The 71,406-nt window shown below is 45.1% G+C and overlaps 4 protein-coding genes across 7 annotated transcripts; all 4 read left to right on the forward strand.

Moving 5' to 3' along the window:
- Window positions 1-9,640: 9,640 nt before the first annotated feature.
- On the forward strand, window positions 9,641-14,880 carry LOC136485649 (disease resistance protein RGA2-like). Its single transcript, XM_066482497.1, has 3 exons — window positions 9,641-10,713; window positions 11,739-14,392; window positions 14,482-14,880. Exons 1-2 carry the CDS (start codon window positions 9,715-9,717, stop codon window positions 14,244-14,246), a joined length of 3,507 nt encoding a protein of 1,168 aa, XP_066338594.1. The 5' UTR covers window positions 9,641-9,714; the 3' UTR covers window positions 14,247-14,392; window positions 14,482-14,880.
- Window positions 14,881-30,257: 15,377 nt separating this feature from the next.
- On the forward strand, window positions 30,258-43,317 carry LOC136489570 (putative disease resistance protein RGA4). The gene is made up of 2 exons (XM_066486165.1): window positions 30,258-31,284; window positions 42,671-43,317. The coding sequence occupies exons 1-2, from the start codon at window positions 30,258-30,260 to the stop codon at window positions 43,315-43,317; spliced, it is 1,674 nt and encodes a 557-aa protein (XP_066342262.1).
- Window positions 43,318-57,372: 14,055 nt separating this feature from the next.
- Window positions 57,373-65,401, forward strand: LOC136487190 (putative disease resistance protein RGA4). Of its 4 annotated transcripts, XM_066484315.1 has the most exons (5): window positions 57,373-58,528; window positions 59,526-62,024; window positions 62,114-62,209; window positions 63,143-63,255; window positions 63,704-63,923. In XM_066484315.1, the coding sequence occupies exons 1-2, from the start codon at window positions 57,455-57,457 to the stop codon at window positions 61,968-61,970; spliced, it is 3,519 nt and encodes a 1,172-aa protein (XP_066340412.1). In that variant the 5' UTR covers window positions 57,373-57,454; the 3' UTR covers window positions 61,971-62,024; window positions 62,114-62,209; window positions 63,143-63,255; window positions 63,704-63,923. The 4 variants fall into 4 exon arrangements, with proteins under 4 accessions (XP_066340412.1, XP_066340413.1, XP_066340411.1 ...); XM_066484316.1 differs by lacking the exons at window positions 63,143-63,255; window positions 63,704-63,923 and adding an exon at window positions 65,226-65,401; XM_066484314.1 differs by lacking the exons at window positions 63,143-63,255; window positions 63,704-63,923 and having other exon boundaries at window positions 62,114-62,494.
- Window positions 65,402-66,932: 1,531 nt separating this feature from the next.
- On the forward strand, window positions 66,933-70,288 carry LOC136489571 (putative disease resistance protein At3g14460). The gene is made up of 3 exons (XM_066486166.1): window positions 66,933-67,065; window positions 68,009-69,592; window positions 69,938-70,288. The coding sequence occupies exons 1-3, from the start codon at window positions 66,991-66,993 to the stop codon at window positions 70,286-70,288; spliced, it is 2,010 nt and encodes a 669-aa protein (XP_066342263.1). The 5' UTR covers window positions 66,933-66,990.
- The last annotated feature ends 1,118 nt before the right edge of the window (window positions 70,289-71,406 follow it).

Consider the following 71,406-nt stretch of genomic DNA (forward strand, 5'->3'; position numbering starts at 1 on the left):
CTTAAATAGCAGCCCCATGCCTGCGCCGCTCTCCTATCTCATCCAACACTAGCCCCGCCCTCGCTAGAACTACAGTCATCGTGGAACCCTAGCAGTTCAAGCCGTCGAAGTCGCCTCGCTGTTCCGTCGCTCCGCTGTTGTCCGGGACTGCTCGCCGAGCTTCTACGTGAGGTAAGCAAGCCCCGGTACCCGCTTTTCCTTCTCCTACACTTTCTATCGCTTGTGCCGCGTCGCTGAAGTACCGCCCGCGAACCCAAGCTGCCTCTATCGAGCCGAGCTAGTCCCCGCGTTGTCGTAGCCCCTTCCGATCCCCTAGATGGATTCGCCTCGTTCTCCTCTTGCTCCCTGACCTTCTCTTGAGCCAAACGGTGGCCGGAGTCACCGATTCGCCCAACTCCGGTGAGGTCCCGTCAATGGCGCCGCCGCCTGGACTCGCCGCCGGCCGGCCACCTCTCTTTCCCCTCACTCAATATAATCTGGCGCGTCCAAGTTAGATCCGACGGCCCAGATGCCTCCATACCGATTCGACTGGCAAATTTGTAAAGGACTTTGTTTTTCATTTAGCCATACCATACTATAAAGGGGTATGAACTAGTACCTTGATCTAGGTGAGTCTAATGTGTTAGGTGTGGTGCACACTTATCAAACTTAGCACTAGGTGGCTCAGAGATAGCCCAAAGATCAATTGGAGTCAACCTCATTCATAAAGGATTTCAAAATAGAAATGAATCGAGTGTTGATGTGAGCATCGGACAGAGATGTAGAACACCATCGGACAAATGGTTAGTGTCCAATGAGTGTATGGTAGATGCGTGCGCAAGCCAGAGTTTGAATGATCCATCGGACACTGGCATGTTGGAGCATCGGACAAAACTCTCGCACTGTAGCATCAGCTAGGGTTTGGTTGATAGTGCATCAGATAGACAACAGGAGAGTCAGTGAACAAATGATGATAGTGTCCGGTGCATTTCAGAGAGCTTCAGAGAGGTTTTCTGACCATCGAACCAGTCCATTGGATTCCATCGAACAAAACGCTATAGAGGTCAGCTCCAACGGCTAGTTTGCTTAGTGATGTCACTGTACTGTTGGAAAGACATCGGACAAGGATGTAGTTGTCCGATGTAGGGTACATGAGCGTCCGATGCTCTCGATTTCAGTGCAGCTGAGGTCCAATGACTAGTTTCTTTATCGAGGGGTATTTATACCCATCCAACTTGTCCAAAGAAGCTCTCTTGCTCATTTGTTCAGATGAGGCAACACTTTGGGAGCAAGGGGGAGTTCTTGCCTAAATGAGGCGATTGAGATTTGATAATCCAAGATTAAGGACCTCATTAGTGCATAGAGAGTAACAAGTGTGCATCCACCTTTCTCATTATGCTTGTTTAGGTCAGGTGAGAGTTTGTGCTTGTTACTCTTGGTGACCGGCATCACCTAGACGGCTTTGTGGTAATTGGGAGCTTGGTGATCACCCGATGGAGCTTGTGGGTATGACCCAACTCATAGTGTGAGCGGCTGTGGGCGATTCACCGCGTAGAGTGACAAAGAATCAGCACATAGAGGACACTCGGTCCTTGCACGGATCGAGGGGAAGCGATACCCTTGTGCTGGTGCTCAACAAGGATGAGTGGAGAGTGCCAAGTCTCCGATACTCGGGAAAACATCGCCATGTTTCTAACCCTCTCTTTACTTCGAGGATTTGCATTTGAGCAATTTCATTCATGTCATTACATTACCAAATTGTCATGCTAGTGTAGGATTAGAACCTATGGTGCAAATCTTTTCTACGTACCATCGAAAACAAGCAAATGAACTGCTGAAGTATGCTTTACCGAAGAGTTGAAGTAGAGTTCTGCTCCAGTGACCCTCTCAAAAAAGCTTTATCCGGATCTTAAAGCACCCTGATAAATTAACTAATATATTGCTTTTGCTTTTGGCGTGGATCTGGATTGGGGCCGCCAGTCCTAGCCCCAGGTTCAAACCAAGCCAAGCACTCTTCGAGTCCGATCGGTTCCGTCGATCCATCCGAGCCGCAAGTCGGGAACGGGAACATGGAGTGCGTGGACGGCGGCGCAGCAGCACCAGCCATCCGTCACCATTGCTGAGGCTTTTGTCGAGCCGGACTACGACGAGATACAGATAAGTTCCTTCCGTCAACATTTAATCTCCAAGCCAGATTTTCCCCTTGCGTTATTTCCCATCCTTCCGCTCCTGAGGAGATCCAGACCTGCAGCCGGAACCTAACTCTTGGGAATATGGGGTCTCTATCCGCTATGTGGCTATCTTTTTAAGAGAATGGAAACACCCTTCCAAGGGTTAATTTGTTAACGATATATACAGTACAAGGTTAGAGGCTAAGGAAAAAGGCCTGGCGATCATTCATAAACGTTGATGAACAGCCTCTATGGTCGTTTGGGTATTTCCCAGGAAGCACTGTACGCTAGCGAGATAGTATGTGTGAAAAGGAGGCAATGAAACATCATGAGGGTGCAGACCTTTTAGCGCGTGTTTAGTTCCCACCCTAAATTCTCAAAAAGTGCTACAGTAGCCATCACATCGAATCTTGCGATACATGCATGGAGCATTAAATGTAGACGAAAAAAAAACTAATTGCACAGTTTGGTTGGAAATTGCGAGACGAACGTTTTGAACCTAATTAGTCCATGATTGAACACTATTTGCCAAATAAAAACGAAAGTGCTACAGTAGCCAAATTTCCAACTTTCACCCAAGTAAACACGCGCTTATATATGTTTGGAGAGAATGCGTCACATGTGGATCAGAGGTACTTAGTTATTTATTAATTATTATTTTCTGTCATCATTAATTCTTGTACGTAGTTTTGATCAAACGCATGAATAGACAATGGTGCCGCCCATGCATGCTGGCATTAGCTTTTCAGTACATTCACTCCCTTCTATAAGCAAAAGTGGGTCGAAGATTAGCTTTAGCTAATTTTTCGCTGTCACTGGAGTACGAAAAGTGTAGTTAACGACGATAGGCAAACTTTACACGCACCAAGCATGGCTGTTTGATTTGATTAGCATCAACATGTCTGCTAGTTGGCTGCTGGTTCATCGTAGTCATTCATTTAGCACAAATAGATCCACTACTAGAAAACAAGCAACCACTACTGTGACATCAATGCCGCTTAGAAATGAACCAGCGAAAGCTTATCACTTTCATGATTGCTGCTCATGAAAACCGGCAGTGAAAATAGGTACCGACTCTCTGTCTATGAAAGAATCAATTTCTATCAACTCTAGGACTGATTAACAAAGAAAAAAGACCATGCTGCCCCTCGCCAAAACTCCTGGACATCTCTTCGGTTGCCGAGAATCTTAAATGATGTCTCTTGTATATCGACGAATTCAACATGCTACTGATGAAGTAGAATCGAGATGGCAACCTTCGGAGACTCCTCATCCTCTCGGCATCTCCAGCCACTCGATCTCCACCCCCACGGCTGGCGGCCTCCATGGTCCCGGTGGCCCGTGCCTAGCAGCCCCGCGACCGGCGGCCTTGACAGCCCTGGTGGCCCCTGCCCGGTAGCCCCTCGACCGGCGGCCTCGATGGCCCTGGTGGCCCGTGCCTGGCGGCACCACAACTGGCGTCCCCGCGCCTGGTGGCACAGCTCTCGATTATTTTTCGACTTAATAAACGAAGATCGTTATTAAGTCGGAAAAATATGTATCGACGCTTGTTTGCCTCTATAATTGCTAAATGAGTCTCTTTGTGAGAATCCGGATCCGGAGAAAAGTCCATGGCAAGAGTGCTTGAAGCTCTCATATCGGGTCAAATGAAACATGCAATTGAGGTTGAACCAAAAATCGCTAAGTGAATATCTTGAACCTAATGTTCGGATAATTATGGGTCATCGTTGAATAATGGGAGGTGAAAAGCGATGGTTCAAAGGGTCCTAATAGAGACCAGTCCCGACATATGTTTTTACAAAAATATGTCCCGCTGTAATGAATCTGGCTAATGGCATGAATTAAAATATACAGTTATGGGATTCTGAAAATTCATGAAGAGCAACATCAAAATCTTGTACCAATATTGTCTTTTATGTGAAATGATCGCCCCACAAATATAACAACTCCCTAAAGGATTTTCCTTGAATGAATATATGGCTATAAGTCTGAATACACCAAAATAAGTGAATTCCTCGGAAGGAATAAAGACCCATATAAGACCCGAGAGATAGGAATAAAAAGAGGAACTGAAGGAACAAAAGTATACCATATAAGCAAATGTGATTTCATGAGCTTTTACTATGGGTGTATATATACTTGTGATATAATGCCTTCTTCACCTGAAGTTTTGGATTGAAGTATCCTTTGAAACCGATATGATATATTTTGGTGTTACAAGCAATACTTTCCCCATTACACTAGAAATACGGACTTGTGATAAAGATAAAGATTTTCGAAGAATCTGGAATCAATCCCAGAAGGAGTCACCACTACTTTGAATAAAGAAAATTATATAATGATTTAAAGAATAATGATTATTGGTCACATCTCGAGGATGTGTGTCATTGCAATTTTAGAGTGCACAAATATGCATCCTAATGTATGCAAGATATAATATAATAAATTCCTTTGCATTATTCTCTATTCTCAATGTTCTTGAATAGCGAGACAAATGTCACGAAGACTAAATATTGTTATCTCAATGCGTTATCATTGTGTATGTTTATTTTCAAATAATGGTTAATGTCATGGGAATGAATAACTTCAACGGATGTTATCATCAGGGGGAGTATTTACAAGATATTGATCGTCATTCATGCGACTCTGAAAGTCTCAAACAATACCTAAAAGGTGTTATTCTAAATGGTGACTTGCTAACCTCTGATGAAAGCTCTATCATGACACCATTTATGAAAGTGGTTTATTGTTTATGTGCACCTCATATTTTTACTTCACGGGTTCCACAAAAGTAAGATGAGGTTAAGATTATGAAATGACCCTTGTAATGTATGCGATATACTTGTTAAGTCTCTATATGCATATGCTTCCTATAGAAAGCGTTCTTGGCATAGCAGGATTGTCCTGCGAGGTTCAGGGGGAGAATTTCCTTATGATATTAACCTTGATCAGAATTTTAGAGAATTGAAAATGGTACGATCCAGAAGGTCATAGTTTGTCCTGAAGACATATGTTGTGCTCTTTTTTCCTAATGAGTTTTCCTGAAGTTTCTCATGTAAGGTTTTTAATGAGGCAACAATGTGCAAATGTATTAAACGACAATACTGTACTATTTCCCCATATTTTTTCCCACTGGGTTTTTGGAGTTTTAACGAGGCATGTATTTGTCATGGTATTCGCCCAAGGGGAAGTGTTAAGAATTCCTCAATTAGAGGATTGATGGGCTCATACCATATATGTCATGGTGGCTACCATATATGCCCTGAAGGCATCTCTATATAAAGGGACTACATGTACATCTAGATGGGCTAATGAAGAGATGGCTCCCCTCACATACGCGTGTCTCCCCTGTGTTCTTGTGTGTCGTTCTTGAGGATTGGGAAGAGAAACGGGATCTGCATCTACAACTTCTATACGCCTCTTTCTTGGGATTGGAGATGAGAAAATGGATCTGGCAATCTGTGAATAGATCGATTCTCAACAGTTTTTGGGAGAGAGCCAAAAAAAAATTATAATAAAGGCAGTTTAAACAAGGTGCAGAGGAGGGCGACACGATTGCGAGCTCTCTGCCCTCCTGTCTAGGATTAGGCGGCGATCCGTTTCAACTCGGCTCTGACACGATTCAATTTCAATCCTTTTCAGGTGCCCAATACCTTAACACGTAGCCGGGTCAGGCCGCGGCCACACATGTCGTGAAATAGATTTTCCGCACTGCATGGCCCAACTCCTCCATTACTGTATGGGGCTCCATATATCTCAAGAGCCGTCAGCCCAGTGGCTTGTAAATCAGGCCCGCCAGCTATTCTCAAGGACCTTGATTGGTTCTTCTTATGCTTTTGGCTAGCTCTGGTGTGTCATCAGCCTTCAGCGTAGAACTAGCTGTGAGTTGTGTTGTGACAGGGTAGCGGCGTAACGCATGTTGTTCCCACTTTGGTTGGATCGATGGCTAATTAACTATAAGTTCATTCATCCCATCCGAAGTTAAACAAGTTTGCAACAATACGAGTGTGATGGTTGTATTACTATATTATTTAGGGTTCGTTAGACCGTTACGTGTGTATGATGGTCGAAACATACACCCTTTTTCTCTCGTTACAAAGAGTGATATATGTACGTGCAGTAAATAGACAGGCAAAAAGGTGAATTTATGTACGTGGATGCATGGAATGGCTGAACACAGCAGCCATTGAATCCCATTGCTGGCCCACGAAGCACGTAGGCCTAACCGGATTCGCGAATCTGGGTGGGCTTTTTTTGGTGCAAAAAAGGGCTTTACGGTCGTTTGGATTGCTCCTTAGATACGGGTGCGCCCGCGCATAAAAATATTTGGTTGAAGACATGGAGAATGCGTTCATCCATGGGGTGGCAGAACTTGGTTAAAGCTTACTCCCTCCGTTCGAATGTGTCGTTTTTTACTTTTAGATTTTTTATTTGACTGTTTGTCTTATTAATATTTTTTATATAAATATTATTTATTTTTTATGATTTATTTTAGCATTAGAGATACTTTAATAATAGTTTATTTATTTTATTATTTACATAAAATTTTTGAATAAGACCAACGGTTAAATAAAAACTCTAAAAGTCAAAAATGACATTTTCAATGCTACCAACCAGATCATGCGTGCACGAAATGTTTGACGGGTCCACGCAAAGGCACTGTCAGTGTGGTCGGCACTCATCACGCGGTGGAGGACAGCCGACAGACTAGTAAGTGTGATACAGTTGGGTAGGACTATGAGATCAATCTGTCATCAATACCCCGGCATGCTCTGTCTGAGAGCATTATTGCTGGGGGACCAGGAGAGGGCCAAGGGTGCAATGGCCGTGGCACACCCAGCCACCCAGGGGACGACGACGCGAAGTCTGCAGAGTGCCGACGCTCCTCGTGATGACTGATAACTACGGTAGCAGTAGGTGTCGCCATAAATATGGACGCAGCGTTAGGTTAGGTTCGTCCCTGGTGACCATAAAGGGCCCGTTTAGATCTTAATTTTTTTTTTTGGATTTTGACTACTGTAGCACTTTCATTTGTATGTAGCACTTTCATTTGTATTTAGTAATTAGTATTTAATTATGGACTAATTAGATTTAAAAGTTTCGTCTCGTGATTTCTCACCCAACTGTGCAATTAGTTTTTTTTCGTCTACATTTAGTATTCTATGCATGTGCCGTAAGATTCGATACGCAAAAATCTAAACGGAGCCAAAGCAGCATGGGCCAGCTTACGAGTAGGGCCTTGTTTAGATTTCATCAAAGTTTCAAGTTTTTTCACTCTCTCTCCGTCACATCAATTTTTGGACGTATGCATGGAGCATTAAATGTAGGTAAAAAAATAACTAATTGCACAGTTTGGTTGTAAATCACGAGACGAATCTTTTGAGCCTAGTTAGTCCATAATCAGACAAAGTTTGTTAAATACAAACGAAACATGCTATAGTGTTCAGATTGCAAAAATTTACGATCCTAGGGTAAAAACGGTGCGGAACCTGGCACCACACGCGCAGGTGGCTGCGAGAGCATGCAGCCCGGGTCCTGCCTCGCCGTCGTCATGGCCAAAGGCCTTTCAACCAGCCGCCGTACGTTTGCATTGGAATAGGGGCGGCGGTGGTGGGAAGAGAGAGATGAAGGTGCATTCACTGTGGAAGAGGAGGGAGATGGGAGGGGATGCGGACGTGCTGTAAATGGGACAGAAACTCCGAGGGGTAATAAAGCTGGTTAGTGGACCATCAAACCCAGAAATCAATTTATTCATGGACAAATTCTTATGCTCGGAATTGATTCATTCAGGAACAAAGGGAGTATTATTGCTGGTTATAGCTACTCTCTCTAGTTCAAATTAGAAGATGTTTTGGCTTTAGCTTTTGCTGTACACTTAGATATACATTATGTCTAGATACGTAGTAAAAGCAAACGCCTTATAATTTAGAACGGAGTGAATAACAACTGAGAGTGATAATCGTCGGTTGTTGTCGACAACCAGCAGTGTCACTGTTGGTTATATTTATACCGAGTTGTGAAAATAGTGTGGGATCCGTAACTTTCCATTCAATGTAAGCCCTTTTTTAATTCCACACTAACTTCTAAAAAATTGCTACAGTATCTGTCACATCGAATGTTTGCGGCCCGTGTATGGAGCATTAAATGTAGACGAAAAGAAAAACTAATTGCACAGTTTTGTGGGAAATTGCGAGACGAACGTTTTGAGCCTAATTAGTCAATGTTTGAACACTATTTGTCAAATAAAAACGAACGTGCTACAGTAGCCTCAAAATCCAAATTCCTACAACTAAACACAGCCTAAATTTTTGACTCCTCACACCTCTCCACACGATCAAACAAAGGCACATGCTCTAACAACGCAAGGCCACATAGATGTGATATAGAGTCTATGACCATGAGCCTGCTTTGGCGTCGTAGCCCAACCCGTCTAAGACGAAGACAACACTGAGGGGAATAGGTTACACATTGTCCTGGCCTTGCTTTTACGGGAAATCTTTTTAGAGTAGTGATAGAATCATGCACATATTTCAAGATTTTGTAAGAATGTCAAGTGAGGCTATTCATGTTATAAGCTATGTGCTATTTTGTAAGAATGCAATATTGTTAGAAAGAATGTCTTCGAGCTAGCTAGCTTATTTAGGGTGCCCTAACTATCTCAAACCCATGACGGTGATCTAAGCTTGTCGTCATTCACTTAGAGCCTCTTTGGCAAGGCTCCTGCAGGAGTTATGCCAAATTCTTGTTTTGGAAAGGGCTTCGCATGGGGAGCCGGTCAAAAGCCGGAGCCATTTTTTGCCTGCGCAGGAGAAGCCTCAAAATCAAACTTCGCGTGGCTCCTTGCTGTGGGTTCACGTCGTCTAGTGCGAAGGAGCCGTTTTGCCAAATGTTTTTCAGAACGACTTCAGCTCCTCCAGAGGAGCTGCTCCTTCAGAGGAGCCAGAGCCGGAGCCATTTTCAGAGGAGCCAGAGCCCTGCCAAACAGGCCCTTATTATATTTTGTGTCTACGAATTAGGTGGTGTTTGGATGGACCTTCTAAATTTTAGTCGCTGTCCCATCGAATATTTAGACACATGCATGAAGTATTAAATATAAACTAATTACGAAACTAATTACATAGTTTGCGACTAATTTGCGAGACGAATCTTTTAAACCTAATTAGTCCATGATTTGATAATGTTTTGCTACAGTAACATGTGCTAATGACGGATTAATTAGGCTTAAAAAATTCGTCTCGTGGAGTACTGATGAATTATGTAATTTATTTTTTTATTAGTATCCGAACACCCCATGTAACATCCTCGCGACACACTTCCTAACTTTTAGTCACCAAATTCAAACACCCCATAGAAAAGTTGATCACCAGTTCACCACGCCACCGCTAGGGATTGACACACTTTTGATGTAAACATCACATGGCGTGTGGCTTTACCTTTAATATATGCGGTGGTACACGTACCAGCCAACATATATCTGAAAGCTACGAACGGAGAGTAGCACTATTGGTGCATCCATCCTCCTTCCCTCATCTCAGCCCCTTCTCCCCCTCCGGGAAAACTAAGCATGGATTCCATGGCAGACTTGATGAGGAAACTTGGATGGATAGCCTGGTGCTTAACTGTAGTAGGTTGGTTTCTGTCACCCATTATAAGCTTGCTCGTGAACAAGATCTTTGCGGACCTAGTGTTCAACACATCAAAAAAGCTCAAGGAGTTAGAGAATGAGACTATCCCAAAGCTGAAGCAGACGCTTGGTGTCGTGGAGGAGCAGTCGGTGCTCAGAGCAGCCGAAGACAAAGGGTCTCAAAGCAATCTGAAGATACTGGACAGCATGAAGAAGGATCTCAAGTCTGCCTTGTATGAAGCCAAAGACATCCTAGATCTTCTCGATTATCGCCGGATCGAGAAGGATCTCCATCTTGCGGATGATGACAGCCGCTGGGTGGAGAACCAACTCGGTGCTGCTTGCGCCTGGATTGCCCGCTGCAAGGGGAGTTCCTTTGGGCGATGGATACATGTCACCCTCGCAGCGGTAATGAAGAGGGCACAAAGCATGACCCGGCAGGGGCAGTTCCTGATTCAAGGGTGGCGGCACTCGAGGCAGAACTTTGAACTAAAGATCGCGGGTGCTGCAGTACTGCAGTGTGCACAGAGCTGGTACCAACAGTTGGGGCAACTATTCAGATGCATTATACCACGCAGATCCGGTGCACTTCTTCCAGTTTCTCGTCTAGCGCCGCAACCCCCATGTCTTGAGTCCAGAGGCTCTGTGTTTGTTCCAGTGGAACCAACACGTAGGCCAGCAGAGGAGATGGTGGACGACGAAGAAATAGTGGAGGAGGCACAAGTGGTGGAAGGAGAGGCAGCGGAGGGGATACAAGATGGAGAAGATGGAGCAATGTCTGAGAAGATAGAAGAAGAAAGTTCCGAAGGAGGAGAAGTGGGAGAGCCAACTTCTTTGTCAATTTTCCAGTACTGTGCTCGACCTATGCTGACATTGTTTGCAAAGGCATGTTTTTATCGAGATTGGCCATATGGAATTGTTGGCATCAAAAGTAAAAAGGTACCATCTTACCATCATTTCTGATTGACATACTAGATTTGCATTCTTGCACCAGTGTTTGCCTTTTGTTCTTTTTGAAATATTTTGCCTTGTTCTTTTCAGTTATGCTAAATAACTAGTACATCAAAATTAAGAGTCTACCACACCATATATATATATATATATATATATATATATATATATATTGATTTGTCTGTCTTTGGAAAGCTACTGTGAGCTAAAGTTACAACTTGAAATTCAGTACATAGATACAAAATTTTGTTATACCTCCCTTGTTATAATTAGTAGTACCAGCTCTGGCAGCTCAAAGATATATTTAGTAAAAAGGCTCTTATCAAATGATGAATTGAATATCATAGATCAGTCTGTGTCTTGTCGATGTGGAATTTCGTCAAAATGGTCCAAAATGAAAAAAAAGAAAGAAATCTGAAATGATTTTAGGGAGTGTAATCCAATACTTCAGTTTAAGGAAGCTAAAAAAAAGGCTTGGATAATAAGGATGCCTCTTTTCTTATGCTACCACAGTTTTCCTTTTTAAAGCACACCTTGATATGACACGGTCTGCTAAATTACATTTTGACCATTTATTTTTTCTATATTACATTGCTTATGCTTGTGAATTTATTTCACCCAAGTCAATCCGCACAACACCTCACACAAGCATGTCATGCAAAAATTCCAAATCACCATGCTATCACAAAGCATAAATAAGCAACACATGCATATCAACCTATACCATAATACAAATCACTTTACAGTTTCAATTTCATCTCAAACCAATTTTTTTCATCACATGATCTCACATAAGACAGCTAGCTTATGTAGACAGCTAGTCCATAGGGTTGATAGACAAGTGCTATTAAATGAACTCTTTCCATTTCATATGATCCATACAAATACCTTTTTGTACAAAAATTAACCGCCGTTATTAACATTTCATTTTGCACGTTATAGAATTTAAGTACGTTTTTAAAAGGGGCTATACATGGCTGTCATAATAATTATGTGAACCTTGCTTCATGCAGGAGGATGGCAGTGCAGCAGAATTAGTGCCCATTACTGAAAGAATAAGTCTGAGGAATCGAATAAAACACATAGAAGATATTCTCACTGCCTTGAAGAAATCAGATATGTTGAATGATACGAATAGTAGCAGTGGCACCACCACGGATGCAGACAACGAAAGAAGCAGCTTCACTGTCAAGAACACTGCCAAAGAAAGCAGCAGCAACAAGAAAAAAATTGACAAGTTGTACATGAATATTGATAAGATAGTGTTCGGTCGAGACATGGACCGTGCCCATATATGTAGGATGCTTCGTGAAGGACAACATACCTATGCAGCAAGCTCCAGCACCAGTAAACCTTACTCTGTGATTGGCATATATGGCATTACAGGTTCTGGGAAGAGTACCCTGGCACAATATGTTTGTGATCATGAGAAGTATGCAGGACATTTCAACCTTATCATGTTCGTTCTTGTGGGGAAGACATTCAGCGTGGGTAATATATTTCGTGATATGCTTGAGCAGATCACGCAGAGCCAGCCCTCTAAAGACAATGATCTTGAAAGTCTAAAAGCAGAGTTGAAAAAAGAGCTGAAAGACAAATGCTTCTTGTTAGTACTGGATGATGTCTGGGTCAACGGTGACAATATGAAGGAACGTCGGATTCTACGTGATGTGCTTCTTGTTGGGCAGAGTGGAAGCCGAATCCTGGTGACAACTCAAAAAACAGATGCCGCTGCAGCTTTAGGTGCTCAGGAGAAAATGCAAATCCCAATACCTGATTTAGAGGAGGAGCAGTACCTCTCAATGTTCATGCACTATGCCCTAGAAGACAGTCAAGTCACAGGGAATGATTACGAAAGATATAAAGCCATCGGGAGAGAAATTACAAAAAAGCTTCATAGATCACCCATTGCAGCAATAACAGTGGCAGCACGGCTTAAGAGCGAAAGCAGAATTGATTTCTGGGAAAGAACATCAAACCTTGATGTGTTGGATGAAACAATGGGAGCTCTTTGGTGGAGCTATCAGCAGCTTGGTGTTGACATCAGGCGATGCTTTACATACTGCAGCATTTTCCCCAAAGCATGTATAGTACAACGGGATGACATTGTTTACATGTGGATAGCACAAGGGTTTGTAAACACCAGGAGTAACGGAACAGAGGAACTGGAAGATATAGGACAGAGATACTTTGATGAATTACAGGCATTCTCATTTCTGCAAGTACGACGAAGAACCATTTTGGTTTTGGGCGAGGAGGCAGTGGGTTTCACAATTCATGACCTGCTACATGAGTTGGCAGAGAGGGTTTCTGGTAGTGAGTTCTATAGAATTGTTTCGAATGGCTCACCAAAAGAAATCCCGCGAGGGGTTCATCATCTCTTCATTGAGACCAACATTGGATCAGAGATTGTTGACAAAATTTTGGACATGGGAAATTTGCGCACCCTTATCATTCAGGAGGATTGGGTCACCATGCGAAAATATCATGACTTGGTAAAAGTCACGGATCGTTTATTCATGAGTCTGAGGAAACTGCGGGTGCTGATTGTTCAGCTACGGCATTGTAGAAACGAGTTGTCAGTCCCAGTATCTATTTATCAGATGAAGCATCTACGTTTTCTCCGTCTTGCTTCCTTTGTTGACCATCTGATTTTACCAAGCACATTTAGCAAGCTTTACCATATCCAGACCATAGATATTCCTTGCATGAGGGCATCCTATCCTGAAAATATGGCTAATCTAATCTATTTGCGGTACATTTCAGCTTCGGTTTCTTTCCCCAACATTGGAAGGCTGACGTCACTCCAGACAATAGAAATGTTCAGAGTGAAGGAGGCACAAGGGTATGAGTTGAAGCAGCTGATGCATCTGAACAAACTTCGAGGCTCTCTAACTATATGGGGGCTTGAGGTTGTCGGAAGCAAAGAGGAAGCTCTTGAAGCCCACCTATGCAAAAAGAAGCGACTCAGAGAACTGGAACTGTGGTTCGGCTTGGATAAGAGTTTTGGTCCAGACGTGGAAGCAGAGGTACTTGAGGGCCTTTGTCCCCCAAAGGATCTTCAAGAGCTCAAAATCTGGGACTACAACGGTTCAAGGTATCCTAGCTGGGTGTTGAGTGGCCACCATCCAGATGCCCCAAAGCACCTGCACAAACTTGAACTCTGGAATTGCAGCCAGCTGGCAGCTATTCCTGAAGATAGTGAACTCTTCATTGGTCTGCGTGTGCTTCGCATTTACTTTTGTGACTGGAACCGGTTGCCGGAAAATATGGAGTGCCTCGTGTCGCTCCAGTCACTGTGGATTTTGAACTGCGATAAGATAGAGCTTCTTCCGACGCTGCCCCACCAGGCTCTTAAGACGATTGGTATCCAAGGGTGCCCCGTGCTCAGTAGAACCTGCAAAGAAGTGGGACACCCAAATTGGAATAAGATCAAGCACATTCCCGAGAGAAATTTGGATGGTTTGGAGGAATTCCGGACGAATTTGGATGTTTTGAAGAAATGTTGTAGGAATTTGTGAGAGAAAAACATTATTCCGGATGAAAAAAGAAGCGGATCAAGTCAGGTTTAAGGGCGCACGAATGGGGCCATAGAGATCGATTGTAAGCAAATACGAAGCCACTGCCCTCTGTACCCGGGACCGGGACAACTCAGCTGAGATGCATGGTGAGTCTCTTGGCCGCCTTCCTTTTTCTAATCCATAGAGGTTGCTGCATTCCTAACCAAACTTTAATAATGATCCTCGGGTCTTACAGGATGTTTGTCAATCGATCCGTCTGTGGAACAGGCGGCGGGGGACAAGTCTGTACTTGTAGCCAGGAAAGGCGTTCACATCGTAACGCAAACTGCAGGTCGCATCGCATGGTGTGGTGGATGTTCTCATCCCTGATTGGTTGTGGGTTTGTGCTTTTTCCCCCCTTTCCTTCACTCTATAGTGTATCCTTTATTTGCAATAGGACAATTAATGGCGTGCAAATATAGTTTGTTTACTGTGATCCATGAGCGCGAGAGATAATGCTGTACTCATTTGTTCCCAATTGTTGAGTGAGTAAAGCTCATTGTAGACTGTAGAGCTTGTGAACTACATTGTGATTCAAAAGAACATATACATTCTGGTCAATTCTTGCAAGAGACAGTTTGGTTTGTATATGAGATTTGTTCTTATGACCATAAATCTGGTATATTCTTGTTGATTTGGTTTGGTACGCCCTGCTCTTTCCTGCCCTGTTTTTGAGCTTCGTCCAACTCTGCATACGTTTTTTTCGGAACCTCGGTGCCTGCCTGCATGCTTGTACGGCTTTATTCAGTGTGGGTTACTTATAGGTCTGCCTAGCCAATCCTAGGCCCATGAAATGTTGGACCACTTTTCATTGTCAATCGTGTTTACTGCAAGCCCAGCCAGCCCGCGAGTATCTAACACCCCAAACAGGCCTGTAAATGATCGTTGCCACAAATAATCTGCGTCCTGTGTATTGTCGACTGCTGATAGCTGGTGGCATCCGATGTGACCTCGTGAACGACCGAAGACGGCGACAAGAGAAGAGAGGGGGTGAATGGGAGCCGAAATAAATCCTTTCAAAAACTTAACCCAAAGTCCCAAACATAACCCAAAAACAAAGCACGGGAAGCTGCTGTAAAGTTGTTAGAAAGTTACAGCTCAGAGTTGTTGAAAAGTTGAAGTTCCAGAAAGGTTGTTGCTGAAAGTTTTCTGAAAGGTTGCAGCTGAAAATTTCCAAGAAGGATGTTGAAAGTTTCTGGAAAGTTTACCGAAGGTTTCCTAGAAAGATTGCCGTGAAAGTTTCTAGAAGGTTTGCAGTGAAGGTTTCCGGAAAGTTTTTTAAGGAAGGTTTTCAAAAAAGTTTCTGGGAAAGTTTCCTGAAAGTTTTTTGAAAAAGTTTTCGGGGAAGATTTCTAGAAAGTTTTCTTGGAAAGTTTTCTGGGAAGGTTTTCAAAAAGTTTTCTAGGAAAGTTTCCTGTGGAGGTTGCAGCTGAAAGTTTGCAAGCAAGGTTGCAGGAAAGATTGTTAGAGTAAAGGATTCAGCTGGAACAATAGAAGCATAGCACGCACAGCACGCATGAGCAAATCAAAAATCGAGCGTATCTTGGCCAAATTTGCTCCAACTTCCACGAAAATTTTACCAGATGATCACACGGAAGTGGTGAGACTATCTCTAAGAGATCATTGCCCAAAACCTGGCCAATCACCGGGAAATTCAAATCGCGTGCAAGAACACAGTTTTTCACCCAAAACGCAAATCGGTTCGATTCTTCGTGCTCATGTGGAATTAATCAAATTCATTCAATGGGAAGCATCAACACATGTCATAGCACGAATCAAACCAAAAAGAACGAACCAAAACGCTCTAGAAATGACAAATGAGACCAAGAACAGGAAGGGGAAAAGCAACCACGCATGGTGATTCTCTTGCCCGCCTTCCTTTTCTAATCTAAGTAGAGGATGCTGCATTCATAACCAACATAAATGACCCTTCGATCTTATGTTTGTGAAACAGGCAGCGGGGGACAAGTCCGTGCATATATAGTTTGTGTGGTGTGTGATCTCATCCCTGATAGAACGTGCGTGGGTCTGTGCTTTTTTTTTTCCTTTTCCTTCAGTCCATCGTTTATTTGGAACTAGCAAAAGTGCCCGTGCGTTGCAACGGTAGAAAAAAATACTGTCAGATATTTATGGGAAACAAACACATGAATAGTATATAGTTATTTATACTTTATTATTCTTTCTATAAATTTTAATAATTTTTATTTTATGATGACAAGACACACATAATAATAAGTTGATAGTGGCAATAATATGTAAATGTCATATATTAGACCTATATCGAATTAAAATACAATATTTATAGATTGTATTGGTCTATTAAAGTGCTCAATATTTTAGTTGATGGTTTGATTAGCAAGACTATCGGCTGATCCAAGTTTAAAAAAAAATAGATTTTGTTTCTAATAAAAACTAACCATCAATGTGCTTCTACAGGAGGTCCTTGCGCATCCATGTCCGCCGCCATGGTCAAAGTGCTTGGCGCGTGCCGCCTGCCCGTTGGTCGATCAAGCAGCACCTCGAACGAGGAACGAGGAAGATGAAGCAGTTGGTCTACCCCTCCCCTATCTCTCATGTGTCGACGTTGGCGATCACGGTGGGGTCCTCAAGCAGGTCCTGAAGACGGCGAAGGCATGGCAACTTCATCCTCGCCAAAGAGCATGGCTGGTTGTCATAGCACGTGCACCGCACCGGATGACCTCCTCCCAGATCGTGGCTGGCCTTAGTCATCCTGCGCGTCCCCAACGAGTATGCACATGTGTCCTATAAAGGCCGTATCTTTTATGGGTTCTATATATAGTTTTTTGTTGTCAAGGAGGAACACAAGCGAGAGGTTTTGAGCAACATGATCGAGTTGGTTCGGTGCCTTGGTTTCCAAAACAAACAAAAGAAATCTTGTATTTGGATTAGGATTCTAGTTATATTTAGGTTATTTGAAGATGCCATACATATGTCATGTATATATATAACATGAGCTATAGATAGATGTGAAAAGAGACAATTTCCATATTTACGGATTTAGTTAGAGGAAGACGGTCCAAGAAAATGGACGGACTAAAAAATGGACTGAAATTTTGCCTCTTTATTGTTAGAAAAAATAAATATAGATAGAAACTAAGAAATATTGGGGAAAAGAAAAATAACGGAAAATTTTCATGTAGGGTGGCAAGAAATTGCCTCTTTATTATTAGGTATAGATATAGATATAGATAGTATAGATATAGATAGATAGGGCGGTTCGTCTTTCCTGTAAATAAAGTTGAGACTCAATCTCACGTGAATTCCTTAAACTGAAATCTATTTTCCTATTCGGTCAACCGTTCGTGCATGCAAATATTGCACGTCTCCTAATCTCTGTCCGTTTTACATACGTATGGATACATGCAAAGAATATTCACGCCCAGCTCATCTAAGTCCACACGTTTCCTCTTTGTTGTCTTCCTTTTTCTCTTGTCCTGAAAACCAGCAGACAGTAATATGGTCGGACTCAATCTTCATGTTGTATACGTGGTACCCCATACAATGTGGAGAAGAATAAACGGTCAAAAAATTAGATTTGCATATTTTTTTTTGATCGGTTGCACATTTGAGAATAGGAGACGGAAACGTTTTGGAATCGGACTCCGTATCCGTATCCCGCTACACACAAGAGCTATCAGCGGGACTTATATATATATAAGTCCGGACGGAAGAAACTCTGTCCAATAGTTAGAGGGAGACGGACAAATAAATGGATGGACCAAAAAATGGCCGAAAATTTTGCCTCTTTATCAGTAGGTAGGTATTATTAGTAGGTAGGTATATAGATAAGACAACTAATAGCGTGCATATATAGTTTGTTTACTGTGATGTGTGAGCACAACGAACGATAATGCTGTACTCATGCATGTGTTCCCAACTGTTGAGTGAGTGAGTAAACCTGATTGCCGAGCTTCTGAAATAGATGATCATCGTTCAAAAGAACGTATACATTTGAGCTTGGCACAACTCTGATGCGTTTTTGTTTTTCCAAACCTCGGTGCCTGCCTGCATGCTTGTACGTCCTCAGTGTGCGTGTAACTTACGGGTCCACCCAGGCCCATGAAATCATGGACCAGTTTTTATTGTCTAACGTCATCGCGGTTCGTTTAGGTCCATGAGATCGAGTTTGGCTCTCAACAGCGGCGGGCACGCCAGAATATTCATCGATCATCATTGGTGGGCCGGTGAGGGCGCTCCGTTCAACGATTGAACCTGCATTTGTACAGTATGCAATTTTAATACAAATTAGGTTGGGGCCTCCCTCCCGATTTCTTCAAAAAAAAAAAAGGAATGGCGGAGAGGAACAACTCTCGATCCGGTCTGGCGGCAGATCCGGTGGTGGTGGCGGCAGCAGCAGGTGCACGCTCCCACCCCATTTGTATCCATGGTACCCATACCGATCGTTGATGTCAAAATTTGCACCTCTCGTGCTTTCCTTCTCTGTTATGTGGAATCCATTTATTTATCACAAATGCCATCATACATCCTGTGTCTATGCCTATCTCATGCAAAGAAGTTCTCAACCTTGGTAATAAATTTGTTCATGTTTGTGGTCACAGAGTCACAATATACCTGGTGCCACCACCACTAGTGATGGAAACACCCGTTAAAATTAAAATTGCTTCAATTGCAAATAAATCGAGTTATGGTGACCAAAGTCACAATCTAGATTCTTGTTCCTGTGCCATACAGGTGCGTGTGCTAGCTCACCTACCGCCGTTGCTGCCCCAGCCACCAAGAGGCCCACCACCAAGTACAGGTTTTAATATTCTAGCATGAGATGGTTGGGTTCTTGGGTGTTCCAAGTCTACTGATACTTACCCTCCTTCTCTCAAAATTTACAAATGCCACCTTTGGATTTAACAACACGCACCGAATATTTTACTACGGAGACTTGCACAGTCAATAGTACACTGAATCGGCAATTGTAAACCTTGGGCCCGAGACCTGTTCCTCCTCTATTACAAACTGGGAGTGGTTGTCAACTTGTCATCATGGTAATGTCAAATTTGGTTGCATTTTTACTATGAGATACTACGAGATGAGTATGGGCGTTCGGTTAACCGAAACCGATCGTTTCGGTTCTTCAGCTAATTCGGTTCCCTGAGAAGAAGGGACCGATCAGTTACTTTGAAAATACGGAACCGAGGAATTTCGGTTTCGGTTAATTCGGTTCGGTTTCGGTTAATTCGATTCGGTTTCGGTTCTAACCGATGTAACCGAATTTTTCAGGAACCGAGAAACAACCCATTCAATTGCAAATTTCAGCAGCATTTTGCCTGATTTTCATGAAGTCAAAAGGGACAATTTAAACAGCAATGCAACATAAAACAACAGTACAACACATATATGTTATTGTTCTCTCAAATATTCAAGCATAGAGGAATATTCAAGCCTGCAGTAAAAAACAAGAGGTCCAACAGCTTAGTTCGGTTATTTCAAGTCAATTCGCTTAACTGAGTGCTGGAACCGAATTAACCATAATAATTTCGGTTCCTGGGAACCTGGAACCGAAGCTGGGACCGAATATTTCGGTTTCGGTTACTTCGATTTCAGTTCCGGTTAGTTCGGTTCTCGGTTTTTCGTGCCCAGGCTTAGCGGCGGGCACGCCAGAATATTCATCGATCGTCATTGGTGGGCCGGTGAGGGCGCTCCGTCCAACGATTGAACCTGCATTTGTACAGTTGCAATTTCAATGCAAATTAGGTTGGGGCCTCCCTCCCGATTTCTTCAAAAAAAAAAAAGGAATGGCGGAGAGGAACAACTCTCGATCCGGTCTGGTGGCAGATCCGGTGGTGGTGGCGGCAGCAGCAGGTACACGCTCCCACCCCATTTGTATCCATGGTACCCATACCCATCGTTGATGTCAAAATTTGCACCTCTCGTGCTTTCCTTCTCTGCTATGTGGAATCCATTTATTTATCACAAATGCCATCATACATCCTGTGTCTATGCCTATCTCTTGCAAAGAAGTTCTTAACCTTGGTAATAAATTTGTTCATGTTTGTGGTCACAGAGTCACAATATACCTGGTGCCACCACCACTAGTGATGGAAACACCCGTTAAAATTAAAATTGCTTCAAATGCAAATAAATCGAGCTATGGTGACCAATGTCACAATCTAGATTCTTGTTGCCGTTGCCATACAGGTGCGTGTGCTAGCTCACCTACTGCTGTTGCTGCCCCAGCAACCGAGAGGCCCACCACCGAGTACCAATTTTTTTACAATTTGGTCCTTTTTTAATAAAATTTACGTTTGGCCTTTCGGGAGAACTAAACTCATCTTTGGACCCTGGAGGTCGGCGCCAAGACTCATGGCGCCGAGGTAACACGTCTCGGCCCTACAGATCTTGGCTCCGAGGTGCCTACCGAGCACAGTAGAGCATCCTAAGTGGCGTTGACATGGTCGGTACCTCAGCGCCAGAATAAATGGCGCCGAGCTCGATGTCACAGATCTTGACACCGAGCATAGATAACCGCGTGTGGTCACCGCAGGTCTCTTTGGCGCTCTATCTCTCCCTCTCTCACGCTCTGTGACGTGAAGGCTGATGGATACTAATACTCCTCTGCTCACTGCAAAGCGATGCCGTCCGCGTCGCGCACGGCTCTGCTGCCCACTGCCGGTGCTGCCGTGACCGGTCAACAAATAATAAAGAGAAAGCCAACTTCCACTGCTCCTAGTACCTTTCAATGCAAACCAAACACTGACTGCTGCACCGTGCCGCTGCATGCGGTCAAGCCTGCCTCTGCCTGCCAGCCTTAATGGGGGCGGAGCTTGGTTGGTTTCGTGGGTTCTCACGCTCGGCTTTGCGCACTTGCGCCGCTGGCTCAGTGACAGTGAGTAGCTGTATGGCTGGGCGATAGAGTGGCAGGGCAGGGGCTATGGGCTATGGAGGAGTAGCTTCCTACTAGTAGGACTGGTTTGGAGTTTTGAGAGAGAAAGAGAATGGCTGTTTACGCTAGAGAGTGGTCTCTTGTGATGAGAGTGGTTTCTCTCTCTATCTGGTTGGCCTAGAGCAGTAGAACTCGAGTAACAGATCGAGGAGCATGGAACAGCTGACATGTGGGGGCCTGCGGGTTTGGAATGGGTTAATGCTTACTCCCTTCGTCCAGAAACGCGTTTTTGTTCTTTGTACACTTTTTTTTTCTTATTTGAGAGATGGAACAGCTGACATCACTACTGGACTCGCATGCTTTGCCGAGGGCCTCTGGCCCTCGGACCAGAAACCCTCGGCAAAGGCTTTGCCGAGGGCTGCCCACGGCAAAGACCCCTCGGAAAATTTTTAGACGGCGAAGAGGTCTTTACCGAGGGCCCTTTATCGGGCACTCGGCAAAGCCTTTGTCGAGGGGCAGGACGGCCCTCGGCAAAGAAAAGAAGCCGTCACGCGCCGGCGCCGTTGGCGGTTTCTTTGCCGAGGGCCGACCCTCGGCAAAGAAATGGTTTTTTTTACCGAGGGCCGGCCCTCGGCAAAGAATTTTTTTTTAAAAAAACCTTTGCCGCGGGCCTCCTCCCTGGCCCTCGGCAAAGAAATTTTCAGGATTTTTCTCAAAAAAATCTTTGCCGAGGGCTATTGCAAGGACCCTCGGCAAATGTTTTTTTTTTAAAAAATTGTTTACTGAGGGCCGGCCCTCGTCAAAGAAATAGTTTTTTATTTTTTTTAAAAAAACCTTTGCCGAGGGCCAGCTCCCTGGCCCTTGGCAAAGAAATTTTCAGGATTTTTCCAAAAAAATATTTGCCGAGGGCTATTGCTAGGGCCCTCGGCAAAGGACCCTTCTTTGCCGAGGGCCTTGGTCATTGCCCTCGGCAAAGAGACAGAAATTTAAATTTTTTTTTGTTTTTTGCATTCCATCGACACAAACATTTCATATATATACATATATATATCACACAGAACCCATTTTCTCACAATATATCACAACCATAATTGTGAACCACAAATCACAATATATTACAACGACAAGTCACATGTTCATCATCATTCACATGTTTATTACGACAAGTTAATGAAATCCAAGCACAAGTCACAACCATAAATCACAAATCACGCTAAAGTCCAACCACATCACCTAGCACGAGTCCTCATCAAGCTAGCCTATGAGACGATGGTGAAGGAAAAGCAGGATCACCCGGTGACACACTAGCGGGTTGATTGGAACCCGCGGACGGAAGCTGTACAAAGGAGCAGAGATTGCATGTGTGAGTAATCCGAGAAAACAGTTTTGAAACTTAGAGATTGCATCTAGTAATCTAGGAATACAAAAAGATTAGACTCAATTGAAAATTTCGGCAGCACCTCCCCTGCACGGGGAGGTTTCCAAAACCTGCAAGAAACGACGGCACGAACGCCGACATCCACAACGGCACAAACGCCGACATCCACAACGGCACGAAGGCCGACATACATGCAAAGCACAAGCGAAAAGTGAACTTTCATACTTACAGGAGTAGCTGCAGGAGTATGAGGTGGAGGAGCTGAAAACTGCACAGGTACACCCGATGCTTGCCCAAGACTTTGCATGATCACCATCATCTCCGCCATCTGTTTCTGCGCGGCCTCGAACGCGACCTTCTGGGCCTGCAGCTGTGCGGTCAGCTCCGCGTTCTGCTCTTGACTTTGCCTTCTTGTTTCTTGCAGCTCGGCCTGCAATATTTCACTCCAATATATCAGTAATGCAAATCTAATTTAGGTGTATAAATATCTACGTACGATGAGTAAAACAGGAATTACCTGGAGTGCTTGGACCTGCTGCAGTGTTGGAGAAGGCCGTGGACGTATGGGCTGGCTGGAGCTCGTGCTCCGTGCTCGGATAGAGTCGAGGGAGGGAACAGTGGTGGAGTCGATGGCGCCGTCTGCAATCCACAACCGCCCGTGCTTCTTGCCTCCTCCGAGCCTCATGATCGCCTCTGCATCAATGGGCTCAGTGCGCATATTGTCATCTTCCCCATAGATCTCCCTTACCATTGACGTGTACTCTTGGACTTTAGTGTACACGTTCGGGTCGGAGTACGCCTGGGGCGGGGCAGCCGGGTCGAAGGAGACAGAGGACGACGCCCTGCCCATGTGGGACATAGCCCACATTGAGAACTCCGAGACCTCCTCGCCCGGGTGTGCAGCCTCCTGCGAGAAAGACGGGAAGATGGTGAAAAATCAAGCAGAATTGAGCGTCAAAATAAATGAAAGAAATCACTTACATATGCCTGTTTGTATTCGGGGAGGCTATGACTGCCTTGATGGTGAGTTGGACCTTGCCTCATCAGACGCTGTTCCCGCTGCCTCTCGTGCGTGTCAACAAAGTCCTGTGATAACCACTTGTCCACGATCATGGCCCAGCATTCGGGATACGATCAGCACCGCCAGGGAATCACCTACAAGTCATCGAGTATTTGACATATAAGAAGATGAAATTGAACCTACTTAATATCAAAACGAATCATTATGAATGTTATTCGCCTACCTCAAGGTACTGGTCCCGGGTCAGCGTAATCCGTCTTGCTTGAGGCTTGGGGAGGGACTGCCTAAGTACCGACCTGTAGTAGTCTATGTGGGCCTGGACGCGCCCATGGTGGTGCATCTCGGTGACGTACTTCCTACAAGCTGCGGCAGCCGCCCGATCCGCCTGGGCCTCAAGTCCTTCTTCGGCCTTGAAATATTTCTGCATACAAAACCGATGTATCCATTCATTATTTCAATAAAAGATTTAACCAATGAATGCGATGTATTAAGCAATGTTGTGCGAGAGAGACTTACCCAAAACTCCGCCAATACTCGCTCCTGCTTTGTTGCGGTGAGTGTCATCCGTGACCAGCGCGTACCTGTCCCAGTTGGAGGCCGGCTCCCGCATCACCGGCTCTTCGGACAGTTGCACAATGCCGGGGTACCATTTCCTACACAAAACACCAAGGATGCTCGCGGGGGTGCGTGCTGGAGTACCCGACAAAACCAACCAGGCCCTGCACAAGTGATTAAGAAAATTTATCAGTTTCTCTTAAGATTTCCAACATATCGTATGAAGTAGTTGTGATAACATCCATAGTTACTTACCTCTTTGCCATAGGCCGAATCACTGGGCGGTTGTGAGGAAGCGGAACCGGAGGGAGGCTCGTGGGACCTCGCTCGTAGAGAGTCCGGGTAGCGGTACCCTCTCCCTCGCCCTCGAGTGCCTCGCCTCCCTCGCCCTCGAGCGCCTCGCCTCCCTCACCCTCGAGCGCCTCGTCTCCCTCGCCCGTCTGCTGACCCCTCTCGTCCTTCGATGAGGACGAGGCCATGGCCGTCACGTGCTCCTCCTCCAGCACCTCATCACGTGTCGAGGGAGGAGACCGCTGCCTCCTGCGGCGGCTGCCCCTGGTCCTCCTCTCGTCACCTCCTGTGGACGCTGCCCCGGACGACGACCCCTCACCTCGAAGGAGAGGGTGATTACCTTTTGTTTGAACCAAGAAATGAAATCAGGCCTCCCCGCTCCCGCACCGCGTGAAACAAGGGTGTCTTGTTCATGTGAGGTAGGATCCCTTGATTGATGCCAGAATTCACGAACAAATTCCCAGTCCGAACGAGAATCAATGGGGTTGGATGCAGAATAGTGACGACATATTGAAATAAGTTCATTGAGAACTTACTTGATGAACGGCTGCACCTCGGTAAGGTTGAAAGGTCGAGATGGTGACTAGAGGGGGGGTGAATAGTCCTTTTTAAAACTCAATCGCGTCGGCTAACTGAAACAAGTGCGGAATTAATTTCATACAGATATGATTGAAGACAAGGTAGCAGGGAGGATTTGTGATTAGAAGTTAGAACTACTGCAGATTTTATTTGGCTTCGTTACGCCATGGTGCATATAGATAGGTCAACAACTTCTTTTAGTTTGATGTGTCACTGTTTCGTCCTCCCGCCACGATTGCACAAACTGAAATGGATTCACAAAGCTGACGGTTCAGTTCTGTTTAAAAAAAAAAAACAAAGGCAGCACTTTCACATCGCCTGTCATAGTGTCATGTAAAATATCCAAACTCGATTTAACAATTCACCAATGGCCGGCCCTCCACGAGTCATTCAAATTTCTTGTTACATGCGGCATTATTACTCTAGACTTGTGCAGCTATCTAGCAAGAAAGTGTGATCAAGTACATATCGAAGAAGCTTTGTCAGGGTGTACATCACCAGTGAATCGAGAGATGAGAAAAAGGCCGCAGCAGTTTTTTTTTTTTAGCCAATCACAGCATCCTTCCAACGGGGCACGCAACCTGTTGGGTCACGCGCCTGACCGCCCGCCTTAACTAATTATTTAGTTAGAAGTTTGTTTACCATGTATATTTTTGTTGCTATAAGTGTTTGTTATATTATTTGAGTTGCAATGCAAATGATTATATTTTTCATTAATTTACGTTGTTTCGACTGATGTTTAATTTGAACCGTTTTATTAGATGGAAGATATGTTTCAGGAGCAGTTGTGGCGAAAACAGGGTCGTCCTAGAGAATTGTACCCCGACAAGTCTAGCAAAGATGCCCCCGTCCCTCCTGACTTCCCTGTCCCTAACTGTGACTGTAGTCGTCCGGCCGACGTGTTTCAATCGAGACATCCGGACACAGCGGCTCATTGCTTCTACACATGCAGTTGTTTTAATGTAAGTAATTGTTTCCATATGTTTTTTTTTCATTTGTATTACTAGGTTATTAATATTTTGTTGGAATTTTATTGTGTAGGCCCATGAGAGGTGTTTTTTCTTTCAGTGGATCGACGGTGCAGACAAATTTGACCCCAGGTACCTCCTTTTCGACGATTGGTGGAGAAGGCGACATCCACGAGAGCACTTCAAGCGGTGGGTTCCACCTCCCCCTAAGCCCCTCCAATGACGGCTAAGGAGAAGCACTTAGCCGCAGTTAGACGACTCGAGGAACCTCCTCTGTGCGATTGCGGAGATCGAGCTGTGATAATATTCTAGCATGAGATGGTTGGGTTCTTGGGTGTTCCAAGTCTACTGATGCTTACCCTCCTTCTCTCAAAATTTACAAATGCCACCTTTGGATTTAACAACACGCACCGAATATTTTACTACGGAGACTTGCACAGTCAATAGTACACTGAATCGGCAATTGTAAACCTTGGGCCCGAGACCTGTTCCTCCTCTATTACAAATTGGGAGTGGTTGTCAACTTGTCATCTTGGTAACGTCAAATTTGGTTGCATTTTTACTATGAGATGGATATATAAATTTGGCTAAGCCTGACTTTTTACCATGGCAAGGCCACATTGAATTTTACTGTGACTCAGATATGTTCGAATCTGTCTAGGTCTGCAATTTTAATGTGTTCAAACGAAGTATTGAATGAGTAAATCGCTGACTGCCGAGCTTGTGAACTAGATGATGATTCAAACGAAAGTCGATGTATTTGGCCTCTGAAATGGTGCCTTCAGCTTCAAGAGAAATTAATTAATTCTGGTTTGTACATGAGTTGGGGGGGTTGTTGCGGCGGTCTGGGGGTTCGGGTACAGGCTGCCCAACAATCTTTGATCATGCTTTTAACTATGCGTTGCTTCTTTAAGTCCATATGTCTGCTCCGTAGATCGTGCTTGTGTTGCTGTGGTGCTCTGTGCTTCTTGTTGATGTGGTCCGATATACAGGATCTGCTCTTTTTTGCCCTCCATGTGTACGTACAGCGATTGTTGAGATTCTCTAAGTAGGCATTATTGCTGCAGGATGTGCGCATATCATCTTTATTAAGCCCGTATATCTGGTCTGTGCTTCTTGAATCTTGATGTGTTTCAGATTTTCTTGAGGCTTCACAGTTGGTCCGACCAGCATCGTTCCTCTATCCTCTCCTGAAAAGATGTGTGCAGAATTGGACGAAGCTCAGAGAAAGGCCAGATGCTCATCCCGGCTGTGGCAACGGTTCGTGCCACCGATGAATTTTCTGCTGCGACGCTCCACCTCTCTGCGTGGTTCAAATATAATTCCATCTTGCGCTTATAGTATGTGCGTCCTTAGCAAGGTGTACTCATTTTGATACACAAATGTACTGATGCCGCCTGAGGTTGTTTGGCGTGGTCCCTGTCTACCGCACTTGTTTTCAGGATCCAAGTACGAGACGCCTATGGAAGGTAAATAAGATAATATGTCATTGGGAAGAGACAAGTTTCTACTCTGACACTTACTACTTGCTCTACTGTTTAAATGGAAGTCCATGTGATACAACCTCGATACCACCATTTTTTATTTTTCTTCATAAAAATACATACGTATCGAGATCTAGGCCAATCGTGGTACGTACGATATAAGGCAATTCAAAATCTGCAGTGTGAAGGCCAGCAAGTCTAAGTAGTTGCTTCTTTAAAATCAAAGCCAGCCGTATTCACACATTATATCTGAAAGCTACGAACGGAGAGAAGCACTATTGGTGCATCCATCCTCCTTCCCTCATCTCAGCCCCTTCTCCGCCTCCGGGAAAACTAAGCATGGATTCCATGGCAGACTTGATGAGGAAACTTGGATGGATAGCCTGGTGCTTAACTGTAGTAGGTTGGTTTCTATCACCCATTATCAGCTTGCTCGTGAACAAGATCTTTGTGTACCTAGTGTTCAACACATCAAAAATGCTCAAGGAGTTAGAGAATGAGACTATCCCAAAGCTGAAGCAGACGCTTGGTGTCGTGGAGGAGCAGACGGTGCTCAGAGCAGCCGAAGACAAAGGGTCTCAAAGCAATCTGAAGATACTGGACAGCATGAAGAAGGATCTCAAGTCTGCCTTGTATGAAGCCGAAGACATCCTAGATCTTCTCGATTATCGCCGGATCGAAAAGGATCTCCATCTTGGGGATGACGACAGCCGCTGGGTGGAGAACCAACTCGGTGCTGCTTGCCCCTGGATTGCCCGCTGCAAGGGGAGTTCCTTTGGGCGATGGATACATGTCACCCTCGCAGCGTTAATGAAGAGGGCACAAAGCATGACCCGGCAGGGGCAGTTCCTGATTCAAGGGTGGCGGCACTCGAGGCAGAACTTTGACCTATTTTGCATGTGTAGAGACATAAAGATCGTGGGTGCTGCAGTACTGCAGTGTGCACAGAGCTGGTACCAACAGCTGGGGCAACTATTCAGATGCATTATACTACGCAGATCCGGTGCACTTCTTCCAGTTTCTCGTCTAGCGCCGCAACCCCCATGTCTTGAGTCCAGAGGCTCTGTGTTTGTTCCAGTGGAACCAACACGTAGGCCAGCAGAGGAGATGGTGGATGACGAAGAAATAGTGGAGGCACAAGTGGTGGAAGGAGAGGCAGCGGAGGGGATACAAGATGGAGAAGATGGAGCAATGTTTGAGAAGATAGAAGAAGAAAGTTCCGAAGGAGGAGAAGTGGGAGAGCCAACTTCTTTGTCAATTTTCAAGTATCTGGACACAAGACATGGGGGTTGCGGCACTAGACGAGAAACTGGAAGAAGTGCACCGGATCTGCGTAGTATAATGCGTAGGCTAGCAGAGAAGATGGTGGATGACGAAGAAATAGTGGAGGAGGCACAAGTGGTGGAAGGAGAGGCAGCGGAGGGGATACAAGATGGAGAAGATGGAGCAATGTTTGAGAAGATAGAAGAAGAAAGTTCCGAAGGAGGAGAAGTGGGAGAGCCAACTTCTTTGTCAAATTTCCAGTACTGTGCTCGACCTATGCTGACATTGTTTGCAAAGGCATGTTTTTATCGAGATTGGTCATATGGAATTGTTGGCATCAAAAGTAAAAAGGTACCATCTTACCATCATTTCTGATTGACATACTAGATTTGCATTCTTGCACCAGTGTTTGCCTTTTGTTCTTTTTGAAATATTTTGTCTTGTTCTTTTCAGTTATGCTAAATATATTGATTTAGCATATATATTGATTTGTCTGTCTTTGGAAAGCTACTGTGAGCTAAAGTTACAACTTGAAATTCAGTACATAGATACAAAATTTTGTTATACCTCCTTTGTTATAATTAGTAGTACCAGCTCAAAGATATATATAGTAAAAAGGCTCTTATCAAATGATGAATTGAATATCATGGATCAGTCTGTGTCTTGTCGATGTGGAATTTCGTCAAAATGGTCCAAAATGAAAAAAAGAAAGAAATCTGAAATGATTTTAGGGAGTGTAATCCAATACTTCAGTTTAAGGAAGCTCAAAAAAAGGCTTGGATAATAAGGATGCCTCTTTTCTTATGCTACCACAGTTTTCCTTTTTAAAGCACACCTTGACATGACACGGTCTGCTAAATTACATTTTGACCATTTATTTTTCTATATTACATTGCTTATGCTTGTGAATTTATTTCACCCAAGTCAATCCGCACAACACCTCACACAAGCTTGTCATGCAAAAATTCCAAATCACCATGCTATCACAAAGCATAAATAAGCAACACATGCATATCAACCTATACCATAATACAAATCACTTTACAGTTTCAATTTCATCTCAAACCAATTTTTTCATCACATGATCTCACATAAGACAGCTAGCTTATGTAGACAGCTAGTCCATAGGGTTGATAGACAAGTGCTATTAAATTAACTCTTTCCATTTCATATGATCCATACAAATACCTTTTTGTACAAAAATTAGCTGCCGTTATTAACATTTCATTTTGCACGTTATAGAATTGAAGTATGTTTTTAAAAGGGGCTACACATGGCTGTCATAATAATTATGTGAACCTTGCTTCTTGCAGGAGGATGGCAGTGCAGCAGAATTAGTGCCCATTACTGAAAGAATAAGTCTGAGGAATCGAATAAAACACATAGAAGATATTCTCACTGCCTTGAAGAAATCACATCTGTTGAATGATAAGAATAGTAGCAGTGGCACCACCAAGGACACTGACAAGGAAAGCAGCAGCTCCACTGTCAAGAACAGTGCCAACGAAAGCAGCAGCAAGCAGAAAGAGATTGACGAATTGTACAGAGTCATTGAACAGAAAGTGTACGGTCGAGACATGGACCGTGCCCATACATGTAGGATGCTTCGTGAAGGACAACATACCTATGCAGCAAGCTCCAGCACCAGTAAACCTTACTCTGTGATTGGCATATATGGCATTACAGGTTCTGGGAAGAGTACCCTGGCACAATATGTTTGTGACTACGAGAAGAAGGCAGGACATTTCGACCCTGTCATGTTCGTTCTTGTGGGGAAGACATTCAGCGTGGGTAATATATTTCGTGATATGCTTGAGCAGATCACGCAGAGCCGGCCCTCTAAAGACAATGATCTTGAAAGTCTAAAAGCAAAGTTGAAAAAAGAGCTGAAAGACAAATGCTTCTTGTTAGTACTGGATGATGTCTGGGTCAACAGTGACAATATGAAGGAACGTCGGATTCTACTTGATGTGCTTCTTGTTGGGCAGAGTGGAAGCCGAATCCTGGTGACAGCTCAAAAAACAGATGCCGCTGCAGCTTTAGGTGCTCAGGAGAAAATGCAAATCCCAATACCTGATTTAGAGGAGGAGCAGTACCTCTCAATGTTCATGCACTATGCCCTAGAAGACAGTCAAGTCACAGGGAATGATTATGAAAGATATAAAGCCATCGGGAGAAAAATTACAAAAAAGCTTCGTAGATCACCCATTGCAGCAATAACAGTGGCAGCACGGCTTAAGAGTGAAAGCAGAATTGATTTCTGGGAAAGAACATCAAACCTTGATGTGTTGGATGAAACAATGGGAGCTCTTTGGTGGAGCTATCAGCAGCTTGGTGTTGACATCAGGCGATGCTTTACATACTGCAGCATTTTCCCCAAAGCATATATATTAGGACGGGATGAGATTGTTGACCTGTGGATAGCACAAGGGTTTGTAAACACCAGGAGTAACGGAACAGAGGAACTGGAAGATATAGGACAGAGCTACTTTGATGAATTACAGACATTCTCATTTCTGCAAGTACGACGAAGAACCATTTTGGGCGAGGCAGTGGGTTTCACAATTCATGACCTGCTACATGAGTTGGCAGAGAGGGTTTCTGGTAGTGAGTTCTATAGAATTGTTTCGAATGGCTCACCAAAAGAAATCCCGCGAGGGGTTCATCATCTCTTCATTCAGACCAACAATGGATCAGAGATTGTTGAGAAAATTTTGGACATGGGAAATTTGCGCACCCTTATCATTCAGGAGCCTAGGGACACCATGGAAAAATATCATGACTCGGTAAAATTCATGGATCGTTTATTCATGAGTCTGAGGAAACTGCGGGTGCTGATTGTTATGCTACAGCATTGTAGAAACGAGTTGTCAGTCCAAGTATCTGAAGGATCGGAAACGGCGACCAGAGGGGGTGAATGGGAGCCTCAAATTTCTTTCGAAATCTTCGACCACTATCCCAACATCAATCCCCAAAAAGCATACACGAAAGACTTGATGACCACGACCCTAGAGAAGGGTGGATGCTCCCTCAGAACACAGCGGGTCACCACAGAGCAAACGGAACACAGATCGAAGCCCAAACGAGCAAACTCCCAAAAGAAAACAGCACTGCTCCTGCAAATATCGGACACGTCCGGTATTATATCGGACACGTCCGGTATGATCTCGGACACGTCCGGTATTTTCAGCAGCAAGCTGACCAAAAGAGAAAAATCCAAAACCCCGTCAAATAGTGTCCAAAAATCATGAAATTTTAACCATAGCTCTTTAGACACCAAGGGAAGGTCTCCACCAAATTTCAGCTCAAAACTCCAAAGTGAGAAATATCGGACACGTCCTAGATCATATCGGACGCGTCCGGTATGAACGAGCAGTTTCTCGGGAAAAATCAAATCAAGCCATAACTTGATTAAATCAACTCCAAATGACTTGAAACTTTGCACAAGGGTTCACAAGTGAGTAGAAAGGCAACCTCTAAAGGATCATGGCCCGAAACAAACTCTAACTCCGTGAATCGAAGGAATTGAAGAATCCCCAAAAAATAGGTCAAGAACTTAAATTGCTCGGATCTGCGATCTCGTGAGAAATTAGTGGATTTCCTTCGGTGGAAAGTTTCTACTCATGTCATTGATCGATCCAAGGCAACAAGAACGAACCAAAACCATCCCAAAACGAAGAAACGAGAGGGAAAACAAGAAGGGACAAAAGGAGCTCGTGAAGAACACCAAAATCACATCAAGAACACAACTAAATCATGAATCCCGGAGGGCATACGGTGGTTACGGCCACCGATTCCTTCAAAACCAAATCACAATTTGAGTTGTGGACCTCTCTCATACATGGGAGCAAACTAGAGGAAGAAACCCTAAAGGAGAAAATGAAAGCTGGAGGAGGTAAGGGAGATGGGGGCTCCCTCATCCTATTTAACAGGGCTATTACACATTCCCAGTTTTGCCCCTGGATACAAATGAGTTGAACCGCTAAGCCCAAGGGCGTTGTTGTCCAACCCGGTGTAATCTTGATCCGACGGCCACCGCGCCTTCTCATCGGTAGCTTCGCCTCGACGCGAACTCTCCGATGCCGCCACGTGCCGTCCGTCCCTCCTCGGAACCTCCGCCCGGGTTTTGAGGCCCAAACCCGTAAACCGTCCATCCGATGGTTTTGAGGTCCAAACCATCAAACCGTCCGCGAGTAGCGTACTCCATACGCGTCCCCCGCCATCCGACGCGTGTCACCGCCGTCCTCGATCGGCCGGCTCGCCAAGTCCTCCTGAGCCTCGCTCGACTCACGCGTCTGCCGTCTTGACCCGGTCAACACCGTCACTCCATGTCTTCTTGCACTTGTCGATGTCCCAAGTGTCAGCCACCGCGGCTAGTCACCCGGCCTCTGGGTCCCTCGGTCCAAGCCTCACGTCCGTCCTTCACCGCTCCCGGTCTGTCGGCATGGCACGTCCTCCTTGACCTTCACCTCGCCGTCGACCACCGTATCCGAGCTCCACACCTGCACAACACAAGCCAAAAGACATGTCGCACACATAGCTTTCGCCATGGTAAGGTTAGTCACCACTCAACCCACTTCGTGGATCACATTGACAATCACTCATCACAAAACAAACACACAAGGGTACTTATCAACCTTGTGTTCGCAATCTCCCCCTTGATGAGTACATTGTCAACACCAATACACGAATAGCTTGAGCAAAAGAAAAAGAAAAAGAAGAGAAAAGAAAGAACTCACCAAATGACCAAAAGCCAAAGAAAAGCCAAGAACCGGGTCATTTGAAAATGAGCAAAACTTGGTCCTCAAAGACATGGGCAACGGCTCGACGCAACCAAGTAAAACAAAACTAGCCCTCAAGAAGAGGCAACGGGCTCAACACCACTAGCAAAGCTCGAAAAGCCGAAAACCTGCTAGACCCTCTAGAAGAGGCAAAGGCTCAACACATCTAGCAAAACACCTTAAATGCAACTCCCCCTGAACAAGTGCAATCTCTCTCAAATGAATGCATATCTCTCAACTTTAGGTGAAATTGGAAGTTTCTTCCCCTTTTCTGAATATTTCTCCCCTTGTGTCATTGTGAGTGTGGAAAACTTCTCCCCCTTGTTGACACATGCACTTATCAAGCTAGAGCCCAAAGATTGCATCTCCCCCTCAAATCATGCTATGAATGCAGAAATGCACGAATGCAGAAGCTTCAAGATTATAGTAAGTAGATTGAAAAGAGGCTCTAGTTGATGCTGTCATGTATATATAGCAACACATACAAGTGCTAGCAAATGCTCAAAGTGACCAAATGAGACGAAATATGGCATTTAAGCAATTTTGATCCAGTTTGAGCAATTTTAAAAGAGGGTTCACCACCAAAGGAGCACATAGCAAAAATAGACAGGAGATCGACCTTGTGCTACACATGTATGCAAAGTGAACTACCCCAAACAAAGTTCACACATCATGTTAAGAGACAAACTGGTGGTTTGATCAAATTTGAGACACCAATTGAAAGTTATTGGAGTTATGCAGCGTATTACCAAAGTTTGTCAGACAAGTGTGTGCGGGAGGTTATCTGTGCCATCAAAACCTGACTTAGCGACCATGTCAAGCCTATGCCAAAGGCAATCAGAAGCTTAAGACAATGATCTCGGTATCCATTACAGAGCTCAAGTTCACCAATAAGTGCAATTTGGAGCTGTCTCGATACTCTGACATAGGATAGTACAGACCCATCCCGATCTTTTCAAATCACTTAGTTTGATTTTCAAGTTTTAGCACAAATTCAAGTTTCTCAAGCAAGTGTGTAACTCAAGGTATGAGCCGTAGCAACTAAGCATATATATGAAGCAAGAAAAAGATCTCGACACATTCTACACATGCTAGTGCCACAAGTAGTGGTGAACACATTTCATGTTTCAACAAGTTTTAATCAAGTTCATAGTTTGGAAAACAAGCTTAGCTCATAACATGTATCAATTGATCAAAAGGAGCCTAAGCCAAAAGCACATCATTGTATATCTATAACATCCCCAACAAGAGCATAGTGTCGATCTAGCTACTATAAGGATGAAGCTCAGGATGCAATATGATACATGATGATATGATATGCAAGAATGATATAAAAACAAAAACAAAGGCTAAACTACAAAGAAAAGCAAAACTAGAATACAACAACCAAAGTTCCCCTCCTCTAAAAAGGGAAACAAACTCCAAGCTCCGCCTCGCAAGCGAGCAAACTGGGCTTGGTCAAGTGGTTTGGTGAAGATATCTGCGAGCTGGTTTTGGGTATCAATGTGGTGCAGATCGATATCACCTTTCTCATAGTGGTCACGCAAGAAGTGAAAGCGAACTTCTATGTGCTTTGTCTTTGAGTGAAGGACTAGGTTTTTGGCTACACTTATGGCACTGGTACTATCACAAAATAAAGGCACTCGCCTAAACTCTAACCCAAAGTCTCTCAGAGTAGCTATCATCCAAAGCAATTGGGAACAACAAGCAGCAGCAGCAACATACTCAGCTTCTGTGGTGGATTGGGCGACGCTAGACTGCTTGCGAGAAGACCAAGACACAAGAGAAGATCCAAGAAACTGACAAGTCCCCGAAGTGGACTTCCTCTCAACACGACAACCAGCATAATCCGTATCAGAATACCCGCAAAGAGAAAGGGAGGAGGAGGCTGAAAACCAAAGACCAAACTCGGGTGTGAAACAAAGGTACCTGAGGATCCGCTTGATGGCTTGACGATGAGACGTGTGCGGAGAAGACTGAAAGCGCGCGCACAAGCAGACTGCGAACTGGATGTCCGGTCTTGCCCCGTTAGGTACAGCAGGGACCCGGTCATGCTTCGGTATTCCTTCTGGTCCATGCCTTCTCCCTCCTTGTCCTCATCCAGGGCCGTCGTGGTTGACATAGGCGTCGAAAGAGGCTTGGCCTCACCCATATCAAATTTCTTGAGCACGTCCTTAGTGTACTTGCCTTAGTGCACGAACGTCCCCTCACGAGTTTGCTTGATTTGCAGCCCGAGGAAGAAAGTCAATTCGCCCATCATGCTCATCTCAAATTCCCTGCTCATAGTATCTGAAAACTTGGCAACAAGAGCATGAGAAGAGCCACCAAAGATTATATCATCCACGTATATCTGAACCAAAAGGATGTCTGTGCCTTGCTTGAGGAGGAACAAAGTCTTATCTACGGAACCCATCCTAAAACCCTTATCAAGCAAGAAAGCTTTCAAACGCTCATACTAGGCTCTCGGGGCTTGTTTCAAACCATACAAGGCTTTGTGGAGTTTAAAAACATGGTTGGGGTACTTTGGATTTTCAAAGCCAGGGGGTTGCCTCACATAAACCTCTTCCTCTATGTACCCATTCAAGAAGGCACTCTTTATATCCATCTGATACAGCTTGAACCCTTTCGAAGCTGCAAATGCTAAAAGAATCCTAATGGCTTCTAGACGGGCAACAGGAGCAAAGGTTTCTTCATAGTCTATTCCCTCTTTTTGGCAAAAACCCTGAGCCACTAATCTCGCCTTGTTTCTCACCACCACCCCATCCTCACTCTGCTTGTTCTTGTAAACCCACTTTGTACCTATGGGGTGGCACTCTGGTGGAGGTGGAACTAAAACCCACACTTGGTTCCGCTCAAAGTTCTCTAACTCCTCATGCATAGCATTAACCCAATCGGCATTAGATAGTGCGTGTCCAATATCTCGAGGCTCAAAAGAAGCTACGAAAGCAGAATGAGCGAAATGGGAAATATGATAAGACTTGGAACGCGTTACCCTTTCGTCGATGTCGCCGATCATGGTCTAAGGAGGATGGCGTCGCTGGATATGTCGAGGTGCACCTAAAGATGAAGTCGCCTCCCCCTCATCCACAGCTGGGGCCTCCTCAGACGATTGAGGAAGTGGCTCGCACGGACCCCATGAAGTAGAGGTGGAGGGCTCGGGGCCGTGAGCCGAAGTGGTCGAAGCTGGCTCGATCGGGGCAGCCGGTTGAGATGGCTTGGGATCATCCCAATTGACGTCATCGTCATCCTCAACGAAAATGCTGTCACCCATCTCTTCATCACCTGCATGTTCAAAGACAGAAACAGAAGAGGGCATGGTTTCGTCGAAGGTGACTTCACATGTCTCCACGACACGGTTAGTCTCAAGATTAAGCACACGGTACGCATGTGAATGAGAAGCGTAACCGAGAAATATACCGTCCGAAGATCTAGATTCAAACTTGTCAAGATTACCTTGCTTAAGAATGAAGCACCTGCAACTAAAGACTCGAAAATGACTCACCTTGGGTGGACGCCCAAACCGCAACTCGTAGGATGTCTTCTTCAAGAAAGCACGAAGAAAAATGTGGTTTGAAACATGGCAGGCGATGTTGATGGCTTCGGCCCATTAACGCCTAGGAGTCCTATGCTCATCGAGCATCGTCCTGGCCATTTCAACCAAAGTCCGATTTTTGCGCTCAACAACACCATTCTGCTGAGGGACATAGGGCGAAGAAAACTGATGTTCAAGACCCAACGAAGCACATAAGGTGTCAAACTGTGAGTTTTTGAACTCAGTGCCATTGTCACTGCGGAGAGCTCATATGGCATTCTTTGGTAACTCAGTTTGCAACCTCAAGATCAAGTCACGAGCATGAGAAAATGCTTCGTCCTTGCCCTCCATGGAAAACACCCATGAATAGCGAGAAAAATCATCCACGATCACAAGAACATACCACTTCCCTCCCTCTGATCGAACCCGAGCCAGACCAACAGTGTCCATATGGAGTAGCTCACCGGGTCTCATGGTCATGACCTGAGTCACTGGAGGATGGGAAGGAGCCACCATCTTCCCGTGGCGACAGGGATGGCATACCAGATCCTTCTCAAACTTAAGTTTGGGCAATCCTCGAATCATGTCAAGAGAACTCAACCTCACTAGGAGATCGAAGCTCAAGTGACCAAGTCTCCTATGCCACTTCCACAAATTAGAAGAAGATCCAGCAACCAAACAGCGAGAAGAACCAAAATACTGAGAGAAATCAGCTCTGAAAACTCGACCGAAAGGAATGATCGACAAACTAGATGTCCCTGAGAATCGAGCACACGAGAAAGTCCAGTCTTAAAGCGCACCTCAAACCCATCTTGAAGGAGTTGTGAAACAGAGAGCAAATTGAAATGCAGGCTTGAAACCAAAGCAACGTCCTTCAAGATAAAAGACTCATTGACCCAAATGGTCCCACGAGACAGCACCTTACCTTTGCTATTGTCCCCAAATGTGATGTACTCCTTGTATTGCATGGGGTCGAGGCTAGAGAACCATTCGGAACTTCCGGTCATATGGCGTGAACAGCCGGAATCAACAAGCCATGTGTTCTCCAGGCCTTCGCTCTGCATCAATAGAAAGACAGGGGGTGAGCAAATGGCACAACACTGGGGTTAGTGAAATGAGGAGAATATTAGTGTTGAGTCATTTGCCCTGGAAAAGTGTTAGGAAAAATACCATACATGCCATGTCCCATTGGAGAGAAGCGATCACCACGTGGGGGAAAACGTGGTCCGCTAGGAGTGTGGGACTGAAAGCCACCGTCGCGAGGTCTAGAGTCATATAGATCATGACTTGGGCCACGCCGGGCACGACCACCTCGTGGTCTCGCCACCTGAGGCCTAGCACCTTGAGGCATTGCACCTCTAGGCCTAACACTGTGCCTCTGAACACACGGTACATGTACGCCATGGGGAGGACGGTACATGTTCCGGTTGTTCAACTCATACTCGCGCCGCTCATCTCTCTTTCTCCTAAAGCAAAACTTAGCCAAATGACCATCTCTATGGCAATAGTCGCAGTGGTACCTCACCTCTCTCTTGGGTGGTGGTTGACTCACTCTCTTGTGGATGTGGTTCACTCTCTGAGGCTTTTTGGCTTTAGGAAGGGGTGCACTAGAGATGTTGGGTAGAGTATCGAGTGAGTTCCAAAAGTGGTTCGGTTTGGGAACCCAAACTTGCTTGGATGGTGGAGCTTTTGGTGGTTCTTCAAACACACCATCTTTGATCATAGGCTTGGTAGGCTCTGGTGGAGGGATCTTGATCAATTGGGGAGTGTTGGTGTGTTTCTCACTTGGGTTCAAACCACTATGTTCACCAACCTTGCCATAGACATGCTCACCCTTCCCTCCTATAGCAAAGCCTACTCCCGATGAGTCAGTTCCCCGCCTGAACTGGCTCACCATCATGCCCAACTGGGGCTCACTACACGACACCCAGCTCAAGATGGACCGAAGTTGTGTGTTTTCTTCCTCGGTTCCCATCTTGTCGTGCCTACAGGACTCAAGCTCCAACACCAAAGCTTCACATCGAACACATGTAGTGATGGTGCTATCTGAGTTGGCCTTCTCAAGCTCAGCAAGTTTGGCAACCTTCTCTGCCAACTCAGATTGCAAGCCTGAGCAGGACTTGCACGCACCGAGCAACCCAGAATGAGACTTCAGCTCATCACATTCATCAAGCAAAACAGCATACTTGGATTGCAAGTCAGAGAGATTAGACATGTATATAGCGCACTCATCGCACTCCTCCTCCTCTGACACCACTACACCACTCTTGGCAAGCTCCAACTCCTTCAAGGCAACCTCTAGCTGGTCCTTAAACTCTTTTCTCTCGTGGGCAGCACACTTAAGCAACTTATCTTGACTCATCAATGTATCATTCATAGTATCAAGCTCCAGCATAAGTGAGTCAAGTGTGGGCGGTACCCTCGTTTTCATCGTCATCGACGTTGACGTCCTTTTTGAGCTTTGCTCCACCGTCAACCACCATAGTGCAAAACCCACCACGGTTTGCACCGGCGACAAAGCAGAGACCGTTGAACTTGTCCTCGCGCTTCTTCTCGGACTCATCATCGATCGAGGGAGAAGAAGAGTGATCATCGTCGGAGTCGTCGTCGAGGTCACTGAGGGAAGCGAGGAAGGCGCGTTCTTGAGCTTTGGCCTTCCTGTGGTATGCCTTCTTGATCGCCTCCTTATCGAAACCGCCCTTGGCCTTGTGCTTGCCGGAGGTGTAGTCGTGCTTATCCTTGCGCTTGCCGGAGTCATACTTGTTGGTGAAGGGCTTCTTCTTGGGGCAGTGCGTGACAAAGTGGTCCGGATCTCCACATCCATAGCATTCCTCCTTCATGCCACCACTGCGTCGGCGGTTCAAACGGTTGTTGTGAAACCGAGAGAACCGACTGATGACGAGTGCCAACTCATCATCCCCAAGAGACTCCAGCTGCTCCTCTATGACTGACATCAAGCACGACAAAGAGAAGGAAGCTTGTGAAGGGTTAGTCAATGAACTTGAACCACTACCTGAGACCAAAGCCATGGTTGGTGCAGAAGGATTCTTGAGCTTGGCTTGGGTTTGGTAGTCGATCTCTGTGGACTTGAGCTTGCCGAAAAGCTCGTCGATGGTGAGGGTGTTGTAGTTGGCCGACTCGATGATCGCCGACACCTTCACATCCCATATCTTTCGATCAAGGGCATAGAGAAGCTTGAGCGCCCTCTCATGATCACTATAAGGTAGGTTGGCCTTGTTCGCTTTTATTTTGTTGATGATAGTCTGAAAGCGGGAAAACATGGCATCGATGGACTCACCATCAAGCTGAGAGAAATTCTCGTACTCGCGCTTGTACGTCGCATAGAGTCTGGTCTTGACCTGTGCGGTCCCCTCATGATAGCTCTGAAGCCTCACCCAGATCTCTCGAGCTGTAGTACAATCGGAGACACGCTCGAACTCAGAAAGCGAAAGACTTGAGAAAAGCACACTACGAGCTTTGCTATTTGCGTTGTGCCGATCCTTGTGATCCTGGGTGGTACGGGCCACAACAGGGAGCACAACGTAAGTAGCATCCTCGCAAATTTCCCAGACGAGCCAATCAATCCCCTGGAGATGCGCAGACATGCGGATCTTCCAATAAGGATAGTTGGACCCATCAAAGTGCGGTGGTTTGCCGGAACCACGCTCCATGTTGCCTTCGTGGATCACGGACCGATTAAGGTGGAATGATCCTTAACCGGCTCTGATATCAATTGAAGGACCAGAAACGGCGACCAGAGGGGGGGGGTGAATGGGAGCCTCAAATTTCTTTCGAAATCTTCGACCACTGTCCCAACATCAATCCCCAAAAAGCATACACGAAAGACTTGATGACCACGACCCTAGAGAAGGGTGGATGCTCCCTCAGAACACAGCGGGTCACCACAGAGCAAACGAAACACAGATCGAAGCCCAAACGAGCAAACTCCCAAAAGAAAACAGCACTGCTCCTGCAAATATCGGACACGTCCGGTATTATATCGGACATGTCCGGTATGATCTCGGACACGTCCGGTATTTTCAGCAGCAAGCTGACCAAAAGAGAAAAATCCAAAACCCCGTCAAATGGTGTCCAAAAATCATGAAATTTTAACCATAGCTCTTTAGACACCAAGGGAAGGTACCACCAAATTTCAGCTCAAAACTCCAAAGTGAGAAATATCGGACACGTCCTAGATCATATCGAACGCGTCCGGTATGAACGAGCAGTTTCTCGGGAAAAATCAAATCAAGCCATAACTTGATCAAATCAACTCCAAATGACTTGAAACTTTGCACAAGGGTTCACAAGCGAGTAGAAAGGCAACCTCTAAAGGATCATGGCCCGAAACAAACTCTAACTCCGTGAATCGAAGGAATTGAAGAATCCCCAAAAATAGGTCAAGAACTTAAACTGCCCGGATCTGCGATCTCATGAGGAATTAGTGGATTTCCTTCGGTGGAAAGTTTCTACTCATGTCATTGATCGATCCAAGGCAACAAGAACGAACCAAAACCATCCCAAAACAAAGAAACGAGAGGGAAAACAAGAAGGGACAAAAGGAGCTCGTGAAGAACACCAAAATCACATCAAGAACACAACTAAATCATGAATCCCGGAGGGCATACGGTGGTTACGGCCACCGATTCCTTCAAAACCAAGTCACAATTTGAGTTGTGGACCTCTCTCATACATGGGAGCAAACTAGAGGAAGAAACCCTAAAGGAGAAAATGAAAGCTGGAGGAGGTAAGGGAGATGGGGGCTCCCTCATCCTATTTAACAGGGCTATTACACATTCCTAGTTTTACCCCTGGATACAAATGAGTTGAACCGCTAAGCCCAAGGGCGTTGTTGTCCAACCCGGTGTAATCTTGATCCGACGGCCTCCGCGCCTTCTCATCGGTAGCTTCGCCTTGACACGAACTCCCCGATGCCGCCACGTGCCGTCCGTCCCTCCTCGGAACCTCTGCCCGGGTTTTGAGGCCCAAACCCGTAAACCGTCCATCCGATGGTTTTGAGGTCCAAACCATCAAACTGTTCGTGAGTAGCGTACTTCATACGCGTCCCCCGCCATCCGACGCGTGTCACCGCCGTCCTCGACCGGCCGGCCCGCCAAGTCCTCCTGAGCCTCGCTCGACTCACGCGTCCGCCGTCTTGACCCGGTCAACACCGTCACTCCATGTCTTCTTGCACTTGTCGATGTCCCAAGTGTCAGCCACCGCGGCTAGTCACCCGGCCTCTGGGTCCCTCGGTCCAAGCCTCACGTCCGTCCTTCACCGCTCCCGGTCTGTCGGCACGGCACGTCCTCCTTAACTTTCACCTCGCCGTCGACCACTGCATCCGAGCTCCACACCTGCACAACACAAGCCAAAAGACATGTCGCGCACATAGCTTTCGCCATGGTAAGGTTAGTCACCACTCAACCCACTTCGTGGATCACATTGACAATCACTCATCACAAAACGAACACACAAGGATACTTGTCAGCCTTGTGTTCGCAGTATCTATTTATCAGATGAAGCATCTACGTTATCTCCGTCTTGATTTCTTTGTTCGCCATCTGATTTTACGAAGCACATTTAGCAAGCTTTACCATATCCAGAACATAGATATTCCTTGCTTCAGAGCATACTCTCCTGAAAATGTCTAATCTAATCTATTTGCGGCACATCTCAGCTTCGCTTTCTTTCCCCAACATTGGAAGGCTGACGTCACTCCAGACAATGAGAAGCTTCTTAGTGAAGGAGGAGGCACAAGGGTATGAGTTGAAGCAGCTGATGCATCTGAACAAACTTCGAGGCTCTCTAATTATATGGGGGCTTCAGGCTGTCGGAAGCAAAGAGGAAGCTCTTGAAGCCCACCTATGCAACAAGAAGCGACTCAGAGAACTGGAACTGAATTTCGACTTGGATAAGTGTTTTGGTCCAGACGTGGAAGCAGAGGTACTTGAGGGCCTTTGTCCCCCAAAGGATCTTCAAGAGCTCAAAATCTTGTTCTACAACGGTTCAAGGTATCCTAGTTGGGTGTTGAGTGGCCACCATCCAGATGCCCCAAAGCACCTGCGCAAACTTGAACTCTACAAGTGCAGCCAGCTGGCAGCTATTCCTGAAGATAGTGAACTCTTCAATGGTCTGCGTGAGCTTCGCATTTACTATTGTGACTGGGACTGGTTGCCGGAAAATATGGAGTACCTCGTGTCGCTCCAGTCACTGTGGATTTGGAACTGCCATATGATAGAGCTTCTTCCGACGCTGCCCCAGCAGGCTCTTAAGAGGATTGATATCCATTTGTGTCCCGTGCAGGCCCCGTTTAGTTCCATCTAAAAGCCAAAAAATTTTGTATAGTAACCGTCACATCGAATCTTGCGGCACATGTATGGAGTACTAAATGTAGACGGAAAAAAAACTAATTACGCAGTTAGTCGAGAAATCGTGAGACGAATCTTTTAAGCCTAAATAGTCCATAATTGGACAATTTTTGCCAAATATAAACGAAAGTGCTATAGTAGCCAAAAGCTAAAAATTTTCAGAACTAAACACGCCCTCAGTAGAACCTGCAAAGAAGTGGGACACCCAAATCGGAATATGATCAAGCACATTCCTGAGCAACGCATTGGGTAAGGAAAGATGAAGCCACTGTTCAACATACCAGCGACAGCTCAGCTGAGAAGCATGGTAAGTCAGCGGCTGCATTCCTAACCAAACCTTAATAATGATCCTTGGGTCTTACAGTATGTTTGTCAATCGATCCATCTGTGGAACAGGCAGCGGGGGACAAGTCTGTACTTGCAGCCAGGAAAGGCGTTCACATGGTAACGCAAACTGCAGGTCGCATCGCATGGTGTGGTGGGTGTTCTCATCCCTGATTGGTTGTGGGTTTGTGCTTTTCCCCCCTTTCTCTCACTCTATAGTCTATCCTTTATTTGCAATAGGACAATTAATGGCGTGCAAATATAGTTTGTTTACTGTGATCCATGAGCGTGAGAGATAATGCTGTACTCATGTGTTCCCAATTGTTGAGTGAGTAAAGCTCATTGTAGACTGTACAGCTTGTGAACTACATTGTGATTCAAAAGAACATATACATTCTGGTCTGTATATGAGATTTGCTCTTATGACCATAAATCTGGTATATTCTTGTTGATTTGGTTCGATACGCCCTGCTCTTTTCTGCCCTGTTTTAGAGCTTCGTCCAACTCTGCGTACGTTTTTTTTCTGAACCTCGGTGCCTGCCTACATGCTTGTACGGCTTTATTCAGTGTGGGTTACTTATAGGTCTGCCTAGCCAATCCTAGGCCCATGAAATGTTCGAGTATCACGTGGAGTGTCACGTGAGTGTTTAAATAGTAATAATAAAACAAATTACATAAGTCCACAGTAATCCGTGAGACGAATTTAGTTATCCTAATTAATCCATTATTAGCTCATGTGTTACTGTAGCATCATGTTGTCAAATTATTGATTAATTAGGTTTAAAAAATTCGTCCCACAAAGTAGTCGTAATATATATAATTAGTTATTTTTAGTCTATATTTAATACTCCCAAATATCCGATATGAACTAAACGGAGGAGGAAACAAGTCCTGTACCACCACGCCAACTACGGCGCGCTCATATGCTGTGCAGTGCAGTCGTGCACATGTGAAGCCCATAAAAGAACCATATATATATCCCCAGCATTAGACAAGGACACGAGTCTCTCTCTGTGACCCAACATGCACTTTATGTAAGCCCTTGTTTAGTTGGAGAAATTTGGATTTTGGACTACCGTAGCATGTTCGTTTTTATTTGACAAATAGTGTTCAAACATGGACTAATTAGGCTCAAAACGTTCGTCTCGCAATTTCCCACCAAACTGTGCAATTAGTTTTTCTTTTTGTCTACATTTAATGATCCATGCACGGGCCACAAACATTCGATTTTGACAGGTACTATAGCAACTTTTTGAGAGTTAGGGTGAAACTAAACGAGAGCTAAGTGCAGGACGAGACGAGCGTCGATGGGAATTGACAAATAAGCATGGGCGGAGGACGCGATGGGCCGGCCTCTTCCTGCGGCTGACCATGAATCAGCATGCTCGGCGAATCGTAAATGATCGTTAATTATTTACTGTTAATGATTTAGTGTAAAAAAGAATACTATTCTAATTAAAAATTTACGATCACTAACTGTTCTAACTGAAAATTAAAAATTTAGGATGGTTTACGACTCAGCCAACAAGCTGAATAATGATTCCGTCCACGCCTCCACGCTCATACTACTACTGACACTGAATTCTGGGCAGTGGCTGCCAACCAGTAGTGCGATGGTGGGGACTAGACAGGATGGGCGTCACATGCATGCTGTACGTTTGGTGCAGCCCCTGCAGACGACCACAGCAGGTCAACAACTTCGTACGTCCAAGGTGATGTATAATGGCAGTCTTCAATTTCTGTCCTTCACAACAAATGCAACACATGTAGCTAATTATTAATCCTACTCTCCGATCCGCAGAAAATAAATTTTGACAGCAGGTATATACGTCATGCAGAGATAACTCAAGAAACGCGCTACGATGAGATTGGGAGAGAGGGCGGGCGGGCGGGCAGATCAGCATTTTGGGAAATTGCAATGGCAAGAGGAAAACAGCAGCCCCATGATAAAAAAAGCGGGCGAGGGTTTATTCAATCCAAGAATATAGCTAGCCGTGCGTGTGTCCTGCTCACTGCTTTTCGCTCCCTCTCCCATGTATATCTATGTCCTTTTTCACCGGAGGGATAGATGGACACGGCAGCAGCTAGGACTGCTGTAGCTAGTATGAATTATTGGGTTGAAAGGCTGCAGAGCCCAAGAGCGAAGCAGGCGAACATTTGAAGATTGGAGCGATGGCTTGGAGCTTAACAGTCATCCATCATCAGCTTGCTCGTGAACAAGCTCTTTGTCTGCCTTGTGTTCGACGCATCAACAAAAGCTCAAGGAGCTAGAGATCATCTACATGGATGGGGATAAAGAGGAACAGACGGTGCTTAGAGCAGCCAAACGGCTTGTTCGCTGGTTGGTTTATGGGCTGGTTTAGGCTAGCTAGTGCTGGTTTGTTGTGAAAGAAAAATACTGTTAGCTGACTAATTTAGGCTGGCTAAAACCAACGAGCGAACAAAGGCTCTCATTCTCAATGCGACGAAGATCCGATGCTACGCGTTTGGCGCCGCTCCCGGCGGCTCCGGCTCCTCACCTCGGGTACTGTAGCAACAATGTAGCAGGAGTCGTTTCGGAAATCGAGACGCAAAATGAATTGAAAAAAGCCGAAAAGAGGAGGAGCCGGCGAAGCCACGATTTCGAGCTCCGCCGGCTCCGTGCTACAGTGCATGAACAGTAGGAGCCGGGGTCCCCGGAGCTCCTCCAAACACGTCTATCGGCCTGTTCGCTGGTTGGTTTCTGAGCTGGTTTGGGCTGGTTGGTGCTGGTTTGTTGTGAGAGAAAAACACTATTGATTAGCTTGTTTAGACTGGCTGAAACCAACAAGCGAACAGGCTGTATATATGGTTGCGTTCACCACTCCCATCTCCAAATTAAATGGCCAAAATAAGTGTATGCCGTCCTCGACGCGCAAGCCACGCCGAGAAGTAGGACGCCTGAGGATTGCAGTGTCGTGATGTGAACCCCAGTACTGGCGACGGAAAAGGACGTTGCTTTTGCTTGCGTCTCTCTCTCCGATACATTTCAAGGTTTTGTTTAGTTACTCTTAAACTTCTAATTTTGACACTACGTAAAAAGAAGATTTTTCGTCATATTAAATTTACGGTATATACATGAAATATTAAAAGTAGACAAAATTAAAAACTAATTACACAGTTTGGTTGTACTTTGCGAGACGAACATTTTGAGCCTAATTAGGGTGCATTTAGATCCAAAAAATTTTGGATTTTGGCTCACTGTAGCATTTCGTTTGTATTTGGTAATTAGTGTCTAATTATGGACTAATTAGGTTCAAAAGTTTCGTCTCGCGATTTCTCGACCAACTGTGTAATTAGTTTTTTTTCGTCTACATTTAGTACTCCATGCATGTGTCGCAAGATTCGATGTGATAGTTACTATGCAAAATTTTTTGGCAACTAAATGGGGCCTTAGTCAAACGAAATGCTATAGTGACGCTACAGTATATTTTACCAACTTTACACATTTAAAATTTGGTTACTAAACCAGTCCCAAATAAAGGGCAGCTGTGAACGACATAGACGACGTGGATGGCAATTAATTAGTACATTGGGGGAAAGCTCTTGCCAGCGGCGAAACGATCGATGGCGATGCCAGTATGATGTGATCCATCGGGCAGGCAATTGTTGCTGGCAGCTACCTCTGTGCTTTTTCTTCACCACTTTACCGTCCAGCTAAAACCTAGCTAGCAAGGGTTATCATTGCACGGTCACACACCGTCACGACGACCCGTTTTTACTAGAGACGTGTCCTACCAGCACTTGATTTTAAAAGTCAAATCTCACATATAGTTATAAATAAAAGTAATATTAAAAGATAATACCTAGTATATAACGTATTTAATATAAAGGATATAACCTTAGACAGCAAACAACGGAAAGACAGCTCCTATTTTCGAGTGAAGACTTCAATTCCACATGGACGATTGACTGATTGATCATAAACCTAAATCCTCTAAACTCTAGCAATCTGGTATCTATCCAGGATTTTTTCAAAGATTTAAAAAGTAAATCAAGCGTAAATACATGTTGTACTCAACAAATATAACATGGAGTTTACGAGGCTCAAAAGGCTGACACTGGTTTAACTGCGAATAGCTTTTAATTGTCACATTTTTAGCAAACGAGTAGCAACAAGAACCACCAAACCCAGCGACGGCGGCCCGGTACTGGCTAACAGTTGTAGCAAGAACCACCTTGACCGAGTCCAAATGCCTCATCGTCAAAGTCAGCTGCCCCTCCATCGCAGCTGCGGATTCCTTCTCGGAGTCCAGTTCTCGCCGGAGACCCTCGGCTAACTCGTTCGCCTTGCGGGCCTGCTCGGTAGCCTTGGTGAGATCGGCCCTCACCACCTCCGTTTCTTTTTCCTTCTCCGCCAGTGAAAGACGAAGAGCTGTAAGGGAGTTGGTCAAACGCCCTTTTTCACCCTCCAGGCACTCGTTCTCCGCTTTGAGCGCTTCAATCGCAGAATCTCGGTCGGAGACCTCGCGAGTGCAGCGCTCTTCCATAACAACGCCCGTGTGATTCCCCTACGATCAGAAAGAAGAAGACCAAGGCGATCAGTAATAGAAATAAAACAAATCAAATGTAAAGGCGAGCATACACCAAAAAAATGTAAACTACCGAAGACGAACCAAGCTCTGGTGTTCTAGATGAACATGGAGAAGCTGGAAGAAATCCATGTCCCTCAGACGCTGTTTGAAGCGATCTGTTCAAAGAAGAACAAACAAATACAAAACCATAAGGTGAGGAAAACAAATCACACAATGAATACAACGACTGCCGGAGACCACCTTCGACGTCTCCAAGAACCCCAAGATAGCAATCTTCCCAACCTGAGATAGAAGTGCTAGAGGAGCCTACGTAGAAAAAAATAACAACAACTCAGATTAGAGGGCCGATCAGACATAGGCAATAACAGCAGACCAAGAGACGAGTAAGATAAAAACACTCCACACTCACTTAGACCCGGCGCCATCGGCCCCGGCTGCCCCGGACCAAACCTGGCGCTGGCAGCAGCCGCTTGTTCCTCCGGAGTGAGGAGTCCGGCCATGACATCACCTGCAAAAGCAACATAGAACACATAAACAAATAAATCGAGAAAAGACAGTAAACACAAAAGTGTGCGCCAAACCAACTTACTCATAAAAAGCCCAGGGTGAGCCGCCTGCTGAGCCCCTTGGGCAGAAGTTTCCACCCTATCATGTGGTGAAGGACCAGAAGGCTGGCTCGGCAGAGGGCTCGAGGAAGACCGAGCCACCGGGGCCTGCTCTGCCAGCATGGCCTCCGGCTGCCCATCGACGGCCTCTGGCGCGGGGGGAGACAAAGCAACGGCGGGAGCAGGAGGAGCATGCCGTAGGCCGACCTCCACACCCTCTTCAGAACTTGAGGACATCCCTCCAAAAATGTCGGGCATAGGATTCACGGCGCTGGCCTCCGGCTGTTCGGCGCCACTCATGACACCGTGCAAGGATCGTGCCGGAGCAGCGCTGGCCTCTGGCCGCCCCGCCCCGCTCATAGCGCCGCACAAAGGACGCACCGAAGCACTAGGGGAGCCACTATCTTCGCCGCCCGTGACCCACACGTCCCTTGACAGGATGGAAGAGCTCTGGCCGTCTTCACTGCCGGCGGAGGCAACGCCCACACTACCGGACGAAGACGCGGCCGGCGCAATCACCAGTGCTGACCTTCTTCTTCTTTTTCGGAGGCGCCAGCGCAACAGTGGCGCCCTTCCTCTTCTTGGACTCGGCCTCTGCTGTAACGTTCTTCGCGGAGGTCTTCTTCTTCTTCTTATCAAGCGAAGCCAGGACCTCCGCAGGAACCTCGCGCTCCCGGTAGATGAACCCGAGCTCCTCAAAAACTCGATTGAGCCACGGCATGGTGCCTGCCATGGCTCTCTGAGACATGTACTCACGCTCGGAAATTTTGCCGACCAACCCGATGGTGGGTTCTTCAACCTCGGAGACAAAGCTGTCCTCCGTCACCCCCTCCCCCAAAGACTGGCCAAAGCGAGGGAATGGAATCTCGGCCTCCGGCCCAAAAACAGGAACCGACACCATTTCTAGCTAAAAGGGTGGATTGTCTTTGTTCAGGGGCCAATAGTTGGAGGCCATTATCTTCTCCACCAGATCGCGGCCCCCGGAGTAACGGCACGCCAATGCAAAGGCCCGTTCATAGGCTTCCCTCGCCGGAGACACCGCCACTGGCGGATCCACACGCGTATGCGGCGCCATCACCTCCATCCTTGAGGTCAATGGATATTCCCAGACCTCTGCACCATCCTCGGTGGTGCCACAGACCCCGTAGGTCTTCACGTAGAACCACTGCTCAAGCCAGCCATGGTCCCATTTGCCTTTCTGGCAGAATGAAATCTCCAGGCGATCTATGCCTTGGTTCCTCTTTGACATGAAGGTGCAACTACCATACTGGTAGATCACCTCCACCTCTTTGCCTTCCCGCATCTCCTTCTTCTTCTTTGGCTGCTTCTGCAGCTCGTAATAAGCGCAGAAGGTGTCCACATCTGGCTCGGCGCCATAAGAGAGACACGCCCAGCAGAATTTGCTGAGTGTGAGGAAGGTCGTAGGAGTCAGATGATGGAGCTGGACGTTGAAAGTCTCTAATACCCGGCGGAGGAAGGGGACATAAGGAAGGTGGAAGCCGCAGGTGAAGAAGTCCCGGAACACCACTGCATATCCCTCCTCCGGCTCCAGAACGGTCTGGCCGAGCGGAGGGATTTTTACCCTCGTAGAAGGAAAATATGATTCCTTCAACATCTCCGTGACCGCCTCCTCAATAATGGAGGAGGGGCCAAAATCCCATGACTTTATCGCCATGACTCTAGAATCCACGACGATCAGGTCTTCGACAAACGCAGAGACACTCCCCAAATCCTCCTCCACCAGCTTTTCAAACTCCAACGCAGAGGAAGAGGCAAGCATGCACTCCTCAAAGCGCGCACCCCAGCCGATGGCCCTAACGCTGAGGAGGTGGCGGTAGGGTCTGAAAAAGGCGGGGCCGGCGAGTTTGGGTGGAGACGGAAAGAAAAGCCACCGCGACAGCAGCCTAAGCGTGGGATGCAAGCAGACAGACGAAACACGCGAGGGCAGCGAAAGGCGAAAGCGAAGAGAGCAGAGAGCGATGTCTCAAATGCGATGAAAGCGAATGAGCAATGCGGGGGGGGGGGACCCCGCCACCAACAACACCCTTATATAGGCAGCGGGCAGGCGGTCCGGCTCCCGCCACACAACGGTCACCTCCGGAAAATTCGCCTGCCGCATAACGGTCATCTCCAAAAAAGTCGCAAGGTACGCAATGGAAACTAACACGGCATAAACGGCCGCGCCATAGGACAATGGCTAGATTTGCTGCCCAACGGCTACTCTCAACGAGACCAGCGGCCACACCAGAGCGGGCCAGGGGGGAAGTAGCGGGGCCTCGCTCGAAGACGTCGATGAATATGGCCTCCGCCCCCGCGGACGCCTTTGGCCAAGGCGTTTTGAGCTCACGGCACGCTCCGGCGAACCATGGTCTCAAAAGGGGGGAACTGTTGTAACACGGCTTCGGCGGGTGACGAAGGCCTCCGGCAGCATGGTGTCGCTAAGGCGTCTTCGACCATCTTGGGGCGAAGACCTAGTGCTGACCAAAGGAACTTTCCTAGCTATGCTCGTAGGGCACTACACAAGGCTCGGCAGGCTTGTCGCGAATTCCACCCAAGCCGTGCGCTGAGACCTCCGACCTATGCTTAGGCGGACGCCGCCCCGCTTCGGCTCACGGGCGCCTCCGACCATGAGGGCGGAGGCCGCCTTACCTCTGAACTAATTAAACAAACAATCTTGCCTAAGTGTGTGCAGGTACTCAAGCGCAGGCGCCCATGGTCCGCGCGAGTGCGCCAGCATGGTCCCCGCGCGGCCGGGCGGAGACCCACGGTTGACGTCTCCGACCGGACCGGCGGAGACCCTCCAAGGTGACGGCGCGCCCCCGATGACGTAGGCCAGCGTCGGGAACCACGGCTCCCGTGCGGCCCGGCGGAGACATATGGACGATGTGTCCGACCGAACCGGTAGAGACCCGTCAAGGTGACGGCGCGCCCCCAAAGACGGAGGCCAGCATCGGGAACCCGAGTCTTTGGGCCGAAGATCGAAGTACGGTGGACCGGCCGCTTGTGGAGGCCCGTTACTTGGAGACGGCGTGGCGGGATTGCCCCACAAACGAGAGACCAGCGTCGGAATATTCCAGGAATATACTGTAGCAGTTGAGGGGCATTGTAATAAATTCCGTCATGAAGTAGTTGAGCCCTATAAATAGAGAACACTTGTAACCGTGCGGGTGGTTGGTGCAAGAATTAATGAAACCCTAGTTTTACGTGCCATTTCCTTGCTCGCCCATCTATCGTGCTTGTTTCCCGTGCCTCCGCCGAGAGGAGCGGCGTAGCAGGCGGAGACCTCTACTTCCTTCACACCGTCTGAGAGGCGGAGGCCTCTACCTCCTCCTCACTGTCTGAGACCGTCAATCTCAATAATTTGGAACTGCGATAAGATAGAGCTTCTTCCGACGCTGCCCCACCAGGCTCTTAAGACGATTGAGATCCGATGGTGCCCCGTGCTCAGTAGAACCTGCAAAGAAGCGGGACACTCAAATTGGGATATGATCCAGCACATTCCTGAGCAACGCATTTGTTAAGGAAAGATGAAGCCACTGTTCAACATACCAGCGACAGCTTAGCTGAGAAGCATGGTGAGTCTCTTGGCCGCCTTCCTTTTTCTAATCCATAGAGGTTGCTGCATTCCTAACCAAACCTTAATAATGATCCTTGGGTCTTACAGTATGTTTGTCAATCGATCCATCTGTGGAACAGGCAGCGGGGGACAAGTCTGTACTTGCAGCCAGGAAAGGCGTTCACATGGTAACGCAAACTGCAGGTCGCATCGCATGGTGTGGTGGGTGTTCTCATCCCTGATTGGTTGTGGGTTTGTGCTTTTCCCCCCTTTCTCTCACTCTATAGTCTATCCTTTATTTGCAATAGGACAATTAATGGCGTGCAAATATAGTTTGTTTACTGTAATCCATGAGCGTGAGAGATAATGCTGTACTCATGTGTTCCCAATTGTTGAGTGAGTAAAGCTCATTGTAGACTGTACAGCTTGTGAACTACATTGTGATTCAAAAGAACATATACATTCTGGTCTGTATATGAGATTTGCTCTTATGACCATAAATCTGGTATATTCTTGTTGATTTGGTTCGATACGCCCTGCTCTTTTCTGCCCTGTTTTAGAGCTTCGTCCAACTCTGCGTACGTTTTTTTTCTGAACCTCGGTGCCTGCCTACATGCTTGTACGGCTTTATTCAGTGTGGGTTACTTATAGGTCTGCCTAGCCAATCCTAGGCCCATGAAATGTTCGAGTATCACGTGGAGTGTCACGTGAGTGTTTAAATAGTAATAATAAAACAAATTACATAAGTCCACAGTAATCCGTGAGACGAATTTAGTTATCCTAATTAATCCATTATTAGCTCATGTGTTACTGTAGCACCATGTTGTCAAATTATTGATTAATTAGGTTTAAAAAATTCGTCCCACAAAGTAGTCGTAATATATATAATTAGTTATTTTTAGTCTATATTTAATACTCCCAAATATCCGATATGAACTAAACGGAGGAGGAAACAAGTCCTGTACCACCACGCCAACTACGGCGCGCTCATATGCTGTGCAGTGCAGTCGTGCACATGTGAAGCCCATAAAAGAACCATATATATATCCCCAGCATTAGACAAGGACACGAGTCTCTCTCTGTGACCCAACATGCACTTTATGTAAGTGCAGGACGAGACGAGCGTCGATGGGAATTGACAAATAAGCATGGGCGGAGGACGCGATGGGCCGGCCTCTTCCTGCGGCTGACCATGAATCAGCATGTTCGATAGATCGTAAATAATCATTAATTATTTACTGTTGGTGATTTGATATGATAAAAATACTATTTTAATTAAAAATTTATGATTACTTACTGTTCTAACTAAAAATTTAGTATCGTTTACAACCCAGCTAACAAGCTGAATAATGATTCCGTCCACGCCTCCACGCTCATACTACTACTGGCACTGAATTCTGGGCAGTGGCTGCCAACCAGTAGTGCGATGGTGGGGACTGGACAGGATGGGCGTCACATGCATGCTGTACGTTTGGTGCAGCCCCTGCAGACGACCACAGCAGGTCAACAACTTCGTACGTCCAAGGTGATATATAATGGCAGTCTTCAATTTCTGTCCTTCACAACAAACAGGACCCCTATTCATCCCAGAGCAGTGAAATCCCTATAGAGTTTCCGTTAATTTTTAGACATAGTTTTATAGTGTAGGTGAGGTTAAACTTAAGATCAAATAGCAGTTGGAGGTATGTGTTATTTAGTCTTCTCTAAAATTTTTCCTAGATCCACTGCTGACAACAAATGCAACACATGTAGCTAATTATTAATCCTACTCTCCGATCCGCAGAAAATAAATTTTGACAGCAGGTATATACATCATGCAGAGATAACTCAAGAAACGCGCTACGATGAGATTGGGAGAGAGGGCGGGCGGGCGGGCAGATCAGCATTTTTGAAAATTGCAATGGCAAGAAGAAAACAGCAGCCCCATGATAAAGAAACTGGGTGAGGGTTTATTCAATCCAAGAATATAACTAGCCGTACGTGTGTCCTGCTCACTGCTTTTCGCTCCCTCTGCCCATCTCTGTCCTTTTTCACCGGAGGGATAGATGGACACGGCGAATTTTTTTTTATTTTTAATATTTTTTTAAACTGATTTTAAATCTAACATTGTTTGTTTTTTCTCTCCAAACTAACACTTTTAGCCGCGTCTATTGCCATGGCGCGGCGAAACGGCTGTGCCGCGCCATGCATGGTGGCGCGGCGAGTGGATGACGTGGCGACGACCGGAAATGCTGACCGCTGACGTGGCAGGGCCTGCCGCGCCATCGATCTTGGCGCGGCAGTGCCGCGCCATCCATCACAACACGTCACTCCCGGTATATATATCGCCCGCGAGCCGCCCTCCCTCTATCTGGCTGGCCGCTCGCGCCTACCGCCGCCCGCCCGCCTGGCCGCCTGCCGCACGCACGCCCGCCCGCCCGCCTTCGCCTGACCGCCCGCCTTAACTAATTATTTAGTTAGAAGTTTATTTACCATGTATATTTTTGTTGCTATAAGTATTTGTTATATTATTTGAGTTGCAATGCAAATGATTATATTTTTCATTAATTTGCGTTGTTTCGACTGATGTTTCATTTGAACCGTTTTATTAGATGGAAGACATGTTTCAGGAGCAGTTGTGGCGAAAACAGGGTCGTCCTAGAGAATTGTACCCTGACGAGTCTAGCAAAGATGCCCCCGTCCCTCCTGGCCTCCCTGTCCCTAACTGTGACTATGGTCGTCCGGCCGACGTGTTTCAATCGAGACATCCGGACACAGCGGCTCATTACTTCTACACATGCAGTTGTTTTAATGTAAATAATTGTTTCCATATGTTTTTTTCATTTGTATTACTAGTTTATTAATATTTTGTTGGAATTTTATTATGTAGGCCCATGAGAGGTGTTTTTTCTTTCAGTGGATCGACGGTGCAGACAAGTTTGACCCCAGGTACCTCCTTTTCGACGATTGGCGGAGAGGACGACATCCACGGGAGCACTTCAAGCGGTGGGTTCCACCTCGCCCTAACCCCCCTCCAATGACGGCTAAGGAGAAGCACTTAGCTGCAGCTAGACGACTCGAGGAACCTTTTCTGTGCGATTGCGGAGATCGAGCTGTGATAATATTCTAGCATGAGATGGTTGGGTTCTTGGGTGTTCCAAGTCTACTGATGCTTACTCTCCTTCTCTCAAAATTTACAAATGCCACCTTTGGATTTAACAACACGCACCGAATATTTTACTACGGAGACTTGCACACTCAATAGTACACTGAATCGACAATTGTAAACCTTGGGCCCGAGACCTGTTCCTCCTCTATTACAAATTGGGAGTGGTTGTCAACTTGTCATCTTGGTAACATCAAATTTGGTTGCATTTTTACTATGAGATACTATGAGATGGATATATAAATTTGGCTAAGCCTGACTTTTTACCATGGCAAGGCCACATTGAATTTTACTGTGACTCTCATATATGTTGGAATCTGTCTAACACTACCAGACACAGGAGCTTTGCCGAGTGCTAGGGCCCCCAAAACACTCGGGAAACCGTTTGCTGAGTGTTACACTCGGCAAATGGTTTATCGGCAAACGTTGTTTTGTGAGTGTTTTCAACGCAGCCCTGCATATGGTCTACCTGTGCATGAAAATACCAGCACTCCATGGTATTATCACAGTCCGAGGCAGCCAGGAAGAAGCAAGAAACATAGAAAAAGCTATCTACAGAGCCCAAGGAAACATCAATGCAGTCGAGTCGGCAGACAAAGAACTAGAGCCTCCGGATATGCCCAGAGGAAAAACAGATATGGCAGGTCAAGAAGAGACAAAGCTGATCCCTCTAGAAAAGAAGTTACCAGACAAAAAAGTAACAATCAGCTCACAATTGAGTAAGGCAGAGGAGGAAGAGCTCATGAAAACTCTAGTAAAAAACAAGGACATCTTCGCCTGGTCAGCCTCTGACCTCCAGGGAGTCAGTTGGGACATCATACAGCACGAACTGGATATCAATGAAAACATGAGACCAAGAAAGCAGAAACAGAGAAAAATGTCGGAGGACAGAATCCTAGCAGCAAAGGCGGAGGTGCAAAGATTGCTAGATGCAAAAGTCATCAGGAAAGTCAAGTATTCAGAATGGCTTACAAACATAGTACCGGTACCAAAGAAGAATGGTAAAATGAGAATGTGTATAGATTTCACATATCTGAATAAAGCTTGCAAAAAAGACCATTTCCCATTGCCAAGAATAGATGCCTCCGTCGACAAGGCAGCCAGATGCCAGAGGTTCTCTCTCATCGACTGTTTCTCTAGGTATCACCAAAACTGGATGAAAAAAGAAGACGAATACAAGACAAGTTTTACCACTCTATTCGGGACACATTGCTACACCAGAACGCCAGAGGGCCTCAAAAATCTGAGGATGTTTTCGCAAAAAACGGTGAGAGTGTCTGGGAGCGCGAGTTGATTTTCGATAAAGTGGAGGTCTTTTTTGCAAACAAACCAGTGCCCATCCGGTCTGGACTGAGCGTTGATTTGGAAATAATACGAGGCGTTTTTTGTAAAAATTTCTGAGAGGACGTCTGAAGCGCGGGTTGATTTCAGAAAACTTAAAGGGTTTTTTTTTTTGTAAAACGACCGCGGCTCGCCCGATCTGGGCCGTCCGCGCAGCCGATCGAACGGTCGCGAAAAGCCGGCGACATGGCCACCCTGAGGCCGCGCCGTGGCCACACCAAATCATATCTTTAGATTGGGAAGAGACAAGTTTCTACTCTGACACTTACTACTTGCTCTACTGTTTAAATGGAAGTCCATGTGATACAACCTCGATACCACCATTTTTTATTTTTCTTGATAAAAATACATACGTATCGAGATCTAGGCCAATCGTGGTACGTACGATATAAGGCAATTCAAAATCTGCAGTGTGAAGGCCAGCAAGTCTAAGTAGTTGCTTCTTTAAAATCAAAGCCAGCCGTATTCACACATTATATCTGAAAGCTACCAACGGAGAGAAGCACTATTGGTGCATCCATCCTCCTTCCCTCATCTCAGCCCCTTCTTCCCCTCCCGGAAAACTAAGCATGGATTCCATGGCAGACATGATGAGGAAACTTGGATGGATAGCCTGGTGCTTAACTGTGGTAGGTTGGTTTCTGTCACCCATTATCAGCTTGCTCGTGAACAAGATCTTTGTGTACCTAGTGTTCAACACATCAAAAAAGCTCAAGGAGTTAGAGAATGAGACTATCCCAAAGCTGAAGCAGACGCTTGGTGTCGTGGAGGAGCAGACGATGCTCAGAGCAGCCGAAGACAAAGGGTCTCAAAGCAATCTGAAGATACTGGACAGCATGAAGAAGGATCTCATGTCTGCCTTGTATGAAGCCGAAGACATCCTAGATCTTCTCGATTATCGCCGGATCGAGAAGGATCTCCATCTTGGGGATGATGACAGCCGCTGGGTGGAGAACCAACTCGGTGCTGCTTGCGCCTGGATTGCCCGCTGCAAGGGGAGTTCCTTTGGGCGATGGATACATGTCACCCTCGCAGCGGTAATGAAGAGGGCACAAAGCATGACCCAGCAGGGGCAGTTCCTGATTCAAGGGTGGCGGCACTCGAGGCAGAACTTTGACCTATTTTGCATGTGTAGAGACATAAAGATCGCGGGTGCTGCAGTACTGCAGTGTGCACAGAGCTGGTACCAACAGCTGGAGCAACTATTCAGATGCATTATACTACGCAGATCCGGTGCACTTCTTCCAGTTTCTCGTCTAGCGCCGCAACCCCCATGTCTTGAGTCCAGAGGCTCTGTGTTTGTTCCAGTGGAACCAACACGTAGGCCAGCAGAGGAGATGGTGGATGACGAAGAAATAGTGGAGGAGACACAAGTGGTGGAAGGAGAGGCAGCGGAGGGGATACAAGATGGAGAAGATGGAGCAATGTCTGAGAAGATAGAAGAAGAAAGTTCTGAAGGAGGAGAAGTGGGAGAGACATCGTTTGAGGAAGAGATAGAAGAAGATGATGTGGAAAGAAAAGAGGGAGAGCCAACTTCTTTGTCAATTTTCCAGTACTGTGCTCGACCTATGCTGACATTGTTTGCAAAGCTATGTTTTTATCGAGATTGGCCATATGGAATTGTTGGCATCAAAAGTAAAAAGGTACCATCTTACCATCATTTCTGATTGACATACTAGATTTGCATTCTTGCACCAGTGTTTGCCTTTTGTTCTTTTTGAAACATTTTGCCTTGTTCTTTTCACTTATGCTAAATAACTAGTACATCAAAATTAAGAGTCTACCACACCATATTATGATATATATATATTGATTTGTCTGTCTTTGGAAAGCTACTGTGAGCTAAAGTTACAACTTGAAATTCAGTACATAGATACAAAATTTTGTTATACCTCCCTTGTTATAATTAGTAGTACCAGCTCAAAGATATATATAGTAAAAAGGCTCTTATCAAATGATGAATTGAATATCATGGATCAGTCTGTGTCTTGTCGATGTGGAATTTCGTCAAAATGGTCCAAAATGAAAAAAAGAAAGAAATCTGAAATGATTTTAGGGAGTGTAATCCAATACTTCAGTTTAAGGAAGCTAAAAAAAAAGGCTTGGATAATAAGGATGCCTCTTTTCTTATGCTACCACAATTTTCCTTTTTAAAGCACACCTTGACATGACACGGTCTGCTAAATTACATTTTGACCATTTATTTTTTCTATATTACATTGCTTATGCTTGTGAATTTATTTCACCCAAGTCAATCCGCACAACACCTCACACAAGCATGTCATGCAAAAATTCCAAATCACCATGCTATTACAAAGCATAAATAAGCAACACATGCATATCAACCTATACCATAATACAAATCACTTTACAGTTTCAATTTCATCTCAAACCAATTTTTTCATCACATGATCTCACATAAGACAGCTAGCTTATGTAGACAGCTAGTCCATAGGGTTGATAGACAAGTGCTATTAAATTAACTCTTTCCATTTCATATGATCCATACAAATACCTTTTTGTACAAAAATTAGCCGCCGTTATTAACATTTCATTTTGCACGTTATAGAATTGAAGTATGTTTTTAAAACGGGCTATACATGGCTGTCATAATAATTATGTGAACCTTGCTTCTTGCAGGAGGATGGCAGTGCAGCAGAATTAGTGCCCATTACTGAAAGAATAAGTCTGAGGAATCGAATAAAACACATAGAAGATATTCTCACTGCCTTGAAGAAATCAGATATGTTGAATGATACGAATAGTAGCAGTGGCACCACCACGGATGCAGACAACGAAAGCAGCAGCTTCACTGTCAAGAACACTGCCAAAGAAAGCAGGAGCAACCTGAAAGAAATTGACAAGTTGTACATAAATATTGATAAGATAGTGTTCGGTCGAGACAAGGACCGTGCGGATATAATTAGGATGCTTCGTGAGGGACCAGATACCTATGCAGCAAGCTCCAGCACCAGTAAACCTTACTCTGTGATTGGCATATATGGCATTACAGGTTCTGGGAAGAGTACCCTGGCACAATATGTTTGTGATCATGAGAAGTATGCAGGACATTTCAACCTTATCATGTTCGTTCTTGTGGGGAAGACATTCAGCATGGATCTTATATTTCGTGATATGCTTGAGCAGATCACGCAGAGCCGGCCCTCTAAAGACAATGATCTTGAAAGTCTAAAAGCAGAGTTGAAAAAAGAGCTGAAAGACAAATGCTTCTTGTTAGTCCTGGATGATGTCTGGGTCAACGGTGACAATATGAAGGAACGTCGGATTCTACTTGATGTGCTTCTTGTTGGGCAGAGTGGAAGCCGAATCCTGGTGACAGCTCAAAAAACAGATGCCGCAGCAGCTTTAGGTGCTCAGGAGAAAATGCAAATCCCAATACCTGATTTAGAGGAGGAGCAGTACCTCTCAATGTTCATGCACTATGCCCTAGAAGACAGTCAAGTCACAGGGAATGATTATGAAAGATATAAAGCCGTCGGGAGAAAAATTACAAAAAAACTTCGTAGATCACCCATTGCAGCAATAACAGTGGCAGCACGGCTTAAGAGCGAAAGCAGAATTGATTTCTGGGAAAGAACATCAAACCTTGATGTGTTGGATGAAACTATGGGAGCTCTTTGGTGGAGCTATCAGCAGCTTGGTGTTGACATCAGGCGATGCTTTACATACTGCAGCATTTTCCCCAAAGCATATACATTACGACGGGATGAGATTGTTGACCTGTGGATAGCACAAGGGTTTGTAAACACCAGGCGTAACGGAACAGAGGAACTGGAAGATATAGGATACAGCTACTTTGATGAATTACAGACATTCTCATTTCTGCAAGTACGACGAAGAACCATTTTGGGCGAGGCAGTGGATTTCACAATTCATGACCTGCTACATGAGTTGGCAGAGAGGGTTTCTGGTAGTGAGTTCTATAGAATTGTTTCGAATGGCTCACCAAAAGAAATCCCGCGAGGGGTTCATCATCTCTTCATTGAGACCAACAATGGATCAGAGATTGTTGAGAAAATTTTGGACATGGGAAATTTGCGCACCCTTATCATTCAGGAGCCTAGGGGCACCATGCGAAAATATCATGACTTGGTAAAAGTCACGGATCGTTTATTCATGAGTCTGAGGAAACTGCGGGTGCTGATTGTTAAGCTACGGCATTGTAGAAACGAGTTGTCAGTCCCAGTATCTATTTATCAGATGAAGCATCTACGTTATCTCCGTGTTGCTTTCATTGTTGGCCATCTGATTTTACCAAGCACATTTAGCAAGCTTTACCATATCCAGACCATAGATATTCCTTGCTTCAGAGCATCCTGTCCTGAAAATATGGCTAATCTAATCTATTTGCGGCACATCTCAGCTTCCCTTTCTTTCCCGAACATTGGAAGGCTGACGTCACTCCAGACAATGGGAAGCTTCTCAGTGAAGGAGGCACAAGGGTATGAGTTGAAGCAGCTGATGCATCTGAACAAACTTCGAGGCAATCTGAGTATATGGGGGCTTGAGGTTGTCGGAAGCAAAGAGGAAGCTCTTGAAGCCTACCTATGCAACAAGGAGCGACTCAGAGAACTGAAACTGACTTTCGGCTGGGGCAACAGGGTTGGTCCAGACATGGAAGCAGAGGTACTTGAGGGCCTTTGTCCCCCAAAGGATCTTCAGGAGCTCACAATCTTGCGCTACAACGGTTCAAGGTATCCTAGCTGGGTGTTGAGTGGCCACCATCCAGATGCCCCAAAGCACCTGCACAAACTTGAACTCTACGAGTGCAGCCAGCTGGCAGCTATTCCTGAAGATAGTGAACTCTTCATTGGTCTGCGTAAGCTTTGCATTTACTGTTGTGACTGGGACAGGTTGCCGGAAAATATGGCGTGCCTCGTGTCGCTCCAGTCACTGTGGATTTGGGACTGCGATAAGATAGAGCTTCTTCCGACGCTGCCCCACCAGGCTCTTAAGACGATTCATATCCAGGGGTGCCCCGTGCTCAGTAGAACCTGCAAAGAAGAGGGACACCCAAATTGGGATATGATCCAGCACATTTCTGAGCAATACATTTGTTTGTAAGGAAAGATGAAGCCACTGTTCAACATACCAGCGACAGCTCAGCTGAGAAGCATGGTAAGTCTCTTGGCCGCCTTCCTTTTTCTAATCCATAGAGGTTGCTGCATTCCTAACCAAACCTTAATAATGATCCTTGGGTCTTACAGTATGTTTGTCAATCGATCCATCAGTGGAACAGGCAGCGGGGGACAAGTCTGTACTTGCAGCCAGGAAAGGCGTTCACATCGTAACGCAAACTGCAGGTGGGTGTTCTCATCCCTCATTGGTTGTGGGTTTGTGCTTTTTCCCCCCTTTCCTTCGCTCTATAGTCTATCCTTTATTTGCAATAGGACAATTAATGGCGTGCAAATATAGTTTGTTTACTGTGATCCATGAGCGCGAGAGATAATGCTGTACTCATGTGTTCCCAATTGTTGAGTGAGTAAAGCTCATTGTAGACTGTAGAGCTTGTGAACTACATTGTGATTCAAAAGAACATATACATTCTGGTCAATTCTTGCAAGAGACAGTTTGGTTTGTATATGAGATTTGTTCTTATGACCATAAATCTGGTATATTCTTGTTGATTTGGTTCGATACGCCCTGCTCTTTTCTGCCCTGTTTTTTAGCTTCGTCCAACTCTGCATACGTTTTTTTTCTGAACCTCGGTGCCTGCCTGCATGCTTGTACGGCTTTATTTAGTGTGGGTTACTTATAGGTCTGTCTAGCCAATCCTAGGCCCATGAAATGTTGGAGTGTCATATGGGGTGTCACGTGGGAGTGTTTAGATAGTAATAATAAAATAAATTACACAAGTCCACAGTAATCCGTGAGACGAATTTAGTAATCCTAACTAATCTGTCATTACCTCATGTGATACTGTAGCACCACATTGTCAAATCATTGACTAATTAGGTTTAAAAAATTTGTCTCGTAAAGTAGTCGTAATATGTGTAATTAGTTATTTTTTAGTCTATATTTAATATTCCATTCATCCGTCTAAATATCGTATATGAACTAAACTTTATTAGAGGAAACAAGTCATGTACCACCACGCCACCTACGGCGCGCTCATATGCTGTGCAGTGCAGTCGTGCACATGTAAATCCCATAAAAGAACCATAGATATATCCTCAGCATTGGACAAGGACATGAGTCTCTCTCTGTGACCCACCATGCACTTCATGTAAGTGCAGCAGGACGAGACGAGCGTGGATGGGCGGAGGACGCGATGAGCGTTGATGGGAAATGACCATGAATAATGATTCCGTCCACGCGTGGGACATGAGCGTCTGGCCTGGTTTAGATTGTAAGTTTTTTCACTTTTTTCATTACATTAAATCTTTGGATATATGTATGAAGTATTAAATGTAGATAAAAAAATAACTAATTATACAGTTTGATTGTAAATTACGAGACGAATCTTTTGAACTAGTTAGACCATGATTGAACAATAATTATCAAATACAAACAAAAATGCTATAATATCAAATATTGATTTCTAACCTCAATCTAAACAAGGCATCTCTCTGTAACCCACCATGCACTTCGAGACGAGCGTTGATGGGAATTATGACCATGAATAATCAGTCTGTTCGCTTGTTGATTTCAGTCAGCCTAAACCACTCAGCCAACGATGTTTTCCTTCCACAATAAATCAACATCAGCTAGCCTAAACCAACCCAGAAACCAACCAGCGCCGAATGATTCCGCACGCCTCCACGCTCATACTACTACTGACACTGAATTCTGGGCAGTGGCTGCCAACCAGTAGTGCGATGGTGGGGACTGGACAGGATGGGCGTCACATGCATGCTGTAAGTTTGGTGCAGCCCCTGCAGACGACCACAGCAGGTCAACAACTTTGCCTACTCGTACGTCCAAGGTGATATATAATGGCAGTCTTCAATTTCTGTCCTTCACAACAAATGCAACACATGTAGCTAAGGCCTTGTTTAGATGAGGGTTAGAAATCAATATATGATACTGTAGCACTTTCGTTTGTATTTAACAATTATTATTCAATCATGGTCTAACTAGGCTCAAAAGATTCGTCTCGTAATTTACAATCAAACTGTGTAATTAGTTATTTTTTTATCTACATTTAATACTCCATGCATGTGTCCAAAGATTTGATGTGATGGAGAGAGAGTGAAAAAACTTGAAATCTAAACCAGGCCTAAGCCCTTATTTAGTTACTCTAAAATTCAAACTTTGGCACTATACAAAAAGAAGATTTCCTGTCACATCAAATTTACGGTAGAACTAAATGTTGACGAAATAAAAAACTAATTGCACAGTTTGGTTATATTTTGCGAGATGAACATTTTGAGCCTAATTAGTCAACGATTGGACAATTATTACCAAATACAAACGAAATGCTACAGTGCGATACTTCATGCTACAGTGAATCCGACAGCACCAACTTAGGGAACTAAACGCGGCCTGATTATTAATCCTACTCTTCGATCCGCAGAAAATAAATTTTGACAGCAGGTATGTACACATGCAGAGATAACTCAAGAAACGCGCTACGATGAGATTGGGAGAGAGGGCGGGCGGGCGGGCGGGCGGGCGGGCAGATCAGCATTTTGGAAAATTGCAATGGCAAGAAGAAAACAGCAGCCCCATGATAAAAAAAGTGGGCGAGGGTTTATTCAATCCAAAAATATAGTCAGCCGTACGTGTGGGTCCTGCTCACTGCTTTTCGCTCCCTCTGCCCATCTATATCTATGTCCTTTTTCACCGGAGGGATACATGGACACGGCAGCAGCTAGGACTGCTGTAGCTACACAGGTGCAGTATGAATTATTGAGCCTGCCGAGTTCGCGTTCGCACCTTCAGTGGAATGACAATGCAATATTATAAAATATTGGATAGTGATTCCAAACACAAGTATTTGTGGAGAGATTACCTAAGCATAGGCCTGGGAATAAAAGCTCCAGTTCCTCGGATTCACAACAGTAACAAGTTTAGGGATAGGGCTATTTTCTTTCAGAACCTTCTCCAACCAATCTGCAATTTTAGACATAATAATTGTAATGTATGCTTCCAAAATGAAATATTATCAACTACGGCCAATGCATACTTTCTTATACTAGACGTGTTGCATTTTACAAAAGCATATTCTTCTCATCAGCTAAAAGATAATGTAGACTTATAAGGGAAGTTGAACATGTGCCAATGAAGCAGATGCTCCTGAACCAGCATTAAGTACAACAAATTTCTTACAACAGACTGTTGATATAAGACATGTCACCAATTTTTCCAATGAAACAGGAAGGAGAAGAAGAGAATCATCGTACCAACATCAGGATGAAGTGTCATGGGATCGCAACCACCAACTAATATGTCAGTAACACCTGTCATCTAGAATGACATGTAGGCATTGAAATAATATGGTGCAAACATGACAACAGAATCACCAGCATCACAAAGAGTGAGGACCAAGTTCACAAAAGCCTGAAAAAATAAATGTAACAAAAGACCAGATTGTAAGACAAGTTCAAGGTCTAGCAGTGAAACAGGAAAGGAAGAGTGTGCCCCCAAAGAAGTAATGAACAGAAGTAAATTGGGAAACATAAGGCTCAGTTTGAAAACTTTACAAGGCAAAATAGGAAAGTAAGTTTTTACCTGATTTGCACCAGCAGTGACCATGACTGATGACTTGGTAAGCTTATTCTCTCTGCGTAGCTGCCAAAAATACAGTAGACATCAGGAAAGATATACAAGATGCTTGCAATGCAGTACTAATTTTAACACATTGGTGGTCCATGGCAGACTTGATGAGGAAACTTGGATGGGTAGCCTGGTTGTTAACTGTAATAGGTTGGATTCTGTCACCCATTATCAGCTTGCTCTTGAACAAGATCTTTGCCTACCTAGTGTTCGACACATCAAAAAAGCTCAAGGAGCTAGAGAATGATATTATCAGAAAGCTGAAGCAGATGCTTAGTGCCGTGGAGGAGCAGATGGTGCTTAGAGCAGCTGAAGACAATCCGTCTCGAAGCGATCTGAAGATACTGGACAACATGAAGATGGATCTCAAGTCTGCCTTGTATGAAGCCGAAGACATCCTAGATGTTCTCGATTATCGCCGGATCGAGAAGGGTCTCCATCTTGGGGATGATGACAGCGGCTGGGTGGAGAACCAACTCGGTGCTGCCTGCGCCTGGATTGCCCGCTGCAAGGGGAGTTCCTTTGGGCGATGGATACATGTCACCCTCGCAGCTGTAATGAAGAGCGCACAAAGCATGATCCAGCGGGGGCAGTTGGTGATTCAAGGGTGGTGGCACTCTGGGAAGAACTTGGACCTGTTTTCCATCTGTAGAGCCATAAACATCGCCGGTGCTGCTGTACTGCAGTGCGCACAGAGCTGGTACCAACAGCTGGGGCAACTACTCAGGAGTTCAGTAGTGCAGTGTGCACAGAGTTGGTACCAGCAGCTGGGACAACTATTCAGGAGTGTCATACTACCGAAATCAGGTGTGCCGCTTCTTCCTGTTTCTATCAACCCAACCCGGCAACCCCCTTGTCTAGAGTCCAGAGGCTCTGAATTTGTTCCAGCGGTCCCAGCACGTAGGGCAGCAGAGAAGATGGTGGATGAGGAAGAAATAGTGGAAGAGACACAAGTGGAGGAAGGAGAGGGGGACGAGATACAAGATGGAGAAGTGGGAGCACTGTTAGAGGAGATAGAAGAAGAAAGTTGTGAAGGAGGAGAAGTGGAGGAGACGTCAGAGGAAGAGACAGAAGAAGAAATTGTGAAGGAGAAGGGCGAGAGACGTCAGAGGAAGAGATACAAGAAGATGATGAGGAAGGAAAAGAGGGGGCGCCAACTTCTTTGTCAATACTGGGGTACAGTGCTCGATCAGAAGAAGAGATAGAAGATGAAGAAGAGGGAGAGACATCAGAGGAAGAGATAGAAAAAGAAAGTTGTGAAGGAGAAGTGGGAGAGACGTCAGAGCAAGAGAGAGAAGAAGATAATGAGGAAGGAAAAGAGGGGGAGTCAACTTCTTTGTTATTACTGTGGTACTGTGCTCGATCTATGCTCACATGGTTTGCAACTGTCCGTTTTTGTCGAGATTGGTCATATGGAATTTTTGGAATCAAAAGTGACAAGGTACCATCTAACTATCATTTCAGATTGAGATACTGAAATATCATTATACCAAAATATTTGCCTTTTGATCTTTGTGAAATATTTGTCTTGTTATTTCTAGCTATGCAACATAACTAGTATACCAAAACAAAGAGTCTATATCGATTTTTACTGCCTCAGGAAAGCTACTGTGAGCTAAAATTACGATTTGAAATTTGGTAGGTAGATACCAAATTATGATTTGAAATTTGGTACACCATGTATGTTATTCAAAATTAGCTTTTAATACATTAATAGTGATAGAAGTGGGTAATTCAGAAACATACATGTGTAATTTACAGTAATTTCAAACTTTTTATGTAGCAAGGTATTGGCAATTTAGATGTAAATTCGGGGTATATTTTATTTTATTCACAATAATGATAGAACTAGGTAATCTTGACGTAGGCTTGATTGATATTTTAGTTTTTCTTATGAATGAGAGAAGTGAGTAATGTAGAAATGTGGGTAATTTAGATGTTAAGTGGTTATCTTATCTTTTTTTTATAATGAAAGTGGTGGGTAATATTTCAAAAAATCCAATTCCTATTATTATCAATACTGATTGAATTCTAACTATTCGATGGCAAGATCTTTCTATTGTACTGAGATCAATTGGGAGCCTCCAATTAATAATACTAAGATACTCCATATACGATATAAAGTTTTCAGGTATTTCCATAGTGAAGTTTAGTCATTTAAGACAATCTAATCTATATTGTTGATAGAGATAGACTAGTGGTATTAAATTAACTATTTCCATTTTCATATGATCAATATTAATACTATTTTTGTACAACAATTAGGAGCCAGTATTAACGTTTCATTTTGCACGTTATAGAATGAAGTGTGCTTTTAAGGGGTTATGAGTCGCCAGAGTGCATCGCTGTCCTCATAATAATTATTTGAACCATGCTTCTTGCAGAAGGATACCAGTGCAGTAGAATCTTTAGTGCCAATAACCGAAAGAATCAGTCTGAAGAATCGAATAAAGCGCATAGAAGAAATTCTCGATACCTCCGAGAAATCAGATCTGTTGAATGATAAGAATAGTAGCAGTGGCACCACCAAGGACACTGACAAGGAAAGCAGCAGCTCCACTGTCAAGAACAGTGCCAACGAAAGCAGCAGCAAGCAGAAAGAAATTGACGAATTGTCCCGAGACAGTGCACAAAAAGTGTTTGGTCGAGAGAAGGACCGTGCGGATATAAGTAGGATGCTTCGTGAGGCACCAGATACCTATGCAGCAAGCTCCAGCACCAGCAAACCTTATTCTGTGATTGGCATATATGGCATTACGGGTTCTGGGAAGAGTACCCTGGCACAATATGTTTGTGATCATGAGAAGTATGCAGGACATTTCAACCCTGTCATGTTCATTCATGTGGGGGAGACATTCAGCGTGGGTGATGTATTTCGTGATATGATGGAGCAGACCACACAGAGCCGTCCACCTAATAATGAAGGTCCTAAAAGTCTGAAAACAAAATTGAAGGAAACATTGAAAGACAAACGCTTCTTCTTGGTACTGGATGATCTTTGGGTCAACGATGACAATCAGAAGGAACTGGATATTCTACTTGATATGCTCACACTCAGTGCAGCACGGAGTGGAAGCAGAGTCCTTGTGACAGCTCAAAAAGGGGATGCAGCTGGAGCTCTTGGTGCTCATCTGCAGCTCTTTCCAATGCCTGATTTGAAAGAAAAGGTCTACTTATCATTGCTCATGCATCATGCAGGACCATTTGCAACTGATGATGAATATAGAAAATATGAGAACATTGGAAGAAAGATTGCAAACAGGCTACGCAGGTCACCTATTGCAGCAGTAACAGTAGGAAAGCAGCTTCAGAACGAAAGTACCCGTTCCTGGGAGACAACAGCGAACCTTGATGTGCTCAAAAAGACCATGGGAGCTCTGTGGTGGAGCTATAAGCAGCTTGGTGTTGACATCAGGCGATGCTTTGCATACTGCAGCACTTTTCCCAAAGGATATCGATTTAAACGGGATGAGTTGGTTCGCATCTGGATAGCACAAGGGTTCGTAAACACCGGATGTAACCGAACAGAGGATCTGGAAGATATAGGCCAGCACTACTTTGATCAATTATTGAAATTCTCATTTCTGCAAGTACAAATATCAAAATTTGTCATTAAGACTGAAGCATTCACTATTCATGACCTGCTACACAAGTTGGCAGTGAGGGTTTCTGGAAGTGAGTTCTTTAGAATTCGTTTGAATGACTCACCAAAAGATATGCCACGAGGGGTTCTCCATCTCTTCATTGAGACGAACAATGTAGCAAAGGTCATTGAGAAAATTCTGGACATTGGAAATTTGCGCACCCTGATCATTAAGGAGGCTTATGCGGAGCCCGTGGAAACGATGAAAAGAAATCATGACCTAGAAAAGATCTTGGATCGTTTGTTCATGAGGCTGAGGAAACTGCGGCTGCTGATCATTAAGCGCTTGTTTAGTTCGCGAAAAGTTTTCCCAAAAAGTGCTACAGTACCCATCACATCGAATCTTGCGATACGTGCATAGAGCATTAAATGTAGACGAAAAAAAATTAATTGCACAGTTTGGTTGGAAATTGCGGGACGAACGTTTTGAGCCTAATTAGTCCATGATTGAACACTAATTGCTAAATAAAAACGAAAGTGCTACAGTAGCCAAATTTTCCAACTTTTCGCGAACTAAACAAGGGCTAAACAAAATTGTCATACAAAAGACTTATCAGTCCCAGCATCCATTGATCGTATGAAGCATCTACGTTATCTTGCTTTCCATTTTTTGGGTCACTCATTGAATGTAATTTTGCCAAGCACGTTTAGCAAGCTTTACCATATGCAGATCATAGATATTCCTTATCATGAAGCATCCTTTCCTGATGATATGGCTAATCTAATTCATTTGCGTCATCTCGACGAGGCGGCTTTCCCCAACATTGGTAGCATGAGGTCACTCCAAACACTGGGAACCTTTGGAGTGAAGGAGGAACAAGGGTACGAGTTGAAGCAGCTGATGCATCTGAACAAACTTCGAGGCACTCTGAGAATAGAGGGTCTTGGGTTTGTTGGAAGCAAAGAGGAAGCTCTTGAAGCCCAGCTAAGCCACAAGAAGCGACTCAGAGGACTGGAACTGCTATTCGGCGGGTATATTGATCCAGACATGCATAGAGCCTGTTCGCTGGTTAGTTTCTGAGCTGGTTTAGGCTGGCTGGTGCTGGTTTATTGTGAGAGGAAAACACTGTTGGTTGGCTGGTTTGGGCTGGCTGCCAACCAGCGAACATGGTGATACAGAGGTACTTGAGGGCCTTTGTCCCCCAAACAATCTTGAAGGGCTCGTTATTGTGAGCTACACGGGCTCAATGTATCCTAGCTGGATGTTGGGTCACCATGCAGACACACCAAAGCAACTGCACAAACTCCTACTTTGTTGCAGCCAGCTGGCATCTATTCCTGAAGATAGTGAATTCTTCATTGGTCTGCGCGAGCTTTGCATTTTTTGTTGTGAGTGGGATAGGTTGCCAGAAAAGATGGAGCGCCTGGTGTCGCTCCAGACATTGCAAATTTGGTCCTGCAACGAGATGACGAAGGGCGCGTTTAGTTTGGTAAAGTTTGCACATGTAAATTTTGCATAGTGCACGATTCTCTACTGTTGTATTTCATTTGTATTTGTGAATTATTGTTCAAACATTGACTAATTAGGTTCAAAAGATTCGTCCCGCAAAGTTAAAGCAAACTGTACAATTAATTTTTGATTTCATCTACAATTAGTACTCCATACATGTACCGTAAGTTTAATATTACGAGAAATCTTCTTTTTATATAGTGCACTTTTAAAGAACTAAATAAGGGCGAAGCCTCTTCCGAAGCTGCCCAAGTCTCTTAAGAAGATTAGTATCAGCGGGTGCCACAAGCTCAGTGAAACCTTTAAGGATAAGAAACACAAAAATTGGGGTAAGATTCAGCACATTCTTGAGATAGACATTTCCTAAGGAAACATGAAGCCACTTTTCCTGGTACCCGGTGCGATAGCTGAGCTGAGATGCACGGTAAGTCTCGTGGCCACCATCCTTTTCTAAATCATAACTGGTCCGTCCTTCTTATGTTTGTGAATCGATCCATCTGTGAAACAGACATCCGGAGACAAGTCAATGGAGGGAACATGCAGCCAAGGAGGGCGTTCAGATCGTAACCCAAACGGCAGTTCGCGCGCATGGTGTGCTGTGTGTTCTCGTGCCTAATAGATTATTGTCGGTCTGTGCTTTTCATTTCTTGCTTGCTTCGTTCCATTCCATCCTTTCTTCGAAAAAAGGC

The sequence above is a fragment of the Miscanthus floridulus genome, chromosome 10 (genome assembly GCF_019320115.1).
Source record: "Miscanthus floridulus cultivar M001 chromosome 10, ASM1932011v1, whole genome shotgun sequence".
Taxonomy (NCBI): domain Eukaryota; kingdom Viridiplantae; phylum Streptophyta; class Magnoliopsida; order Poales; family Poaceae; genus Miscanthus; species Miscanthus floridulus.

What these genes read in the sequence shown, in the direction of transcription:
- LOC136487190 (XM_066484316.1), top strand. Translation starts at nt 57,455, where the DNA reads ATGGATTCCATGGCAGACATGATGAGGAAACTTGGATGGATAGCCTGG. An exon ending in TTGGCATCAAAAGTAAAAAG is followed by an intron (nt 58,529 to 59,525) that starts GTACCATCTTAC and finishes TGCTTCTTGCAG; the next exon opens with GAGGATGGCAGTGCAGCAGA.
- LOC136489571 (XM_066486166.1), top strand. Translation starts at nt 66,991, where the DNA reads ATGCTCACATGGTTTGCAACTGTCCGTTTTTGTCGAGATTGGTCATAT. An exon ending in TTGGAATCAAAAGTGACAAG is followed by an intron (nt 67,066 to 68,008) that starts GTACCATCTAAC and finishes TGCTTCTTGCAG; the next exon opens with AAGGATACCAGTGCAGTAGA. An exon ending in TTTTCCCAAAAAGTGCTACA is followed by an intron (nt 69,593 to 69,937) that starts GTACCCATCACA and finishes TACCATATGCAG; the next exon opens with ATCATAGATATTCCTTATCA.
- LOC136485649 (XM_066482497.1), top strand. Translation starts at nt 9,715, where the DNA reads ATGGATTCCATGGCAGACTTGATGAGGAAACTTGGATGGATAGCCTGG. An exon ending in TTGGCATCAAAAGTAAAAAG is followed by an intron (nt 10,714 to 11,738) that starts GTACCATCTTAC and finishes TGCTTCATGCAG; the next exon opens with GAGGATGGCAGTGCAGCAGA.
- LOC136489570 (XM_066486165.1), top strand. Translation starts at nt 30,258, where the DNA reads ATGGACCGTGCCCATACATGTAGGATGCTTCGTGAAGGACAACATACC. An exon ending in GTTGGCAGAGAGGGTTTCTG is followed by an intron (nt 31,285 to 42,670) that starts GTAGTGAGTTCT and finishes GGCACATCTCAG; the next exon opens with CTTCGCTTTCTTTCCCCAAC.